General features: G+C 35.9%; 1 protein-coding gene across 2 annotated transcripts; it reads left to right on the top strand.

Annotated features, from left to right (window-relative positions):
- The first annotated feature begins 5,308 nt into the window (after positions 1–5,308).
- On the top strand, positions 5,309–41,915 carry LOC116120542. 2 transcript variants are annotated; one of them, XM_031406501.1, is made up of 7 exons: positions 5,309–5,432; positions 6,606–7,201; positions 7,300–7,452; positions 8,866–8,925; positions 9,220–9,713; positions 10,000–10,305; positions 41,735–41,915. In XM_031406501.1, exons 2-7 carry the CDS (start codon positions 6,625–6,627, stop codon positions 41,894–41,896), a joined length of 1,752 nt encoding a protein of 583 aa, XP_031262361.1. In that variant the 5' UTR covers positions 5,309–5,432; positions 6,606–6,624; the 3' UTR covers positions 41,897–41,915. The 2 variants fall into 2 exon arrangements, with proteins under 2 accessions (XP_031262361.1, XP_031262355.1); XM_031406495.1 differs by lacking the exon at positions 41,735–41,915 and having other exon boundaries at positions 10,000–10,884.
- The last annotated feature ends 30,174 nt before the right edge of the window (positions 41,916–72,089 follow it).

The following is a 72,089-nucleotide window of genomic DNA, read 5'->3' on the forward strand; positions in this document are numbered from 1 at the left end:
TATCGTCAAAAAATGGAAAAAAGGAAAGAAATGGAAGAATCATTCCTACCTCTTGAGTGTGAAGATTGATCCTCCTGCTCTGAATGTCAAGTGCATATTAGTCTGAAAAACGAAAAATCGAGGCTCACGAAAACTTCTTGTTCTCTCTGAAGAAGTATTGTGACATTGCTTGAGGTGAGCCTGGGGTTTTACAGTAAAGGAAGTGGCGCTTGGTTTTCCCAAAGTCAAATGATATTTGAACGAAAATCGTCTCTCACCGTTGATCGCGACCATGTGTCATCAATCAATGGAGAAGAGTAACCATCCTGGTTCGAGAAATCAAATCATTGTTTCTCTCTATTGAAATACTCGAGCAACGGCTCACTTCCCGCCTCCACATTAAATGCGCTCACATCTACATTTAATGTTCTGATAGGAAAAATCGTTTCAACATGGCTTGCATTTAATGCGCATGGCTGACACTTATTGTGCATAGGACACGTCTGTCAGAGCAAAAGGTGTTTCATTAATGTATCCGCTGCCAAATCACAACGGATAACATCTAAAGAGGTCATTTAATAAAACACTCTTTATCGCGTGTCAGTTGCGATGCGACGTGACTCTTTGCCTTCAATAAAAAAAGAATACGCTAAGTATATTCAGGCCATGAACCTCAATCAAGACCAGAATCATCGCTGTGGCACTAAATAAGGTCTGGTATGGGTCACAAACCTTACAGGGGCCATTTCAGGTCGCCTATGTGGAAATATTTCGTGACCTCCTTGCAACCAAGTCGGATCGACCAGCAGTCACTTGACACATCAAATCAGTGCATGATTGTGTAGTTTTCAAGGTTTGACCCTCAAACTTTAAAAACTAGGGGATTTCTATTATGCTTGAGAAAGTAGGGCTGACACCGAGCCTTGTCAGCATGGGTGGTTAGAGCTTAAGAAGGTTTTACAACCACTCAGATGCAGTCACGTCACATGATGATATGAGCAGCCACATCGCATGATGATGTGAACAGCATGCTCCTGCTAGTGTAGTGGGTATGCACCAGACTGGCGAAAGGCTAAAAAAGGTCCACGTGTCCAATCCTTGCACAAGTAAAGGAAATCACTCGGGCAGGTGAGCAATGGGACGCAGAGACGGATTTGCATAGCATTCGCCCCACTCAAAGAATTAGTAATCATTACCTTGGTTCATCCCACTATAAATAGAGAGCTCTTCTCCTGTTTATGGGATTAGCTAATTTTACTCTGAAATAGCATACTCTATTTCTCTCCCTATTGTATTTCCTAAGCTACAAATCAGTTCGCTGAACGCAACCTGACTTCTTCCATTAATACAAATACCAGTGGACGTAGGATTTGCCTTGTAAGCATCCGAAGCACTTTAAACATTGTTCTTCACCTTTTTATTAGCTAAATACTTCCATAATCACATGTGACTTTTGAGCCCACTCAGCATTTCTCACGTGTAAATAGTTGGTGTCAAAATCAAGCATCAACAATTACAAATTAACCTCTACTAATTGTTTAATATCCTTTTTTAGTTATTCCTTTAATAAGGAATATTCATTACCAAAGTCTATATAATCTCCTTTTTAACTATTCTATATTGAGTTGAGATTGGAATTTAACAATACCGATTACTGCATCTATTACGTGTATAGAAGAAAAAATGTCTTTTTCTTGAAAACAGATTTATCATTACGCAAATTGCGTCATAGTCTCAACTCATATTTGTTAAAAAAAAAATACCTTATTTCTCTCACAAAATGACCCAACACATGCATCGATGTAGCGATAGCATACTTAATTAATGATTCTTACTGGGAGAAATTAACGATTCTTACCCTTAATTATAAGGATAATAACAATAGAAGTTAAGCCAATATATACATAGTGTTCTGAAAACCAGACCGAAGCAACCAATCAAACAGGTTTGATTGGGAATTGACACCCTTTCCAGTCTGGTTTTCTCTGAAATCAGAAATGGCAGTCAAACTAGATTGACCTGCGGGTGGACCATCAAAATAGTGTCAAATCGCGAGTCAATCCCACCGAATTCCGACACCGTTCGAGGGAGATAACACCACCATAAGACTTATCGGCATCTCCATGACAAAACCCTTCCATTTTCACTGGCTGCCATCTTGCTGTTCGTCACTCACTGTCCACCTATTGTTCGCACAACTGAAGGCCTTCCTTCTTGATTTCGGAAGATTATGGTGCTGTTTGAACTCCTTGACCCCACCGTAAGAGTCATCGACATCTCTACATCAAAATCCCAATCATTCCAAACTCCAATTGCCTATCAATCGTCGTTGCCGCCACCAGTCTTTTCGTGTGACTGCCCAGATTGTAGGGGTGTTTTGGATAGATTTCAAACCTTTAGGGACCCATGCATAATTATTTAGGGGTGTTTTTGATGAATTTCAAACATTCAAAGACTAAAGGTAATTTTATGGGACATGGTCCAACCGACCCACCCGCTCAACTCGAGAACCCGACTCTTTACTAGGTCAAGGATCGATCCGGTTTTCAGAACATTGGTAACTAAAGGTGGGGGACTCCTTGGCATGTAAAACCTAAGCCATCAAAATTTGTGTTGGCTAAGCGGTTAGCTTTGCCAAGAATATGGAGAAAACTTGCGTATATACTTGAAGGCATCAAAATTAATTAAAAATAACAGATATTATTTTAATTAAGAAGAGCTTTGAGATTAGGCAGCTTTATCGTAGAGTATGAATGGATTATTAGATTCATGATAATAATAATGTAAAAAAAGGCATATAAATATTGTAACATACATGTATTTTATGATTCATTGTGCATGTATTTAATGCATCGAAAACGTTTTTTTTTTTTTTTTTTTTTTTTCAAGCAAATATGCAAGATTGGATTAAATGATCCAATTATAAAGATGGCCTTAATATTGTTTAATTCTTTCCGTGTTTTTGTTTTAAAAAATGAATATAATAAGTTTCAATTTTGTAATTGAAGATTAAGATTGCGTCTTATTCATCGTCTAGAAATAAAGAGGAAGTTAAACATAAAGTTAAAGTAGTTTATATTCTTTACTTGATTCATTGATAAAGAAAAAGATCTTTGTCCTTTTGATTATAAACAGTAGAGTGAATGACAATTTTCCACCCGAGATTTGCCGTAATCAGTAATTACAATTTACCACCCATGAACTTTGAGAAAAACAATTTCTCACCCGTCATCAATCTCTGTCAATGGAATCTATTACTTGACAGGGGTAAAGTTATAAAAAGATTATAATTACCCTTTACTATTTGACTTTATAATTTTTAACGAGGTTGACTAACATTTTCCCACACAAACTTTGTTAAACTTGTTTTTTACCCCTAGTTTGGTTTATATTAACTTTAGGGTTAATAAATAAATAAAAATTAAAAAATAAAGTCAGTTATAAAATTAAAAAATTAAATAAAACAAACAAATATAAAAACTAAAAAAAATAGTCGGTTGGAATCGCACCCAACGATTCCAGCTGATTTGCACTCGAGTGGGTACGATTCCAATTGATTCACACTTGGCTAGGTGTGATTCCAACCTATTCACACCTGGTCGGGTGTGATTTCGATGGATTTGCACTTTCCTAGGTGTGATTCCAGACTAATCGCACTTGGCCAAGTGCGAATCTGACCAAATCACACTTGGTCGGGTGCGAATCCAGCCTAATCGCACCTGGCGGGTGTGAATAAGTAGGAATCACACCCAGCCTGGTGCGAATCAACTAGAATCGCAACTAACTTTTTTTTTTTTTTTCAAATTTTCATAATTTTTTATTTTCGGATTTTTCTTACTTTTTATGATTTCTTAGTTTTTTTTTTTTTTTTGGTGGAAATTATATTTTTTTATATAATTTCATGAAATATATACAAATTTAATGAAATATTGCTTTGTAGTTTTATAAATATTTAACTGACAGATATTATTATAATTTATAAAAATAAAATATACAATTTTAAATTTTAAATTTTTTTAGAAGCACATATAATTTAAAAGTTAAACCTCCATTGTGACTATAGAAATTGATGGTAGGGGTTTAAATGGCTAATTCCAAGTTGGTGAAAGTAATTGTTATGTGTTTGTAATTTAGGGTTGTAAATAACATTAAGCCTATAATATATATATTGTGCCAACTGACATGAATGCACTTTTGCTGTTAAAACTAACGTTTGAATTTCACGATGGTGGGAAAATGTTTTTTTCAAAGTTTATGGGTGGGAAAATGTAACTACGGCAACCTTTTGGTGGAAAAATCGTTCACTCATTTTTAAGGTCCGTTTCAATATTCTCAAACTGCCAAAAATATATCCAAAATCAACTGAATATAATTTTCATTGTGTAGTTGAAGTTTGTCTCCTCAAACATCTATCTCCCAGGGTGAATTCAAAAGGCAGCTTCTTTTTCTTGTCTAGCTACTATATTAAGCGGATTCGCTCTTGAATTCATCTTAAAAAACAAACATAGGAAAAAAAATAAATGAAGAAAACCAACAAACGAAAATGAACTGGTTATATATATATATTGCGAAGAAAAACCAAATAGTACTACATGTTCTTTGCTTAATTAGTTAATATATAGTACGTTGAGATAGTGTTAAGAATCACATAAAGGTAAAGTCAAATAGTCAATATTCCTTGCTTAATTAGTTAACATATAGTACGTTAAGATAGTATATGGAATCACATAAAGGTAAAGCAAAATAGTAAATATTTTTTGCTTAATTAGTTAACATATAGTAGGTTGGGATGGTATTTGGAATCATATAAAGGTAAAGTCAAATATTAAATATTCTTTGCTTAATTAGTTAACATATAGTACGTACATATAGTACGTGTGTGTATGTGTGTATATATATATATATATATATACATATATCGTGAAAAAAAGCCAAAAAGTAAATGTTCTTTGCTTAATTAATTAACATATAGTACGTTGAGATGGTATTTGGAATTACATAAAGGTTTTGGTAGTTAAGTGAAAATTGCATATCATGATAATTTACATGAATTTATTTATTATTTATCATACAATTTATACATTATAACTATTCAAGGATTGGAGATTTCATGCGTGAGTAATATAAATTATTTTTGCCTGGTTACGTAGAGTGCTCTAGAATTTATTAACAATAAAGAAGATAAAGTTGAAAGTAGTTTATGTTCTTTACTTGATTCACTGATAAAGAAATAGTAGAGTGAATGACAATTTCCCGCCCAAGGTTTGATTATATATATTATCAAACTGCAAAAAATATCTCCAAAATCAATCGAAGATAATTTCCATTGGGTAGTTGAAGTTTTTCTCCTCAAACATCTATCTCTCAGGCTATTTGTGATGCGTCTCTTGATCTCCTCTCTAACGCGTGAAGAACTTCGGTCACATGAGATAAAAAATCTCTCACACTTTTAGGTATATTTATTTAAAAATTGTTAAAACATTAATAATTCTTTATGATATATATATAATATTTTCTGTGTTACAATAATCCAAATTGCTCTCAATTAATGTTGTCATGTGGTAATGTTTGGTGGGTATTTGAAGTGGGCTGAGTGGAGTCAACTAGTGTAGTCAAATGGTTGGATATTAGCATCCCTTTTTTTTTATTTTTTTTTAAACTAGAGATCTCAAGTCAAGATCGTCTTAAAAATCTCAGGCCTGGGCTTGAAGAAAAGTTCCAGTTCTTAATATCGGAACGCTCCTACCAGGGCTTTCGGCCCGTGTTTAATTGGTTGAAAAAATAAAGATATTTTTTGAGATTTTTCTTACATATTGGGGGTTAGAAGAAAATTTAATATTTATTTCACATAAGGTAGTCATAGGTTATTTTTATAGAGGGTTTCTTTGAAATTTTAATTTATAAAATGTGTTATGTAATTTTCAGAGGGTTAAAGCTATTTTCTGGAGGTTATTGTAAATTTCTGAACTTTATATAATAGATCTAAGCCTGGGCGGGGCTTATTAAAGTTCTCTTCTACATCTCTAATGTTGATTTACTTATTGTTTCAATTTCAAATATTAAAGCATGTGAGTGGGGTTGGTAACACTCACCCCATTTAACTTTATTATATTAATATATTTTATTTAATTTTGTTAAAGTATTCTTTTAGCTTATTAATACTTACAGTAATAAGTTAATAATATAATATACACTCCATTGGTTGTAATTGTACTTTAAAATTAAATTAATGTTAGTCAAGTACTACTTTTATGTTAAGTTAATTTAAGCATTCTTTGATATACACATGTATTATTGTATTAGAGACAAAATATTTGTAATTAATTAAAATATTAAAATTTGAACAATAAACTATAAACTTAGAGGACAACATTAATCTTCCTGTGGGTGGACAAAATTCATACGTTATCTCTTTACTATGTGATATTCCCTTAACGGTTGATGGTGTTGCAATATGTTACTAATTAGCTATCTTGGCAATAACTAATGGCACCCTATATGTCATATGTATGTAACCAGCTGGATCACTCCCACCTGAAACATGAAGCTGTACAATTGACTTACAATTTTGCAAATTTTTTGTTGGATTCTTCATTAAATAAATAATTCTTTTCTTGCCTCTGTAGGGAAGTTTTGAATTGGAGAATGACGACAGACAGTGAATCAACATTTAGGACTTATCAGGCAGCCTTGGAGGAGGATTGGAATTACTTGAAGACATACTTCAAGGAAAGGTCTTATGCTTTGCCAGTTCCTCTAACGGCTGCCAAGGACACTGTATTTCACTTGGCAGTTTTTAGCTGTAGCAAAGAGCCGCTTGACATTTTACTTAATATTGCCGAAAATGACCGTATGACAATGTCTGCAGTTTGGAACAAGAACGAGTACGGAGACACACCTCTTCATGTGGCTGCTGCCAATGGGAACCTTGAGGCTGTAAAGCTCTTGGTGGAATACGATAAAGACCTCTCTCATGATATTAATGACGAAGGCGAAACCCCGCTGTTTAAAGCTGCTGCATATGGGAGAACAAAAGTGGTGAAGTATTTAGCTTCAGAGTCACTTGATCAACAAAGCATAGAAACAGGAACTCACATTATAGAATCGGGAGGAAGGAAAATAGTAAACTATACAAAGCTGAAAGATATTCACCGCCAAAAAATAACTGGAGAAGTGAAGGGAGCCTCGATTTTGCACGCTGCCATCCTAGGAGAGAATTTTGGTCTCTTTCTCTGTCCATATAGCTTGTTCACTTTTGCTTTGAATTGAAATATTCAACTGCTATCTGATGTGATAAGTTCTTTTCAAATTTTTGCTCAGAAACGGCTCTACTGTTACTGAGACTGGACAAATGCTTAGCAACATTGGAGGACGAAAAGTGTTGGACCAGTCTTAACCTGCTAGCCACTTTGTCCTCTGCTTTCAAAAGTGGATACCAAATGGGCACATGGATCAGCAGAGTCTTCTACTTCTGTATGTACTCTCCAACTTTTTATACTCTTAACATATATTAATAACAAATACACTTAACGGGTGTTTATTTCTTTGTATGCTTGTATGTTTGTTTTTTAACACTTTTTATAGATTTAAATGTTTTAAGTTAGGGTCACTGAAAGTCTGAAACATAAGTTTGTTGAGACAGCTTTGTGACATAAATTCATGATTATTAATTCATTTTAATCTAGTGACTTAAAAATAGTTAACTAAACTTCTCATTAAGTCATTGGATCAAATTGATTCAATAGTTAAGAATTTATATCAAAAAAGATAGGCTAACGAATGGTTTTTACTTTCTCTTACAAACGCGACGTATCAACTCGTAATTAGTCAAACATGACCCAATATTAGACAGATGAGGCTCATTGTGAATTGTCACATCGTGTTTATTAGAGAAAGTTAGTGAGAAAGGTTTGTGAGTGTAATATTACCCGGTTTATATTAAAATGATCATCTCTATATGATTTATTGATCCATGTAATTAAAAATAGCAATAAAAGTGGTGTTTATTCAGGATCTGATTGAGAAAGTTTGGTATTGAAACTTTCATAGTTAGGTCCCGACTAAAAGTTGTATCAGTATATATATATATATATATATATATATATATGTTTAAAGATGATCATTTTAACATCATTATTTTATTATTATTGAAACTCACTAAAAAAAAAAAAATTTGACTACCAAAATTTGATATTGGACAACTTTGTTGGTTAACTAGATTAAAAAGTTTCAAATAAATAAATTCTAGGTGACATTTAACATTCTCATATAAGTTTATATATATTATTGAATAAGGGTATTTTATGTATTTAATCAATGTGTTTCTTAATAATTTTCGAAATTTGAATATAATTTATAATTTTCAATATTTGTATGTAAGTTATGAAATCTAACTTATTCTATTTAGTGTATTTATCTTAAAAGAAGAGATTATGAAAAACAAACAATAAAAATTGTAAAAGTACTTAAATTCATCGAAAACTAATAATTTATATATCTAGTTAAGCGTGCAACAATTCTATCTTTATATATCTCTACTAACAATTTTTTTGCTAATATGAATTTAATTTAGAAAAAAATTATTGAAGAAAATTAAAGAAACAATTTAATGATGAAAAAAAAAAAGGATATATCATTAAAACTTTAATTTGGCGGCCAATTTATCCATATAATTCTAAATTGAAACTATTTTATTAAAAATGTTACTTTCATATATTTGTTAATAATACATATTTATTAAGAAATGAGAATGTTATATCAATAGTGATGGACTTGATTGTTATATATATACATTTTAATTTCTTAGGATGTGTGCTATTAATATATGAATTTTAAAAGAACAATTTGTTAATTTTACATATTTCTTATTAATTCTTAAATTTACAGGTCTTCCGATCGATGATAGTATAGATGATGAAATGGAGAGTTGTTGTAATCTCTTCAATGGTAATATACGAAACTTTACTTTTGTTTTGATTTACTTTCTTAGTATATGTGCCTTCAAACATATATGTTAAATAGAAGCCTTTGTTAATGAAATGTACTTTTTAATATGCAAACCCTACATGCTTTCGTTTTGGTGATAGTGTAGATGACAAAGAATTTTGTTGATTAAATCTCTTTAAATATAACAATAAGAATTTACTGTTTGTTCCACTTATATATATTTACATAAGAATTTGATTTTTGTTCCATTTTAATTTACTTGTATGAATCATGTAAATGCGTAAACATGAATAGAGTGGTGGAAACTGGGAAAAATCTGTTCTCCAGCGAGAGAAATCTGCGAAGCAAAGAGAAAGCATAAACTTGCTTCTAGACTTGCAAGGAGCCTGATAAGAGAAGATTCGTGGCTTGAAAAAGTCAAACAAAAAATGTCATCACCTGATGTTGATGAACCAATTGAAGAAAATTCTCAGCCAAGCTCTTTATTTTTTGCAACTGAAAGAGGAATAATAAAGATTGTTGAAGAGATGCTTACATTGTGTCCACAATTAGTTGAGTTTAAGAATCATCAAAAGCAGAACATATTGCATGTAGCCATTCAGCACCGTCAGAAGGAGATATACGATCTCGTGAAAACGATGAAGATACCAATGACAAGGTTAGTCCGAGGGATTGACAAAAATGGCTACACCATTTTACACCACGCTGCAAACATGAAGGATGACGATAAAGAAACTCACCCTGCAGGACCTGTCTACCAACTGCAAGAAGAGCTAAAGTGGTACAAAGTAAGCCCACCTTTTTCCTACTTTAAGAATTTTAATCATGTATGGATTAAAAAATAACTTGTGTCCTCAGGGTATACATATGTATATATCTTTTCTATTTTAAATTTTATTCATTATTCAAATCCGATAATCAATACTGAAATTATAAAACAGCAAATTAAATATGAAATTTTAGGGAATATAACTGACAACTCTCCCATTGTATGTACTCTAGTTCATGCATTGATTACTGTGGCAGTGGCAGATTTAAGAACCAATATATTTTGCTATATGTTTATATATGCAGCGTGTAGAGAAGATGACGCCCTCCCACTACCGCATGTTTCCAGAGTCGGAGTTTAATAAGAATTGCAAAGAACTCTTCATTATCAAGCATAGTGGACTACTGAAGGATGCACAGAAATGGATAAAAGAGACTTCTCAGTCTTGCTCTGCAGTGTCTGTTCTTGTTGCCACCGTCGTCTTCGCAGCTGCCTACACCGTACCTGGAGGTTCCAATGAGAAAGGGTATCCAGTTTTCCTCAACAATAGGTTCTTCTTAATTTTCACAGTCATGGACGTGGTTGCTTTAGCCTGCTCCTTGACCTCGGTGGTAATGTTCTTGTCCGTCCTCACATCACCTTTCCATTACGAGGATTTCCGTGTCACGCTCCCTCGAAAACTGACAATAGGTTTCTCCTTACTCTTCATTGCGTTGACTACAACAATGCTTGCATTTGCGGCAACATTATTGCTCATTGTTCATTTCCAAAAGCCACGGTGGACCACCACTCTCATTTACACTGCTGCATTTTTCCCGGTCAGCATATTTGCACTCACGCAATTCCCTATGTATGTTGCATTAAACATAACCTGGCTCAAGTTTTACAAGTGTATTAAGAAGGTTCTTCCTCGTGAATGGTTTAAGAAGAAGCTTCCGAGGAATGATGTGTTGTCCAAGAAGAATGATGATCATAGGCCTAGACCCCCAGTATGAGACATTTATATATATATATGAAGAAATGGTAAAGGAGGCAGCTGTGTCACCAATGCAAGAGACTTGTATTGGAATTAAATAAAAGGCTTGTATATTTATTAATTTCCGACTGAATATTTATTAATGGTTTGTGTCTTGTTGATTCTAAAGTGTTGTAGCATGCTTGATGTTGCTAAATAACTTGATGAAATGAGTTGCGTGTTTTCAAGGCAGTTTGCCCATTCAACTTACTTTTTAGTCTGCTGTTAATTATGTTAGCATTAAGTGATTGTTGAAAGATTAAAATTTTTTTGTAATTATGTTAGCATTAAGTGATTGTTGAAAGATTAAAATTTTTTTGCCATCCAAATAATGGTTTAGTAACAAGTTTTAACAAAAAAAGTTGGCTGAATGACATGCACCCACCCATAGTTTGTCATAAGGACAAGTTGGTACCCAAAAAGTTTGGAAATGATGAACACCCACTCTCCATCAGGTTCTTTTAGTGAATTCCATCAGTTGAAGGACAATGTGGTAAATTCAAAAACAAATAAAGGATAATTATGTCATTTTATCCCTTTCTTCTTCGATCAAACTCACCTTTCTTCCACCTTTCTTCTTCAAAGTAGTCGCCATCGCTAGCATTCTTGCCGGCTTTCTTTCCTTGTTCCGTCACCTTTTCTATTGATCTCATCTCCCATCACCATCACCATCCTCCTCCATCCCCAACCGGATTTGAAAAATCGGTTTTAGAAATATTCAATCAAAATCAAATCTCTCTAGCAATCATGAATTTGATGTTCAATAGCTTTGATGCTTTCTGTGCTAAATTCCTTGGGCAGAAGGTGAGGGCTTCTTTTTTCTTTTTGCAACGAAGAAGGTTAACAATATGCAGTCGGAGTCGAAGGATTCTACAAGGGTGAATAAAACTTCCCACATGAAGAATAAGCAAGTGGGTCCATCTTCATCAAACCAAGTTTTGGGAAAGCTAGATTTGCTCTAGAGTTGGATGGACTCAACTGTTTTGACACAATCGTCTCCTATTGATTCAGTTTTCTGCTTATTATTGTTGAAGAAGTTGATGCCTTTTTTATTGAAGGGCTACAAACATATTCTGTCTCTCAAGTGAAGAGTTTTTACTTGTTTAAGGGAATTTAGTGTATTCATAGGAATTAAAGTTAGTGAATACAGGATTTTCCTCCTCCATTCTTTCATTCATATCTCTGTAAAATCAAGATTACTTAATTGATAATATGCTTTTTAATCTTAATGTTTAAGATTTGTTCTTCTTCTTCCTTTTTCTTCTTACTATTATTATTTGGGGTAAATAATTGTTGATCTTGAGCAACCCGACTCTCCTCTTCAAAACCCATTCCTCCACTAGCACTCTCCAGTCGCCGTTTGTCGCCCATGATCTACATTTGTCAACACGAGGCAGTTGCGTTTTGCCGCATTTTCTTTCGCGTTTTGCTGGTTTTTTGGTGTTTGATGGGTGGGTGGCTATTTAGAAGTGTTTGTGTTGTTGTTGTGGTATTTTTTCTTGGTCGCCTGCCGCTCCCCCATCACTCCAACTTGCTGCTTCATTGTCACCCACCACCTGTTCGACCTTTTGCCGCCTCCAAATCTCAGTTTGCCCAGCAACCAACTACTAGAGTCTAGGCTTATTGGTGACTAATTGTAAGATTTCCCCAGCCACTTCCTTGCTGCTGGCGACCAAAAACTTTATGGATATGAAAATGTCCGCCACTTGTTTGCTTTTTTTCGGCTAATTTGAAAATTATCACACAATCCTTCAACAGATGGAATTCACAAACAGAACCTAACAGAAAGTAGGTGTTAGTCATTTATAAACTTTTTGGGTACCAAATAGTCTTACGAAAAACTATGAGTGGGTGTATATCGTTGGACCCAAAAAGTTTTAAAATACAATTTTATTATCTAACGTTATATTCCGTCAATAATTTTTATTAAATATAATGTACATATATTTACAACATATATTCGTTGTAAAGATAAAAATACCTTTTACTATTTTAAAAAAAAAAATTATTAAAATTAAATAACAAATTTGTTCCTAATATTTTTCTCCTCTTTCCTTCTTTCTTCTTCCTCTCCTTTCCTCTTTCTTTTTCATTCCTTCTCTTCTTCTCTTTCCTCTCTCAATTGCACCAGGCCGTTTTCTCTCTTCCCCTTCTCTTTTATTTTCTTCCTTCTTTTTCTCTCTTTTATTCTCTCTTCCCCCTCTCTTTTCTTTTCTTCCTTCTTTTTCTCTCTTCCCACTTAGTTTCATAATAAACAGGAACTTTATAAGAATCAATATGATTCTTATCAAAGAGAGACGGGATTAACATAGTATGTTCAACGTCCCCAAAACAGAGCTCTAAATTTTTTTTACTCACCCACCAAACAAACTCTCAATTTTTTTTCCTTCAAACAAAAATTCTATCAAATTTTATTCTCTCCATTAAACAAAGTTTCAATAAATTTTCTTTCTTCCCTTGAATCATGAGTTTCCATTAGAATAAACCAGTTACCAATTGATGTGCGAAAATACACAATACAATCCCAGCAGCTGGCCAAAGAAATAAGGAAAAGAGAGGAGAAGAAAGGGAAGAGAAAGAGAAGAAAATGCTAAGAATTTCTTTTCTTTTCTTTTTTTTTTTTTTTAAGAAAAAATAAAAGTAGGATATTGATTTAATAAAAAAAGTTGATTTACTAAAACCACGTCACCACGCATCTCATATCATATCACATTAATATTTCAACAATAAGTTAATTGTCAACACAAATCGGGCTTATATCTAAATTTAATATTTGGGTCTTACTGAAAACATAATTAAAATTAAAAAGAAAAATTGACGAAGAAATGTATGATAAGTGATAACAAGACAAAAATGATATATTATGAAATTAATTTAGCAATGGCAACTCTCACTCTTTCTTTCTTCATTAATTTTGACAATTACTTTCTTAAGAGAAAGTGGTTCAAGGGTTAGAAAATCAAAATAATTTACCAAGAGAGAGATTAGTTTTCTAAAATTAAATTATTTTCTTGGGTTGTATTCTTTGATTCTTTTATATAATTACCTCAATTACCCAAAAAAAAAATTAGTAAAAAAATTAATTTAAATTAATAAATGTTAAAATTTTATATATATATTTTAAATCTCATCCGCTAGTAGCTCAAGTGAATCTTTTTGCATTTGTTCCTGTAAACACAAATATGTTACTATATTGAAGGATAGATTACTTAAATTGAAAATTTATATAAATATTTTCTTTTTTTCTTTTTTCACTCTTTTATCCGTTTTGTTTCGTGCATCATCTGAATTTCATCTTAGAAGTAATTATAGCATTAAAATCCAACTGCCACAGGACTTTTGAAAATTGATAAAGTGAAAATTAGATAATAGAGATGTTCTTTCTAATTAATAGACGCCTATATATTATTAAACACACACCAATTAATAAAAATTCAGTCGGAGAATAGAAATATTCAACCCAAGTCTTTTGCATCCGTGACATATATCAATCATCCTTTAGCCTTGGAGCAACAATATATAAAAAATCCCTCAGATAGGGGCGAAGGCTTATTTTGATCACCATTCTTCTTATCCAACACATTGACCTGAAGGCGCTGCTTCTTTGACAATTTACAAGAAATACTCTTCTGGATCATCTTGCAAACCTGGAGCAAAGTAACCTTAAATGCAACATACATAGGGAATTGTTTAAGTGCAAATATGCTTATAGGAAGAAATGCAGCAGTATAAATGAGAGTGGTCGTCCAACGTGGCTTTTCCAAACGAACGATGAGCAATAATATTGCTGCGAATGCAAGCATTATTGTAGTCAATGAAATGAAGAGTAAGGCGAAGCCTATTGTGAGTGTTCGAGGGAGCATGTGATGGAATTCTTCATACTTAAAAGGCATGTGAGGACGGACAAGAACATAACAACCGAGGTCAAGGAGCAGGCCAAAGCAACAACGTCCATCACTGTGAATACCACGAAGAAATCATTGTTAAGGAAAACTGGATACCCCCTCTCATTGGAACCCCAAGGTACAGTGTAGGCAGCTGCGAAGACGACGGTGGCAACAAGAACAGCCACAACAGAGCACGACTTAGAAGTATCTTTTATCCATTACTGTGCTCACTTGAGTAGTTCATTGTGGTTTGATTTGAGTAGTTCTTTGGAAGTCTTGTTTTCCTTTTTATCGCACAACATGGTGTAGTGGGAGGGCTTTATCTTCTCTACATGCTGCATATATAGAAATATAACAATACATATTTTGGTTCTTAAATCTGCCATTGCCACAATAATGCATAAACTAGTGTACATGCAATGGGGGTTATCAATTCTTTAAAATTTAAATATAGAAATTGGTATGAATTCATACCATATTAGATATTTATTTTAAAAGCCATTAATACAAAAAAATAAACATATAGGACATAAATTCATTAATTAGTTGTATTCCCATTTTAATGTAGACTAGTTCACTCGATTAACTAATATTGAGCAAAAATATAAAGTAGAAGTAAGAGGGGCTTACTTGTTCTACTTTATCCGTTCTTGAAGTTCACTCGATTAATTAATATATAGCCACAAAAATAGTATTTACTGTTGATAATGTAGGGTATAATTAGATACCCTTCTCAGGGGTTGTTATTAAAAGATTACCGGGTAATCTGATTTTTAAAACTATTTTACCCTTAATTAAATACCATTTTAGATACAATTGCCTTCAAATGTCTACCAAATAATAATTAACTCAGCCCTCCCACATTTGAGAAATTAGCTAAAATACCCCAGCCACAAAAAAATTTAAAAGTTAACAAAATCCCCTTAGCTACCCAAGACCACAGCCAACCACTATCAATAGTTGTCTTAATGGTGCACGATCAGCGGGATTTGGTCGGTTGTGAATCACTAAGGTCGAAAATGGCTAGATCTGACCGTTTCTATGGTCGTTTCACAACCACATCTTTGGTTGTGAAACAGCCATGGATCATGGAAATGGCTTTGCTGGCGCACAACCGGCCATATATGGCTAGTCGTGTGCCATTCCATCAACTGTCATGGTGGTGGCTAGTTGCCCGCAATGGCTTGGGGTGGGTGGGGGTATTTTGCTACAAATTAAAGTTTTATAGAGCTGGGGTATTTTAGCAAAATTTTAAATGTAAGGGGATTAAAAAAATATTTCAAAAATAATAATAATAAAATACTATATTAATATTTAAAAAGGAGAGCAATTTAGTGATTTATATAATATACACACCCATTTATCCTCCTAACTAAACATATTACTCACCAATTTATTCGAACTAACTAAACACATTTTTTAAATATTCTCAATAATCTTCAAGGTGATCTATCTTTCCATTAATATAACATCTTCTATAATAAAACATTGTATGATTCAAACGCCCCAACAACAAAAGTGTATGATGGTTTATGGTTTTAAATTAGCTATATTCATATTAGGTTTAATGATTAATTAGCGTCATGGCATGTATATATTCCTCAAGATATATTTTAAAAGAATTCTTTTGTAAGAATTTTGATTGAAAAATAAATTTTATTCTTCCCCCAAAAAAAAAAAATCAAATATGATCAAATCCGTTTAAAATTGCACTTTTCTTTTCTTTTATCAGGACTGTTATAAGATTGGCTACATACAAAAAAAGTATAATTAAATTTATATAAAGTATTTTCATTTATTTTATTTTCACTCTTTTATTCTTTTTATTTCATGCATCATCTGAATTTCACCACTTTTTATTTTTTGAAAAAAAAAATAGAATATTTAGTTAAGAAAATGCTAAGAATTTTTTATTTTTAAAGAAAAAATAGAAGTAGGTGATTAATTTAATAAAAAAATTGATTTACTAACACCACGTCACCAGGCATCTCATGTCACATTAATATTTCGACGACAAGTCAATTTTCTACACAAATCGGGCTGAGAACAAACTCTCCTTGATCACTGAAGAAGGCTTTGAAAGCTAATTAGGAAAATCTTCTATTTTTAAAATGTATAAAACAGATAAACATATAAAATTTGATTAAAGAAAAAAAGGTTTTTCTATTAATTTTGTTGATATTTGATTTTGTACACCGAATAACTTGCATACATAAAGTATTAAAAGAGTATTAAAAATTACACTCCATGAGATTTAAATATGGTGTTGAGATTATATATGTTGCAGAAAACAAAAAATAATAGATTGACAAGAGAGGTTTTTATAGTGGTTTGGATGCTTAAAGCAAATCCTACATCCACTATTATTTTATTATTCTCTAACTATTTCTATGATATTGTCCGTAAAACATACAAAGATGAAAAAATACTTTGCTTACAAAGAGAAAGAATGAAGCTCAAATCTATGTCTAGCTCTCATATGCCCAATCCTCCCTTTCTCGTGAAAAGAAGTGTTAATTTATACACTTTTGAGGATAATATAATGAGTGTTTTACAAGTTGTCTTGATACATGAAAAACTTTTACCTATTCTTCTCTTAAAATAAGATAGAGTTGGTATAAGATATCTTTGAGGCGGTATAAATTTAATTGAAAGTATATTTTATCTTTTAAGTATTTTATTGAGCTAGTATCAGTGTGACTTTTTAGGTACAATAAATTTATATTAATTTTGTGAAAATATTTTTTATTATTATATAAATATATATTACTGAAAAATCTTATTATTCCTCTTTTATTCAACTAAATAAAATCAGAAGGGTTGCATAACACTGCAAAAAAGTTGTGTCAAATCAACATCATGATCAATTTTGTCGGTAGGGAGAACTGCAGAAAGGGTAAAGAGAGAGAGAGAAAACAAATAAGCTACACATAGAGATGTTTGGAAGAGGAGAAAAACTTTGGTTAGTTTCTTTTGTTATTTTGGATAAGATTTTAAGAATAATATTGAATAGTTGAATAGAATAATTATTATGAGAAAAAATTTAAAATTTAACAAAAAAACCTCCAACATTTGCTAATTTAACTAAATACCTTAATATATAAAAATTTTATAAAATAACAAAAATACCCCCATTATCCACAGTGCTAGATTTCGATCATCACTATCTGAATCTGATCGAAAAATAGCGTTACGATACAAATCGATCAGATTTGGTAGGTCATGAATCGATCTGACCTTTTCTTACCAAATCTATCACAGATCCGATAGGAAAAGACTAGATCTACGATCAAATGTGATTGTCGACGATGGCAAAATGTCAGATTTGATCATTAACGATTGCTAAAATAATTACCAGTCAGTTTCGATCAGTTTTACGTCGCTGTGACAAATTCTGACTATCATCGATGATGATTGCTAAAATCTAATAATTGTGAGTGGATGAAAGCTGTTTTTGTTAATTTTTAAATTTTTAACTAATAAATTTAAAGAATCTAAAAATAATTAAATATAATATAATAATATTTTCTAAATAATTAAATAAATCACTATTTAAAAAATATGAGTATAAAACAAAAAATAGGGTATGAAATAATAAATAACTGACCTCCAATAATTGAACTAAGGACAAAAAAAAGAGGCGGGGCATGAGACCGGCTTTTGTCTGTTTCCTTGGTCCATTAATGGAACTCGTTTTACACGTCAAGAGACCAAACTAGACAATCACGTGACAGCCAACATGTGTACGTTTGACTTCAGATCATAAATAATGGTGCCTCGATTGTTGAGATTTTTCTGGATCCGTTAGATTGATATTATCTTCATCAAAGCTTTTGATTAAATAATAAAATAGTATAGAAAAACCATTTCAATAGTTTATCTCCTTTCTCCTCACTCTCTAGCGTGTCTAAGAATTTCTATGGCAGGATTCAAGTTTGATCGAAAAGCTTTTACATTTTCAGGTATTTTTATAATATATATACATGTAATATTATGGATACAATTATTGCTCTGTGTCTTTGATGGAACAATTTTGACGCAAGATAAATTTTTAACAGGAAATTAAATGCTATATAACTGTCTAAAGCAAAAATTAATTAAAATATCATTTCAAAGTTTAAATAAATTAAATAGTTATTAAATTTAAAACATCATCATTGATTTAAACGATATATGTTAAATCATTTAAATAATAAAATTCATGATTATTTCATTTATTATAAATTTAAGGTGGTTATTTAATTTAACACTATCCTATTGGAGCTCAAATAATTGTTTTTTTTAACAAAAATCCTTTTATAAAAAACTTTAATAAGAAAAATACAAAACATATCAATTTAGTTTAAAATTATCCAATTATTCTAGAACAAATCAATTTATATACCTGAATTTATATAAAAAGTTGTATGTATAAGATATAACGTTATTAATAATAGATGAATAATACTAAATATAAAAACTCAGCCATAAAGTTAATGTGCATTAAAATGATTCGATAACTCAAATTGTAATATATATATATATATAAAATTTGTATATAGTATTTTTCATACATAAATTGATTTATTATGCCCTCATTATCCCGCATCTCTTATCCCATTACTATTTCAACAACCATTTCAATTTCCAACTGTACACTTCATTGAAAGCATTAAGGGGTTGTTTGTCTGAGCTTATGAAAATTAGCTTATAAAGCAACAAGTACTTATAAGCTAATTTTAGCTTATAAGAATTTAAAATTTTAAGCAATTACGTGTTTGGTTAAAGTACTTATAAATGACTGATAAGTAGTTGACGTGTTTGGTAAAATGTAGCTTATAAGTACATTTTATTATAAAATGACTAAAAGAGGTACTCCATTAAACAAGGGTATACTATGGAATTTTAAAATTAAATAAGGATAATGTGGTAATATACTTGGTCAAACTAGCTTATAAGCAGAGTGCTTATAAGCCAAAAAAAAAAAAGTACCTCCCCCCCAACTTATTTTTTTTGGCTTATAAGCTCAAAAAGATTATAAACAAACAGATCAGCTTAATTTTAGAGCTTATAAGCAAGTTTGACCAGCTTATAAGCTTAGACAAACACCCCCTAAAGTAAGCATAAACATTGACTTCCGAAAGCTGTAGATTGGGTTTTTGAGTTTTTTTTTTCTCCACTTCAAAGTCTTTCTTTAATTTTTATTTTCTATTTTAACACATGGTTTCGTAAACATAGGCATGGCAATTGCCAACCATTTCACTCGACACTTCAAACACCCAGTCAACACTTTCATAAACTCTTCAATATGATTATAAATATACCTGGCTGAACTTCTTCAAGCAGTGATATGCCGATTGGAGGGGCAAGAGAAAATGAGAGAGACAAAGATGTTGACTGAGGAGTGAAAACTTCAATAATTGAGATTTCATAACTATTCATAATCAAAAGTTTGATGAAAATCTTTATGACCACAGGACGTAAGGACAAGAACTGGGTTCACGAGACCAAGCTGGGGAAATTACTCGACAATGAAAGTGTGGCTCGATAATAGAGTTTTTTCCTGGAACCGTTTGATCGACATATTTCACATGAACCCCGAATGGGCAATGGTTAATGAATTTTACGAGGAAAAAATTTGATCCATTCTCCAAATCTCCCCCTCCTGCCTCCCATTTCCATTCTACAACTTAAAAGCTTCCCAATGGAGATACACAAGAAATTTTTTTATGAAGAATCCAACAAAAACTTTCAGAAAATGAAGCCTGTATCGGGCCCTTAATAAATATTAAGAAACTAATTTATTTGTCAACTTGGTTAGTGTTGATGCGTGATTTTTACACCAGCGAAACGCACGTTTGTAGTGCTAGGTTGGCCAGAAGACACACGTGAATATATATGAAAAATAGTAAATGCAATGAGGAAAGCTTTTTAAAGTGGTTCGGATGCTAAGGTAGCAAGTCCTACGTCCACTGATGTTTGTATTAATGATGGGGGTCAGGTCGCAACAACGGACTGACTTACAAATGATTTACAAAAGTCTTTGAATGAAAATACAAGAAAGTGAATAGTTAGTCAAGAGTAAAAATGACCGAATCCCTCAAATGAGAGGGTAGCTCCCATTTTATAGTGGGATAGATTGAGGTAATGATCATTGAATCTGTGAGTTGGTGAGAGTGTCAGGGCAAATTCTTCTTTATGTCACATTGCCCACCCTTCAGAGTGATTTGCACGATTTGGAGTAGGGAATTGACACGTGGGATCATCACAGCTTCTGGCTGGTTTGGTGCGTGTCTGCCATTCTGACAGGAGCAGGTTGCCCTTTCTTTCACGTGACTCCCAACGTCAGCCCTATATTTTCCAGGCATAACATAAGTACCCTAGTTTTTAAGGTTTGAGAAACGAACCTTGGAAACTATAAGTTATGCCGCGATTGGAAGTTTCCTGGAAGTTCGGTCAACTTTGACCTGTTTGAATGTAGGTCGGGATAGGCCGTTTTGCGAACACGACCTCGCATGGCTATTGTTCGCAGGGGATTCACGACCTAACTTCATCAGGCATTGCCCATTATGCCTTAAGGACGAGTGCATTTAATGAAGCAGTCCCTGCATTGACAGGTGTTCTGCGCGTGTTAAGCGTATGCCAGACGCATTAAATGCGCCGCATGCTGACACGTTAATGCTTTATCAGAGTATTAAATGCCTAGCACGCTGAAACGATAACCCTCATCACAGCATTAAATGCAAATTGGGGCGTAATTAATGCTGAGAGAGAGAGTGTGCCATCGTTTGAGTTTCTCAACGGAAGATATGGGGATTTGATTTTCTTTAATCGCGACTCTCTCTCTTCCGTACTGATTTGTGACACGTGGCCGCGATCAACGGTTAGAGATTGTTGCCACCCAAACGTCGTTTCGATTTCGAGGAGAGCATACGTTGGTTCACACGCTATAAAAGCCCAAATCCTTCTCAGACGATGTCACCAGAGTCTTTATCCCAGAGAACGAAAGATTTCCACAAGCTTGAACCTTTGCCTTCTAAACCGGCGTTTTTCCGATATTCGAAGCAGAAACCACTTTCGTGCTTCCAGAGGTAAGAATCTTTCTTTGTTTTTTGTCTTCTTAGTTTTCCTGGTGCAATGGCGTCAGTCTTTCGATAGTTCATTGGAAACGTGACGCTCGTGTCGAGTTCGAACCATGAATGGCAGCTCGAGCCATTCTGTTAGGGTTTTCTTTGGGGTTTAGGGAGCTTGTTCCACGTTGTCGTACAGAACGCATGATGGCTAAATGACCCTCTGCTTGTCGCTTTTGTAGACTGCAAAATGGAACCCTCAGCGACCAGGTGCGAGGAAGGAACCGGCTCATCTTCTCGGGGTGTTCTCGCAAATGTAACTCGCGAGGTCTTCTGGGTACTTACCGAGGAAGAGCTCGAGAGGGTGGTCAAACAGTTCGGTGTTAGAGTGGAAGTTTTCTGCGACATCACCCATTCGTTGCGGTATCCTTCCATTGGGATGGCCGCGATCTCCGAAGAGATCTTCAAGGGCGGGGGGTTAATTCCTTTCCACCCTTTTATCAGGTCGGTCCTGGATCATTTCGGGATTACGCCAATGTAGCTCACGTTGAACGCATATGTTATTGCTTTTGCGATGTACATCGCGTGTCGCGAGAGCAGCCTGGGCGAGCTGACCGTGCTAGAGCTTGGCTGCTCGTATTATTTGAAAAAGAGCAAGGACAAGGATTCTTACTACTTGTCCAGGCGACCTACCATAGCCGAGGGGATACACAGCTATCCTAGCAATGCGAGGGCCTACGAAACGAAGTTCTTCTTCTTTCGTTATGACGACCATTGCCGCTTTCAGGACCCAAGTAGGTTTTTCTTCGTTAAATTCATTAACTGTGCATTTCTTTCCTCTAACGACCTGTTCCCTTTTGCAGTTAACAAATCGACCAACCTAGAGCTACTCAACGACCCAGATAGAATCGTATCCTTTGGAGTTGTGACGCAAGGAAGCTCGTGATGACCGCGACTTTGCGAAAATACGGCTTTTTCAACGTAAACGAGTCTTTAGAGCCCCCATTGTGTAAGTCATGCTAACTGGTTCTTTTCTGGCCATAGAATAAAATTCTTTTGCTAACGATACTTGCATGCAGCGACCATGCCTCCAAAAGAGTCCGAACAGCCGCGACGAGGGCCATTTAACTTTCCTCAATCGAGGAAGGCCAAAGCTGCTCGCCCCGCTAAGAAGGCTCAAGGCGCGACGTCGGGCCAACCGGTGCAACTTGAGGAGGCCTCTCACCCCCTACCTTCTGAGGACGCCTTGATCCAAATAGCAACGGTACCCGGGCCAGCGACTGTTCACCCGAGGCGAAAGACAATGGCTCAGTGACCAAGGAAGAAAAGGCAGATTCAGGTCGAAGAGTCGGAGACCGAATCCGAAGGCGACCAACCAACTAGGTCGTAGCAAGGTGTCGAGGGGAGGTCGAGGAAGGAGCAGATGGACGAGACGACCACTGCGGAAGATGCAAAGAAGGAAACCCTAGTGCTGGACTCGCTTGGGAACTTGCTTGACTACCTGCAGCCGATAGTCTACTCTCTACTGGAATGCAGACTCTCAGAATCATTTGAGCAGTTCATAGATTCCAGCGGCAATGACCTGATGACCACATCGGTTCAACATTTGAGCAAGGTAAGCGAACTGTTCTCGGCGAGGAGTTAGCTATTTATTATTATTATTATTATTTTTTTATAATCTAACTCCTTTCTTGTTCGCAGGCCTTGCTCGCAATGCAAATGTCTTTTGAGAAGGTTCGGCTGGGCGCCGCGAAAGGGGGAGACGATCTGCAGGAAGAGAACGCGGTGCTCAAGCGAACCCTAGAAGCCGTCGAAGTAGAAAGGGACCTATCCTCTGATGTAGCGAACAGGTACCTGAACCAGAAGAATGTGGCTGTTCGCACGGTGGAGTTCCAAAGAGCAGAGCTCGAGCGCCACGTGGAGCAAATAAAAGAGCTCCAAAGGACTATAGCCAAACTCTCCAAGGAGGTCAGAGAGAAGGACCAAGAGCTCCAAGCGACCTCAATGCAGGCCTTGCGAGCAGAAGAAGAAATGGATGCCTCCGAGACGCAAAGGCAAGCTCTCAAGGCTGAACTTCAGGCAAGTGAGGGAAGAGTTGCTTCCCTGACCGAAGAGGTGCGGAATCAGGCAGAGGAGGTCGAGGAGAAAGCTGTCGATTGGGCGATCGCGTCTATCTACACCTTGCGACCAAAGAACCCACACCTTGATATGTCCGACCTCTCGTAGGACTGGCGGGAAACTCTGATGACCTTGAAGTGGCAAGATGACAAAGCAACGACTGCCCAAGTACCCGATCAGGCAGGGGGTTCGGGTTTTGCCTCTGAGGATCCCCTAGCCGACCAGCCCTAGAGTGATGAGAAGGGTCTTCTAGGAGTCATTAGGGTTCATAGTTTTGCCTTTTGTACCCTTTTTTAATGAAATACATTTTGCTTTTACAATTGCTGTTCGCTTTATTATACATGAGTGCAGTTTACAATTCATCATACATGAACAATATTACATGCGAACTGTTACAAGCGAACAGAATAACACTATACAGGGAAACTTAACAAAAAGAAAAAACTAATTTACAATGAAAACTGAGCTCGGGATTACTGATAGTATGGCCGAAAGTGCTGAGCATTCCAAGCTCGGGGAACTTTGGAACCGTTCAACCTTTTGAGATGATAAGTCCCTGGTCTTATCAATTTGTCGACATGGTACGGACCTTCCCAGTTCGATCCTAGTACTCCAGCACTTGGTTCCCTGGTACCGAGAACTTCCTTTAGCACAAGGTCACCGACCTGGAAGTCTCTTACCTTGACCTTTGAATCGAAGAACCTCTTCGCGCGTTGCTGGTAGGTTGCTATCCTTAGCGAAGCCTTGCTGCGGTGTTCTTCAACAAGATCTAGACTTACTCTCATAAGTACTTCGTTGTCAGCCTCATTGTACAAGTCCCTCCGACGTGAACCAGTCCCTACCTCCATAGGAATCATCGCTTCGCAATCGTATGCTAGCGAAGAAAGGGTTTCTGAGGTAGAGGTTCTCGGAGTTGTCCTGTACGCCCATAAGACTTCAGGGAGGTTGTCGGCCCAATTTCTCTTGGCTACGCCGAGTTTGGCTTTTAAAGTGTGCTTGATTGAGAGCTTCAACTTGGTCATTTGCTTATGGTCTTGCGACTAAGGCAAATTTTTTATGGATGCCTAGCTCATCGCAGAACTGCTTGAACTCCTCGTTGTCGAATTGTTTTCCATTATCCGAGATAAGGGTGTGAGGAATTTCGTAACGGCACACTAAATTTTTGAAAAAAGAAGTCTTTAAGCTTTCTGGTCATGATCGCGGCCAGTGGTTCGGCTTCCACCAATTTAGTGAAGTAATCTACCGTGACCACGACATATTTGACTCCCCCTTTACCAACTGGCATGGGACCAATGAGGTCGATCTCCCACATGGAAAATGGCCAAGGGCTAGTCATTGTTACCAGCTCGTGAGAGGGGGCTCGTAGAATGTTCGCGAACCGCTGACACTTGTCACACCTTTTGACAAAGTTGTAAGTATCTTCTTAGATTCGGGGCCAATAATACCCTTGACGAACAACCTTGTTCGCGAGAGATCGTGTGGCGTGATTACCGCAGATCCCTTCATGAATTTCCCTCATGATATAATCTGCTTCTTCGCTTGTCACGCATCGGAGGAGAGGGGCGTTGAACCCTTGCCTGTACAGCTGGTCTCCGATGAGAGAGTAATGAGCAGATCTTGTTCGTAGAATCCGTGCCTCGACCTTGTTGTCTGGCAGGATCTCATCCTTGAGGTACCAGAAAATAGGGGTCATCCAAGAATCCGATTCTGTTACATTCACTGCCTGTTCGATCGGGCTTATGCTCGAGGCCTCGACGAATTGAATAGGAATGCTGTCCGGTGCCTCTGATTCCAACGATGAGGCTATTCTTGCTAGGGCGTCTGCTACAGAATTGCTGTCTCTGAGGATTTGGGTGATCGCGAAGTGCTTGAACGGCTCGAGTGCGGCCTTAGCTTCTTTTAGATAATGGATCATGTTCTCTTCTTTGGCTTGGTATTCTCCTAGAATTTGGTTAACGACTATCATAGAGTCGCTATGGAGTCACTGTGGACGCTGATCGTAGTTGCACCCATTTCCCTGGCCAACCGCAATCCAGCAAGCAAGGCTTCATACTCGACCTCATTGTTGGTTGCCTTGAATCTGAACCAAAGGATGCTGTGAATGCAAACCCCTTCGGGGCTCAAAAGGAGGAGACCTGCACCCGCTCTCTTCCTGGTCGACGACCCGTTGATATAGAGGCTCCAAGTCGACATATTCTGAGTTATCTCCTGGATGGCTTCGCTAGGCTGTTGCTCCGACTTATTCGAAAGATAGGAGAATTCTGAAATGAAGTCAGCAACAGCCTGCCCTTTAATAGTCGACCTTGGCTTGTACTTCAGATTGAACTAACTCAATTCCATGGCCCATTTGAGCAATTTACCCGAGGCCTCTGGCTTCTAGAGGACTTATCTGAGGGGGTAGTTAGTCATTACATAGATCGTATGGGCGTGGAAGTAAGGTCACAGCTTTCTGCAAGCGATTAGCAAGGCGTAGGCTAATCATTCCATTTCTGGATACCGCATCTCGACATCCGATAGACGCTTGCTTGCATAGTACACTGGCCATTGGACTTTTTCCTCTTCGCGAGCAAGGGTTACACTGATCGTGAACTGAGAGACGGACAGATACAGAGCAGGCTCTCTTGTGGAAGAGGCTTGGCCAGGAGAGGTGGCTTCCCGAGGTGTTCTTTTGTACTTTGGAACGCCTGTTCGCACTTGGGAGTCCACTCGAACTTCTTATTGGCCTTCAGGACATTGAAGAATAGTAGGCAGGGATCTGTTAGCCTCAATATGAAGCGACTTAGTGCCGCTATTCGCCCATTAAGACTCATGACCTGTTTTTTGCTGGTAGGGCTTTCCATATTGAGGAGAGCTTGGATTTTCTTGGGGTTGATTTTTATTCCCCGCTGATTAACCATGTACCCTAGGAATTTACCCGAGGATACCCCGAACGAACACTTGAGAGGGTTCAGTTTCATTCCGTAAAGTCGGAGGATATCAAACATCTCTGCGAGATGCGCCACATGATCTGAAGCGACATGAGACTTGACCAGCATGTCATCTACATAGACCTCCATTGACTTACTGATCTGGTCGACGAACATCTGGTTAACCAATCGCTGGTAGGTCGCGCCAGCGTTCTTGAGGCCGAAGGGCATGACTTTATAATAGTACAGTCCTCGATCTATAATGAAAGATGTATGCTCTTCGTCCGACGCATACATTGGAATTTGATTATATCACGAGTATGCGTCCATGAAACTTAGCAACTTGTGCCCCGAGGTGGCATCCATGAGCTGGTCGATTCTTGGCAGGGGGAAGCTATCTTTAGGGCAAGCTTTGTTGAGGTCGCTGAAGTCGACGCAAGTTCGCCACTTGCCATTGGGCTTCTTTACCAGAACCGGGTTGGCAACCTGGGTCAGGTACAATACCTCTCGGATGGACCCGTTTCGGAGGAGATTATCCACCTCTAGTTTTAAGGCGGTATATTGGTTTGAATCCATTGCTCTTCTTTTTTGGCGGACTGGCTTGGCTTCACTGTCGATGTTTAATACATGGCAAATAACATCCGGGCTGATCTTGACCATGTCTGCGTGTGATCACGCGAACACATCGATGTTTTCCCTGAGGAAGCTTGTCAATTCAGTAGCGAGTTGGGGATTGAGATTTTTACCGATCCTTAACACCCTGCTTGGTTCGTCTTGGTCGACCAGTACTTTAGTCAGTTCCTCAACTGGCCCACTTGAACGACAATCTTGAATGCGAGGGTCTATATTGTCCTCGGCCGGGCCAGGTCATGGATCGATCCTACTGATCGCCATCACCTATCCATGATTTCTGAGCGAGGTGCCCTTTCCCCTGCATGCCATCTGGACTGCTTTCACATAGCAGTCGTGCGATGCGCGCTGAGACCCTCTGACTTCCTCGATCCCCGTTGGGGTGGGGAACTTCATCTTCAAATGGTAAATTGAAGTGACCGCCTTGAAGTGTCTTAGTAGAGGTCGCCCCAGGATTCCATTGAAGGCTGATAGGCAATCTACTACTAAGAACTAAGTTACCTTAGTCATTTGGTCAGAGTCACCCAATGTGACTGGGAGTGAGATCGTTCCCTTGGGGAGTAGGTGGTCTCTTGTGAAACCGTATAATGGGAACGAGGCAGGCTTCAGGTCGGCCTCGTCCAAATTCATTCTTTCGAAAGTGGAAGCGAATAGGATGTTCACAACACTTCCGTTATCCACAAACATTCTGTGGATATTATAACGTCCGATCAGGGGAGTGATCACAAGGGCGTCATCGTGGGGATGATGCAATCTGGCCGCATCCTTTTCAGAGAAGGAAATTTCCTCCTCCCTACAAATACTTTGTGGTTGCTGTTCTGCACTCATCACTCTGTTGGGGTTGTGATGTGCTTCGCAAGCATACCTTTCTTGGGCACCTCGCGAGTTTCCCGCGAAGTGCAGTCCCCCGAAGATTAAATTGAGACTGCACACCCCTTTCTGATCGCGGCGTTTCTTACTCGGCTCCCCTAGATTTTTCTCTTGCGAGGGAGCAGAGTCGTCGATGTATTCCTTGGAATGCCCCTTCTTGATGAGCTCCTCGATTGCTTGCTTTAGAGCTCAGCACTCATTGGTGTGGTGCCCATTATCCCGATGATAGCGACATTATTTTTTTATTATTTCTGGTTGTCGTGGGGGTTTTCATGGGCTCGGGCTCTCTGAGCAGGCTGGCCTCTTCGGACTTATCGAGAATAGCTTATACAGATGCATTAAGTGGAGTATATTGGTTCCTATCGTGATCGCAATGAGGAACAGTAGTATAGGACTTTCTGGGCTCGTAGTAAGGTTTCTTCCCTTTTCGCTGATCGTCAGCGGCCCCTCCACGATCAGCTCTTCTACTTTCCCCCCGACCAGACATACTGCTTAGAGCGCCGGGGTCGCGACGGTGGAGTGCCACCAACAAATTTTCTATCCGAAGGTATTTCTCTGCAAGGTTATAGAATCGGCTGAGGGAAACATCAGCCTGTAATTCCTTCCACAGGTTGGTTTGTCAGTGAACTCCTGCTATTATGAGGGTCCGAATGGACTCTTCGGGAGCATGAGCCACCTTGTTGAGTTCCCTGTGGAAACGGTCAATGTAGGATTGTAGGGATTCATCCTTTTCTTGCCTTATATTGCTAAGATAGCTCAAAGGCATCGAGAACTTCCGATTTGCTTGAAAATGCCTTAGGAACATCGTGCTCATCTGAGGCCACGAATTGATCGATCCCACTGGGAGCGACCTGAACCACCATTTGGCGTGAGAGGTTAAAGTCACGGCCAAACAACGACATTTTACAAGATCTGAGACCTGGTGAAGCTCCATTAGGTCGTTAAATTCATACAAATGATCTTGCGGATCAGAGTTCCCATCAAACGGCCTCATGTCGGGCATCCTGAACCTTGGTAGGAGTGGAGCAGATAACATTTCAGGAGAGAAGGGGGACGCAGATGCAACCTGCCCCTGGTCATTTTGCTGGGCTCTTAGTCGGTCTAGAGCTCGTTGCAGCTCCTCAATTTGTGGCAATGGAGCCAGTTGAGGATTGCTTTCACCCATGTAAGTTCGACCCTTGCGATTACGGTTCAGGAAAGTCTGGAGGTCAGATTCCTCTTCGCCCAGGTCGGCAGTTTCGGTCGCTCTCAACACACGCTGGCTAGAGGCGTGTGAAGGCGATGGGCGATATGGGGTATTTTCACGACCCTCGCAGTGGTACGAACCGCCTGCGAAGTGTGGGAACCACCCACACGATGATAATTAGGATTGCTCTGCTGGCGGTGATAAGAATTGCCCCGCCCAACACTTTTACTTGGGTTCACCAGCGATGTGGCATGGGAAAGTTCAGGATTCACTTTTTCACCGAGTCTCTGCTTTACCGGTATCTTGCTCGAGACACGGTTTGTGTTCGTTGGCCTTTTGGAGCCCATAGGCTTGCTTTTTGCCACTTGCTTACCCTTTTGTCTACGCGCTGCAATGCTCACGACACGAGCTATTTCCCGTTGCTGTGCTTTCGCACGACCTGCAGGTGTCTTTGGTGGTTACACCACCCCAGCTGATTTGGACAGCATGCCCTAGTCCAGACGATCCAACCTCTAGTTGACCATCTAGAGAGTATTGTCGAACCTCTCCAGGTAGCTTCTATGGCGGGGTCAAGCTGCGAAGTTGATGGGATATCCACTACAACATTTTGCGGAACTGAAGGTATTTTGGAAAAGGTTTCCCCCTGGGTTAGGGGGATTCCCTCAGCACCCCGACTAGCTTGCTCAGGTTCAGGTTGGCGGGCCATTTGCTGCTGTAGGACCAGTAAGTTATAGATTCTCCTGATGAAGGATGAACACTAAATCAGGCCCTCCTTCTGGCGCCAAACTGTTGATGTGTGATTTTTACACTAGCAAAACGCACATGTGCAGTGCTGGGTTGGCCAGAAGACACACGTGAATATATATGAAAAATAGTAAATGCAATGAGGAGAGCTTTTTAAAATGGTTCGGATGCTAAGGTAGCAAGTCCTACATCCACTGATGTTTGTATTAATGATGGGGGTCAGGTCATAACAGCGGACTGACTTACAAATGATTTACAAAAGTCTTTGAATGAAAATACAAAAAGTGAATAGTTAGTCAAGAGTAAAAATGACCGAATCACTCAAATGAGAGGGTCGCTCCCATTTTATAGTGGGATGGATTGAGGTAATGATCATTGAATCTGTGAGTTGGTGAGAGTGTCACGGCAAATCCTTCTTTATGTCACATTGCCCACCTTCTAGAGTGATTTGCGCGATTTGGAGTAGGGAATTGACACGTGGGATCATCACAGCTTCTGGCTACTCTGGCGCGCGTCTGCCGTTCTGACAGGAGCAGGTTGCCCTTTCTTTCACGTGACTCCTAACGTCAGCCCTATATTTTCCAGGCATAACAGTTAGGAAGTAATATTAAAAGCAAACACTATTAGATTATTAAAATAAAAAACTGGAAAACTTACTAACAAAAATCTTTTTAAGTCAACATATAGAACCGAAAATATTATCTTATATTATAAAGCAGTAGAAATCTATTTATAGTACGTGTAAATACACATGAAAGTGTGAGAGCTTTCAAACATCAATTCCTGCTATGGCTGAATTCCTGTAAACATGTAAGGAATGTTGAGGAGAAAAACTTCACTAACTGAAGTTATATTAAGTTAATTTTGGAGAAATAGTCATTATTTCTTTTAACTATTCATAAGTTTGATTATTATTCTGTGATAAACCTGATAACGATATATAATATTACGTATACATGTTTTACTGTCCTGACGTAACAATGGTGATGTAAGATATACGAGTTAAGATAAGTTATTAAGAGTAAACGACATTTTCCCACCCAAGGTTTGGCAAACCTACGTTTCCACCACTAGTTTCATAAATTGTAAATTTCCACTTTTAAATTAACAGATAACTGTTTAATCTAACAATTAAAAGGGTAAAATGGTCATTTTAAAGATGAAAAATTTCAAAACAACCCTTCACTTCTCAAATTCACCCCACTGGCAATTTTAGGCCATTCTGGCATGTTTTCGACACAATTGATCCCTCTTGACACCACCATTATAATCCCCTCAACCCTTACATCAAAACCTTTAACCTCCCTGCCTGATTGAACCCCCTAATTGTCGATCGTCACTTTTAGTGTTAATCAGTGTTTCATCCAAATTCTAGCAAGTCTCGACACCGAAAACCACCCCCAAGACCACCAATAGCATCGTTGACTTCCCCCCACCAAAACCTCCAACATCGCCGACTACAATTGCCCGCCGATCGCCGTTGCCTCTCCCTTAGGTTTTTGCATTTTTTCGCCATTTTCTAGCCAAAATTCGGCACCTTGCCAAATGCAATCAGGTGGAAAAGTTAGGGGTTTTGGTAAGGAGGATAAGGAGATGTTGATGATGGTGTCGGGGAGGTCCAATGGTGTTAGAATCAGGCTGGATTCTTGGCTTGGCCGGGATCCTCTAGGAGTTATTTGAGAAAAATTTGAGATATAGGGGTTATTTTGAGAAAAAGTAACAACATTAATTCAAGGGTGGGAACTGGAGATTCGCCAAACCTTGGGTGGGAAAATGTCTTTTACTCAATTATTAAATTTTCTTCAGGGAAAAGGTAGTGTCATTAGGGATGTATATGAGCCGAGCCGAGCCGAGTATCTCGGTACTCAAGCTCGGCTCGTGATGAATAGTAGCAAGCTCGAGCCGAGTTTAGTTGAGCTTCAATATTCGTGTTCGAGCTCAAGCTCGCGAGTATGAAGTTACACTCGAGCTCGAGCTTGAGCCTAATTGGCGTGCTGTCGTAGACACCTAGAATTAAAACCTAAAAATACACGTAGTAGTGTAAGCAAGGGTCGATCCCACGAAGAGTGTCTAGCCGAATTTTCTTTGATGTGAACAAGGCTAAGGGGTTTTGAGTAAAACAGAAAACAATCTTAGCAAAAATAAAAACAAAAACAATTCAAATCGAAATCAATTAATATAACGAAACTTGGTCTCAGTCAACATCCACCATCGGAATCTTACAACTGATCATTGATGCAAAATTAAATCAATTCATACCTTAATATTCACCGTTTGAACTATTTTCCTATCTCTTCTTAATTGTAATTAATTAAGAAACAAGCGATCTTAATTAATCTTACCATTAAACAACCCTAGACAAGCGCTCAAGATTTAATCTAGTGGCAGCCTTAAGAATTAGAGAAATCGATGAAGTTAAACAACAAAAACACAAGCGGTTGTATTTAATTTAGTTGAATGTTCTTCTTAAGATTACTAATTCCTGACACAGCAAATTATTAACCCTAATTGCTTCACAAGTTAGAGGGATCAAACAATTACAGATTTGATATCAAACTTAGCAGTAGATTGCAACAAATAATACACTAGTAGGCCTCTTAGTAATTAAATGCATCAATCATGAAGATATGCATAGAATAACATTCAATACTCAAACACAAAAATTGAACACTAAAATAAAATAGATTAGATCTCACAGTTGGTTGATTCTGAGGTCTCCTTTTCTGACGACCAAGTTACAAAAGTTTTAACCGCTCATGGCCATCAACAAAAACTCAAAAAGAAAGAAAAATTCCAGAGAAGAGAAGAGAAGCTGTGGTCCCCCTCAAAACCTAATCTGATCTCCCTTCCACAAATCTAATTCAAGTGTTTGAAATAAACTCAATCTCCTAAAATATTCTAATATCCTAAAGTTATTTATCCTAATCTGATTCTAATTAATTGAAAATACAATAAAGACCTAAAATAAAAATAGGAAAGTGGTGTGTCCAGCTGTAACTTGTGTGCCACATGTCTTCAAATCTTCCAATAATAAACTGCCTCTTGGACTTGCATTACAAGGCGGAATGTTCCAGAACATCGGCAGTGCAGATGCGTCAACTTCAAGCGCGATTACAACCTTGATGCAACAAGTATCTCTCAAAACTCAAAACATGAAAGTTGTAGATATCTTTCTTAGCGTTCCACAAAATTTTTAATCATCTCGATCGGAGCTCGGATGAGAGAGTTATGCCCAGATTACGAAGTAGTGTCGAAACTGTCCGAATTTACCTAATTAGTTCTGTTTTGCAATTAACGCTCCCATTTGCTTCCTAAATCAAAATAGAATAACAATCAGTACATTTTAGGCAACAAATAAGTATAAAATACTAGATATTAAGGGGAGTAAATATGACATTTTGCATTCTCATCACTAATCGAGCTCGGTATAGTTGTAAATTACTGTATGTTAGAATCTAGTAAAGATAAAAAAGTTACTGTATGTTTGACACGTGACATTATTAAATTAAGCCAATTATGTAATACTAAACAATGTTCTACAAATCGGATTGGACTCTAAACCAGATAAGAGTCTGGTTTGTGATTTGAACGGTTTAATCGGTCTGACCGACGGGTTAGATAATGATGTCAGCAATATATATATATATATATATATATATATATATATATCACCTGTCACCTCATTTTCTCTTTCTTCTTTTCACCTATCGCCTCATTTTTTTTATTTTCTATTTCTCCTCTCATTTTCTCTTTCTTCTTTTCACCTGTCACCTCATCTTTTTTTTTTTCTCTCTCTTTCTCCGCGTCCTCTTCTCTTTTCTTACTTCTTCAGATCTTCTCCTTCGTCTTTTTTTTTTCTTTCTCCCCATCCTCTTCTCTTTCTTCTTTACTTCTTCCATATTCTCTTCTCTATTCTCACCTCCTCTTCTCTTTCTTCTTCTTCTGCTTCTTCAAATTTTCTCCTTCATTATTTTTCTTTCACATTCTAAGCAATGGAACCGAAGATGAATGAAGGTGAAAGAGAAGATGAATGAAGGTGAAAGAGAAGATGAATGAAGTTGGATTTTTGAAGCTGAAAGAAAAAAAAAGAAACATATTAGTTTGACTAGTTTTATATCTAGTCCGGTTTGACCGTTGATCTGCTACTGTTTAAGTAGAGAGTTAGGACTTAGGACTTAGGGTTGAATGAAAAAATCCCAAATGGGTTTTGAGTTTTTGTTTGAGCTTTGAAATGGGTTTCTCGTTTTTGTCTGTGAATGGGTCATGAGTGTTGTTTGTAATTTTGACAGCTTAAAAATAAAACAACTTTTGAAATCTTGCAAATTGGCCCCCAAAGCTCGTTTAAGCTCGTGAGCTCGATGAGTCGAGCTCAGCTCGGATCGAACTTGGCTCGCTACTGTTCACGAGCTGCTTTAGCTCGACTCGACTGGTTTCGAGTCGAACTCGAGCTTAAGAAGAGCCGAGCTCGAGCTACTGAGCTCTTGTCTCATCCCTATGTCATTGCCTGCAGCGGCCCTAGCAGGCCCTCAATTCTACATAGGTAGGAAGTATATAAATAGAGCAAAATTATTATCTGAACTAAAATAAATTATAAACAGAATTATTATAATTTATAAATATAATTATAAACAAAATTAGTGTGAATAATATTTTTACAAAATATTTTAATGCAAAACTCACATAAAAAATTAATTCAAAATTTTTCACACCTAATATCCGAGTCAACACTTTCATATCCCCTTAATAATACCACTCACGACAACTACATCAACATGAGAGCGAAATCTCTTGGATTAATAATAATTAAATAATTAATTAATTGAAGTTAAATTAATCCAATTATTGGCTTTGCGATCGGAGCGCTGGAGTGGTAAGAGTAAAAAGAGAGAGATAGATGATAGGATTGAGGAGACAAACTTCAATAATGGAAGTAAAATTAAGTTTTTTTTTTAATCAAACATTTAATAAGCATCAACCGAATATTCTCAATAACCACAGATGAAAGGCAAGAAACTGGGTCCACGACCTGGCTAGTGACGATGAATGTAATTAGCGGTGCCTCGTTTGTTGAGCTTTTTCTGGATCCGTTGGATTGACATTGTTTATACCTTTTGATTATAAATAGTAAAGAAAAAGGTCCGCTTCAATATTCTCAAACTGCCAAAAATATCTTCAAAATCAACCGAATATAATTTCCATGGTGTAGTTGATGTTTTTTCTCCTCAAACATCTATATCCCAGCAGGCTACTTGTGGTGTGTCTCTTGATCTCCTCTCTCCTCACTCTGAACAAGTTCAGTCATTGCTAAACGTAAGTAATATCGGAAAGCTCTAAGATTTTCAAGTATATGTATTTTAAAATTGTTAAAAAATTACTTAGTTCTTTATGGTATATAATTTTTTTTGTGTTTTTTATAAACTTTGAATTTAGAAGAGTTTCCCATTTAGTTTTTTTTCAAGATTTTGTTTAATCAACCAAATTGCTCTCATTGTTGTCTTTTGGTCAAGGTTTTAAAACCTGAACACACTAGCCAGGTCTGGGTTGACTAGTTGAACCGGTGACATCAGCATGTAAAATAGATTGAAATTCACCCCCAAAAACCCTAAAAATTACATATAAGTCCATATAAGTTTGAAATCCTGCAAAAACACCCTAAATTACACTGTCGGCATCAACAACCTAGGCCAAATAGGGACTGTTTTCAACGTCGAAAACACACCGCATCACCATGAAAACTTTCCTCTCAGCCTCCTGACCAAAACTCATCTCACCCCACATCCATTTGCCTCACCAATCGATGGCAACAACTCTACTTTCACGATTTTCAGTCGTTTCATTCATAAAAAATTAGCTCTATCGTAACCTTTCCACTCACCGACACTTTCTCTTCAAAAGCCCCAACATTCCAGCCACCAATTGTTCGTCGATCGTCGTCTTAATTTCTAAGGTTTGAATGAATAATAAAATTGATAACTCTAGCCGGTGAAGGCCCCGAGTCCCAATTGAACTGGTTCAACCTACTGGCTTTTAAAACCATGCTTTTGGTAATGTCGGGTGGTTAATGAACTGGGGTGAGCCAAGTCAACTAGTGTAGTAAAATGGTTGGATATTGGCATGTTGTTTTTTTTTTAAACTAGAGATTTCAAGTCAAAATCTAATTCTTAAAAGTCTCAAGCCCGGGCTCGGGGAAAAGTTCTAATTTTAAAGACTCGGGCCGCTCCTACCCGGGCTTTCGACATGAGTTTAATTGGTTGAAAAAATAAAGATCTTTTTGAGGTTTTTCTTTCATATTTGGGCTGGTAAAATTTTTATTAGGGAATTATTTAATATTTTATAAGGTTGTTGTAGGTAGTTTTTATATAGGGTTAGTTTAGGGTTTGGCTCAAACATCTATCTACCAATAGGCTACTTGTGGTGTGTCTCTTGATCTCCTTTCTCCTCACTATCTAATGCGTGAAGAACTTCCACCATAGCTGGACTCAATTGAGATTGAAAAGCTCTCACACATGTATTTAAAAAAATGTTAAAAGATTACTAATTCTTTATTATATATTCTTTGAGTTTCCCATTACGTTATTTTTCAAGATTTTGTTTAATAATCCAAATTGTTCTCAGTGTTGTCTTTTGGCAATGTTGGGTGGGCTTTTGAAGTGGGCGGAGCCAAGTCAGCTGGTGTACTAAATGGTTGGATATTGGCATGCTTGTTTTTCATCAAGTCAAAAACTCAAAATTGAATTCTTAAAAATCTCGAGCCCAAGCTCTGGGAAAAGTTTCGATTTTTAATACTCGGACCGCTCCTACCTAGGCTTTCAGCCCAAGTTTAATTGGTTGAGAAAAAAAGTTATTTTTGAGATTTTTCTTACAGATTGGGGGCTGGGAAATAATTTATTAGGAGACTATTTAACATTTTATTTCACATAAGGTAGTTGTAGGTAGTTCTTATACAGGGTTTTTATGAAATTTTAATTTAGAAAAGGTGTTATGTGGTTTTTAGGGGGTTAAAGTAAATTTAAAAACTTTATATAATATACCTGAGCCTAGGATGGGCTTAAGATATGCCTGGGCTCAGCCTAGGTTGGGTTTCTTTCACCTCTCTAATGTCGATTTAGTAATAGTATAATACGCACTCTATTGGCCACAATTGTACATTAAAATTAAATTAATGTTAATGTCTACATATAATGAAGTACTTCTAAGTTAATTTAAGTATTCTTTGATATACATATGTATTACTGTATTAGAGACAAAATCTTTGTAATTAATTAAATTTTAAACAATAAACTATAAACTTAGAAGACAACACTAATCTCCCTGTAGGTGGACAAAATTCATAAGTTATTTCTTCACTATGTGATATTCCCTCAACGGTTGAGGGTATTGTTACTAATTAGCTCTCTTCGCAATAACTAATAGCACCCAATACGTCATATGTAACCAGTTGGATCACTCCAACCTGAAACACTAAGCTATGCAATTGACTGATTAGGTAGAATTAATAGGGGAAAATTTTTGCAATTTTTTTGTTGGATTCTTCATTAATTCTTTTCTTGCCTCCATAGGAAGTTTTTGAATTGGAAAATGACGACGGACAATGATTCAACATTTTATGAGCCTTATCAAGCAGCACTGGAGGAGGATTGGGATTACTTGAAGAAATTCTTCAACAAAGATAATGCTCTTCCTTTGTCATCTCCTATAACGTCTGCCATGGACACTATATTTCACTTGGCAGTTTTCAGCAATAGTAAAAAGCCGCTTGAATATTTACTTGGTATTGCCAAAGAAAACCCAATGAAAGCGTATGACTATTTGGCAAAGAATGACTACGGAGACGCAGCTCTTCATGAGGCTGCCGCCAATGGGAACCTTGAGGCAGTAAAGCTCTTAGTGGAGCACGACAAAGAGCTCTCTAACGATTATGAAAGTACTGAATTCCTTGAGGATATTAATGTTACTGAGTTCCTTGAGGATATTAATGAAGAAGGCGAAACCCTGCTGTTTAAAGCTGCTGCATATGGGAAAACAGAAGTGGTGAGTTATTTAGCTTCAAAGGAATTCAAACAACTGAATGAAAAAATAAAATATATTAGAGAAGCAGGACAAAAGAAAGAAGTAAAATATTCAATGCTGAAAGACATTCACCGCCAAATAATAACCCGTACCAAGACAAATGCTAAAACTGATACTTCCAAACAGCCTATACCTACCCAAGAAGAAGAAACCATAGAAGTGCATGGAGCCTCCATTCTGCACGTTGCCATCCGAGGAGAGAATTTTGGTCTCTTTCTCTGCCCATCTAGCTTTTTTACTTTTGCTTTGAATTGAAATATTCAACTGCTATCAGATGTGTAAAAGCTCTGTTCAAATTTTTGCTCAAAAACGGCTCTACTGTTACTGAAACTGAATAAAGGTTTAGCAACATTGAAGGACGAAAATGGCTGGACCAGTCTTCACCTGCTAGCCACTATGCCCTCTGCTTTCAAAAGTGGATACCGAATGGGCGCATGGATCAGCAGAGTCTTCTACTTCTGTATGTACTCTCCAACTTTCTATACTCTAATATATATTCATGAAAATTAGACTGAGTAGGTGTTTGTTTGTTTGTTTTTTGAACACTTTTGATAGATTTAAATGTTTTAAGTTGGGGTCACTAAAACATAAGTTTTTTTTGACACAATTTCATGATCATTAATTTATATTAATCTAAAGGTTTAAAAATTGTTTAGTTAGCATTAAAAGTAGTTAACTTCTCATCAAGTCATTGGATCAAATTAATTCAGTAGCTAAGAATTTGCGTCACGAATTTATACTAAAAGTAGTTAACTTCTCATCAAGTCATTGGATCACCTATATATGATTTATGAATCCATGTAATTAAAAGTACTAATAAAAGTGGTGTTTATTTAGGATCTGATTGAGAAAGTTTGTTATTGAAACTTTTGTAGTCTGGTCCAAGAGTTGTATCAATTTCTATATATATAAACTCACTAAAAAAAATTTTGATTGCCAAAATTCGATATTTGACAACTTTGTTGATCAACTCGAGTAAAATGTTTCTTAAATAAATAAATATTGGTCACATTTAACCTTCTCATATAAGGTTATATATATTATTGAAGAAAGGTATTTTAGTTATTTTATCAATGTGTTTGTTAATAATTTTCAAATTTTGAATATTTGTATATAAGTTATGAAATTTAACTTATTCTATTAAGTGTATTTATCTTAAAATCTCACTCGAAGATTAATTGAGGTACGCGTAAGCTAGTCTAAACGCTTTGGTTATATATATATTTATCTTAAAAGAAGAGATGATATGAAAAACAAATAATAAAAAATCAAAAAGTACTTAAATTCATCCTAAAACTAATAACTGTATGTATGCAATTGAGCATGCGACAACTCTATGTTTATGTTTCTTTATTAACAACTTTTTTACTAATATGAATTTAGTTTAGAAAAAAATTAATGATGAAAATTAAAAAAAAAAACAAAAAAAGATATGATATATCATTAAAACTTTAATTTGGTCAAAGGCCAATTGATCCATATCTTTCTAAATTGAAAGGTTATCTTCATATATGAGTTAATAATATACATTTATTAGGAAATAAAATTGTTATATTAATAGTAATGGTTATATATATACATATTTCTTATTAATTCCTAAATTTACAGGCCTTCCGGATCAATTTCCAAATTGAAAGGTTATCTTCATATATGAGTTAATAATACACATTTATTAAGAAATAAGAATGTTATATTAATAGTAATGGTTATATATATATACATATTTCTTATTAGTTCCTAAATTTACAGGCCTTCCGGATCAATTTCTAAATTGAAAGGTTATCGTCATATATGAGTTAATAATACACATTTATTAAGAAATAAGAATATTATATTAATAGTAATGGTTATATATACACATATTTCTTATTAATTCCTAAATTTACAGGCCTTCCGGTTGATGATAGTGTAGATGATGAAAAGGGTAGTTGTTTTAATCTCTTCAAAGGTGATAGAATGAAACTTTACTTTTGTTCTGATTTAATTTCCTGCATTTGTGCCTTCAAATACACACACAAACACACACACACATATATATATATAAGAAAAACCTTTGTTTATGGAATGTACTTTTTATTAATATATACCTAAACCCTACAGGCCTTCATTTTGGTGATGATGTAGATGATAAAGAACTTTGTTGTTTAAATCTCTTTAAAGGTAACTATTAAGAATTTACTTTATTTTCAAATTATTTTTGAATAAGAATTTGACTTTTGTTCCGTTAAATTCATTTACTTTGCTACATTATATGAATCATGTACATGCATAAACAAGAATAGGGTGGTGGATACTAGGAAAAAACTGGTCACCAGCGAGAAAAAATTGCGAAGCTAAGAGAAAGCATAAACTTGCTGTTAGACTTGAAATTTCCTCACCTGATGCTGATGAACAAGGAAATATTCGAGCTACAGCATCGATTGAAGAAGATTCTAAGCCAAGCCTTCTATTTATGGCAACTGAAAGAGGAGCAATAAAGATTGTCAAAGAGATACTTAAAGTCGGTCCCCCATTTTTTGTGTATAAGAATCATCTAAAGCAGAATATATTGCATGTGGCCATTAAGCACCGTCAAAGGAAGATATTTGATCTTGTGAAAAGGAGGATGATACATATGACAAGGTTAGTCCGAGGGATTGACGAAGATGGCTACACCATTTTACACCATGCTGCAAACACGAGGGATGGCACTAGAGAAATTCACCCTGCGAGACCTGTATACGAACTGCAAGAAAAGCTAAAGTGGTACAAAGTAAGCCCATCCTTCTCCTACTTCAAGAATTTTAATCATGTATGGATTAAAAAATAACATGTGTCCTCAAGGTATACATATGTAAATATCTTTTCAATTTTAAATTTTATTTCATTATTCGAATCCGATAATTAACAATGAAATTTTAAAACAGCAAAAATATAAAATTTTAGAGAATGTAATTGACAACCCCTATTGTATGTAATCTAGATTGAAGAACTGACATACGTTGCTATATGTTTATGTATGTAGCGTGTAAAGAAGATGACGCCCCCCCACTACCTCATGTTGCCCGCTTCAAAGGATAAGAACACTTGCGAAGAACTTTTCGATATAAAGCACCGTGAACTGCAGGAGCGAGCACAACAATGGATAAAAGAGACCGCCCAGTCTTGCTCTACAGTGGCTGTTCTTGTTGCCACCGTCGTCTTCGCAGCTGCCTACACTGTACCTGGAGGTTCCAATGATAAAGGGTATCCAGTTTTCCTCAACAACAGTTTCTTCTTGATTTTCATAGTCATGGACATTGTTACTTTAGCCTGTTCCTTGACCTCGGTGGTAACGTTCTTGTCCATCCTCACGTCACCTTTTAATTACGATGAATTCCTTCACACGCTCCCTCAAAAACTATCAATAGGCTTCTCCTTACTCTTCTTCGCCTTGACTACAACAATGCTTGCATTTGCGACAACATTATTGCTGATCGTTCGTTTCCAAAAGCAACGTTGGACCACCACTATCATTTACACTGCTGCATTTCTTCCGATCAGCATATTTGCACTCACGCAATTCCCTACGTATGTTGCATTTAAGGTAACTTTGTTCAAGTTTTACAAGTGGATTAAGAAGGATCTTCCTTGTAAACGGTTAAAGAAGCGGCTGGTGACCAAATTTCAATGTTATAAGAACAAGCTTTCGATGAATGATGTGTTGTCCAAGAAGAATGACGATCAAGGGGCTAGACCCCCAGTATAAGGGATTTATAAATGTTGCTCGAAATGGTAAAGGAGGCTGATGTGTCTCCAATGCTAAAGGAGGCTTGTATTTTTATTAATTTTTAACTGAATATTTGTTAATGGTGTCTGACTATGTGTCTTGTTGATCTCCGCCGTAAAGTTGCTGCATATGGGAGAACAAAAGTGGTGAAGTTTTTAGCTTTTGAGCCATTTGAACAACTGATAAAAAAATCAGAATATGAAATTACAGAAACAGGAAAAATGGAAAATGTAGAATGTACAAAGCTGAAAGACATTCACCACCAAATAATAGCCCATATTAGGAAAAAGCTTAAACCTGATACTTCCAAACCGCCTATACCTACCCTACAAAAATAAATCATAGAAGTGCAAGGCGCCTCCATTCTGCACATTGCCATCTGAAAAAGGTATTTTGGTCTCTTTCTCTGCCCATCTAACTTGTCTACTTTTGCTTTGAATTGAAATACCGAACTGCTATTTGATGTGGTAAGTTCTTTTCAAATTTTCGCTTAGAAATGGCTCTACTGTTATTGAAATTGGACAAACGCTTGAACAGTCTTCACCTGCTAGCCACTATGCCCTCTGCTTTCAAAAGTGGATACAGAATGGCAATATGGATTAGAAAAATGTACAGATTTTATGATTAAAAACTCATTTTTAGCATGACGCAATTTGTCACAGCCACACAATTATCATAGATTATGAGATACTTTGTTCCATTTTGTCGAAAGAGTTTTGCTCTACTTTTTGAAAGAACAAACTCTTCTTGTCAAATGCCTAATGATACAATTTGTCCATGACAAAAGATACCAAATGCATAACCCACAAAGTTGTGCATTTATATTCGAAATGCAGAACAACACAATCTCGACAAGCAAGCAGTGGACTCTATACAAATGAGGCACATGGATTTTCTTTATAAAGGTTTGGTTGCAACTTCGATTTGTTGAGCAAAGAGTGATCAATTTTGGGAATTGAATTATTGTCTGTACCACCGTTTGTATAGTGATGACAATGTTAATCGATCATGGTGGTGGTCATGTCATTGAGAAATTTCAGAGAATTTGATAATGGGAGTTGCAAATTGAGAAGAGAAGGCACTTCGATAGGCTGATTCTTCAAAAATGTAAATAATGTTCATACATCAAGCAATGGAGTTTCTAAAAATTCTGGCTCAGATTCTTTTCTTCCTTTTTTATCTGCATTTTTTTCTTCATGAACGACAGAGCCAAAGCCAGAGCCAGAGCCAGAGCCAGAGCCAGTACCTTTGGAGTCTGATGAGGTTGAAGCTTCCTTTGCTTCTTGAAACTTCTCCTGTTGAGCTCTAGATTCTACTTGTCTTACTCTCACCACTTGTTTGGAGTTATTTAATTGATGCATTTCACTGATTCTGAAAGATGAGGTAACGTCATCTATATGACTATTCTCTGACGAAGTATCTTTGGCTATTAGATGTTGGAAAAATGGCTCATTTAGGAAAATCACATAGGGTAGAATTGATAATGAAAAAAGGTTTAGGGACTTATATGTAATAGGCCAAAAAGTTAGTTTGTCCCACATTGAAAAGGAATGAAAAGTGGGAAACTTTTGGGGCCTATATATAAGGACCTAAATCATTGTTATTTGTATCCCAAGTTGTAATTCCATTATACTTCTTTTTTTAGGGTTCTTTCTTTAAGGACCCTTTAGTTTGCAAGTTTTGTTGTATCTCCCCTTTGTTTTGGGTATTTGTTATATTGTCCAAAAGTTTGTAATATTGTTTGGAGATAGTGGAGTTTTCTTTTGCAGCGCCCGAGGACATAGGTTTCAATACCGAACCTCGTTAATTCCTTGTATTCTTTATTTTTGCATTTAATTTTGGCTATTTATTTATGCTTTACTACTTGTTATTATTATATTCAATAGCCAGCATTAGAGTTTATGTTTCTGTTGCATAACAAGTGGTATCAGAGCCTAGGTTTAGGATAGTGAGTAGCTATTTGTATGGTTATATGCATGTCTAGGAAAATTCTATCAACAAGACGATAAAAGTCTAAGGAGACTGGATTTTAAGTGGGACCATTTGTGACCCCTCCATTGTTTCCTGGGAATTTTCCTGGTGCGTATTTAATTATTTCAGCACTTACTACTACCTAAGGCTATTGTTGATTTGTTGGTTAGCTATTGAATATAATAATTTGTGGAGCTTGGTTATTGGGAACTTTGTTTACCAAGCCAATTGAGTAAAGAATAAATGGTGTCATTGTTCGAGGCATCACCGTTCGTGGCACCACCATCCGTGCCAGTAAAGATGATAACGGTTTCAAATGCAAAAATTAATGTTGAAAAATTTGATGGTCAAAATAATTTTGGCTTGTGGCAGAGTGAGGTAATGGATAGCTTGTATCAGTAGGATCTAGATATCATTCTGGAGGAGGAAAAACTAGAAGATATCTATGAGAAAGACTGGGTGAGGTTGAATGTAAAAGCTTGTGGGATGATTCGCTCACATCTTTGTAGAGAACAGAAATATCCATTCATGAAAGAGACGTCTACCAATAAGTTATGGAAGGCGCTGGAAAACAAATACATGAAAAGAAGTAATGAGAATCGGTTCTATTTGATGAAAAGATTGTTTCATCTTCTGTTGAGACCATGTATGAATATTAGTAGCCATATTGATACATTTAACAGATTAATTGCTGATTTGTTAAATCTAGATGAAACATTCAAAGATGAAAGCTATGTTGTTGATTGGATCTCTTCTGGATGAGTTGGATCATCTTAGTATTATACTTCTTCATGGGAAAGAAAAATTGTCCTTTGAAGAAGTTTGTTCCGCTCTGTCCAATCATGAAATTCGAAAAAATGATCAGAAGGAGAATAGAAATGAGTCAGCAGAAGCACTTGTAGCAAGAGGGTGGAGTCAGAGTCGTAAGAATGAGAGAAGAGGAAGATCTCGTTCGAAGGGAAAACTGAATAGGGATCAATGTGCCTTTTGTCGTGAGAATGGGCATTGGAAGAAAGATTGTCTGAAGTTGAAAAAGAAAGAGGGCAAAGCTGCTTTCGATGCATGCGTTGTTGAGCTTAAAGAGGATGAGTTAGATTTCTGTCTAGTTAGCCTACCATCCACCTCTGGATCAAATGAGTGGATTATGGATTCAGGTAGTACCTATCATATGTATCCTCATCAGGACTGGTTCTTTAATTTGAAGAATGTGATGGAGTTGTTTATATGGGCAATGATGATGCTTGTAAAACATGTTCAATTCGGTTGAAGAATCACGATGGCTCAACTAGAACATTGACAGATTTTTGATATGTACCGAAGTTGAAAAAGAATCTTATCTCTTTGGGAGCCTTGGAATCTAAAGGCTTCACGGTGAATATGCAAGATGGAATTCTAAAAGTTTCTTCAGGCGATCTTGTGGTAATGAAAGGCACAAGGAGAAACAACTTGTATTACTATAATGGTAGTACAATTCTTAGAACGGTAGCTGCAGTCGTACAGGAGGATGCAGATTCAGAAATGCTCAAGCTGTGGCATATGTGTGTGGAGCATCCTCGGTAGCAGGTGGAGTTTGAAACAACAGTTGAACCAGATAGTGTCTACGAGATAGAAAGTGATTATGAGGTGACTAATGTGGACACTATAGATGAAAATGAGATTTTACCCCAAGAATGTCCTCAACAACAGGAATCGATTGCATACAATAGGTCAAGACGAGAAATTCACAAGCCTGCTCGTTTCGCTAATATGGTGGCTTATGCACTTCCAATCGTAGGTAATGACATTCCTACTACTTATAAAGAAGTAGTTATGAGTTCAAATTGTGAATCATGGAAACCGGCCATGAATGATGAAATGCGATCCCTACATAAGAAGGCGATTGGGTGCAAATGGGTGTATGCAAAGAAGAAGGGATTTCCTAATAGAGAAGATGTTTGGCACAAGGTTAGGTTGGTAGTAAATGGATATGCTCAAATGGAAGGATTTGATTACAGTGAAGTATTCTTCCATTCTAATCTTGCTAACCTTGGTGGCATAGTTTGATTTTGAACTAGTTCAATTGGATGTGAAAATCGCGTTTTCACATGGTAGTTTGGAAGAGGAAATCTACAAGACTCAGCCAGATGAATATAGGGTTGCTGGAAAGAAAAATTGGGTTTGCAGATTGAAGAAATCTCTATATAGTTTGAAGTAGTCACCAAGACAGTGGTACAAGCGATTTGATCAATGTATGATGGACCATGGGTACACAAGGCCTGATATTTCACAAGCAGTTAGTATGGTGAGCAGGCATATGCATGATCCTAGTAAAGGACATTTGCAAGTTTTGAAATGGTTTCTACAGTATATTTTAGGTACTATAGATATATTGGTTTAGTTTTTGTGTGGGATTATATTGAAAATGGGAAAATGATTCTCCAGAAGATTGGAACAGAAGATAATCCTACAGACATGTTGACTTCAGTAGTGACAAGGGTCAAGTTCACTTATTGTTTGAACTTGATCAACATCCTGCGAGCTTGACTGTGCCTTTTGGTGCATTTGAAGGTGTTGCAAAATTAGACAGAAGAAATCAAAACTTTGAAGGTTTGCTAATTTGCCAAGGTGGAGATTTGTTGGAAAAATGGCTCATTTACCAAAATCACATAGGGTAGAAGTGATAATGAAAAAAGGTTTAGGGACTTATATGTAATAGGCCAAAAAGTTAGTTTGTCCCACATTGAAAAGGAATGAAAAGTGGGAAACTTTTGGGTTTTGGGCCCAATTTTCTATTGTGATTATGCATGCATTGTACTAGTTTTCAGCAGTTGTTACAGTTCTAAGGAACGATCTATGATTTAAATAATTTTTGTTTTCCGCTGCCATGTATGATCGCTTTCTAACATGATTGTCATGTCAAATATTTAGTAATAGTGGGCTAAACCATGATATGGCTAGTGGAGGAATACTTGTAGTATGTCATGTGAAATTTTGGACTAAATTGATATTGTCCAAACTCCACTTACTATATAAACAAGCCTAAACACTATTACATGCAAGAATTCATTTTTGATCAAAAATTTGATCTCAAACTCTCTCCTCACATGGCCGAACCTTCCTCCTCCAGTTCCTTTTGAATTTTTGTGTTGAAATTTAGTTTCAAACACAAATTAATAAAAGGTTTCTCACATACAAGCTCGGAAAGTGTTCTGAAAGGTCAACGCCCACTCGTTATGTCCAGGAAGCTTCAAAAATACCTTAGGAAGGTAATAAACGTTCTCACAACTCATTTTAGTTGATCCTAGGGTATAGGTTTGAGCTCGTTGGACTTTTGCATGTTGGATGTTTTTCAATGACTCCTTGTTTTCGACCTCATCAGGAGCAACCAACTTAGTGGAACTTTAGATATTGGTTCAAGCTATGGAAGTAAGCTGCAACTCATTGATTTGAAGAACAATTCAATAGATTCTCTAGAAGCAACAAGATACAATATAACACATTATGGTAAGTTACACACTTCGACATTGTTCTTCCCTTGCTTGTTTGGCACTGTATGTTACCTAAAAGGTGTAACTTTTTCTTACCTATTTTTTCCAGTCTTCATAATATGTGAGAATTCAGAAGAAAACAACTGCTCAACACTGCAAGTCCCAAGTTCTTCACCTTCCACACCAACGAATAGTCACGAGACTTGTTCATCTCCACCAATCATTGGAACCTTATTAACACAATGTGTAGCATGATAAAGCAAGGCTAGCACTTGACTACGCCTTTAGAACTGATAACACAAGTCTCAATCCAGAAACTTAAACCTTAAAACCTGAAGTCAAATCTAAATAATTTATTGAATATTATATATCTTCAAAAGAAACAAATAATATGTTTATATAGGGTGGTTACATCCAACCCTAACAAGACTCTAATCAAACAAGGAAATAAATTCCTACTTAAACACAAAAGCTAATTAAAATAAGACTTCCCATGTTGACTAATTATAAAATAAGCAAATAAAATTTAACTAAATTAAAACTTCCTAAATCAACTAAACTCCTAATTAAAATAGAAAACTACTTGAATTCCTAATAAACCTAAATAAACAAGAAAATCAAATAAAGAAAGGAAACAAAATTAAATTCTAATTAAATCCTAATTTAACACTATTTTCCCTACATCATACTCATCCTCTTAAAAATAAACTCATCCTCGAGTTTCAATTTTGTGGGTGATACTTGAAGTAGAGTAATAAGTCCTCCTTTGGAGCAAATAAATATCCTTTAGTCCTCCTTTGAAGCAAATAAATATCCTTTGTCACTGATCTTGCTAGAAGCATTGTAATGCACTATATAGCCTTAAAGTCACAATCGAATGTCGTCAATGTTTCATCCTTTCGATCTTTAACTTGAATGTGTTCTTCTTGCTCAAGCTTCTCCTTTAGGACAACTTGCTTTTGCTCAAGCTTCTCCATTAGGATGACTTTCTTTTGCTCTTGTTCAATCTTCTCTTCTTGGAGAACTCGTCTAGTTTCTATGTCTACTTCATGCTCAACCTCCTTTGATGTGTGATCCTCAATTTGTAACATCTCATGATCTTCGTTAGCTGTAAGAATTTCTTTAGGAATTGCTTTATGCTTCTTGTCTTCTTCCATAACTAGTGAGGCATGTATTCTTTGAAGAAGAATTCTTTTTTTAATTCTTAATTGCGATTCTACATCAAAGGCTAATTGAAGAACATCAAGCAATGTATGGTCAGGTCGTAAATCAATTTGAGCTCAGATGTTTACATTCAACCCATTAAAGAATCTTAAAGCTACTCTATATGGATGTTCATTATAGTCAAGGTGGAGTAACAGTTGTTGATATTCAGCTAAATATTTGTGGACAGATCTCTAACCCTGATGGCATCTTTGGTACTATTGGAACAAGATCTGCTCATAATCATGAGGAAGAAAATCCCTTTGTAACAACTGTTTCATCATGTACCAGGTTCTAACTACCCCTTACGAAATCTTATGGATTGTAATCTTTCCCACCATGGAGAAGCTCCTCCCTTCAATCTACATGCGACCAGTTTCACCATTCTCCCCTCTAGGATCTCCATATATTCAAAAAAACCTATCTACTTCTGCAATCCAATCCAAAAATTCTTCAATATCTATATTTCCTCTAAAGTAAGGGATATCTACCTTTAATCTGAATTTGTTGGATTCCCTGTCACTATGCTGATTTCTGCCATATCCCATATTCCTTTTAGGTTCTTCATAATAACCATCTTCTTTGTCTGACTCTTCCATGTAAATTGGATGTCTATGTCGATTTGTAAAAATAAGTCTACCAATAGGTCGCCCATGAAGGGCATCATCCTCGGTACATTGCCTTTTGTCATTCCTATTTCTGTTGGCATCTACGCTTAAAGCATCAAGTCAATTTGCAATTTCTTCAGACCATCATTCCAAATGCTAGAATCTAAGATCGATTCGTTGCTTCAAAGCACTCAACGCCACCCCTTGTGAGGTCTCAACTCCCTGATCATCATCGTTAGAATCGCCGCCACGTACAACTTCATCACTTGCCATTAGATCAGACAAATTTTGCTTACTCTGATACCAATTGATGCAGTGAGTAGCGTGATAAAACAAGGCTAGCACTTGACTACGCCTTTAGAATTGATAACACAAGTCTCAATCCATAAACTTAAACCTTAAAAGCTGAAGTCAAATTTGAATAATTTATTGAATATTCTATATCTTTAAAAGAAACAAATAACATGTTTATATAGGGTGGTTACAGCTAACCCTAACAAGACTCTAATTAAAAAAGGAAATAAAATCCTACTTAAACACGAAAACTAATTAAAATAAGATTTCTCATGTTGACTAATTATAAAATAAGCAAATAAAATTTAACTAAATTAAAGCTTCCTAAATCAACTAAACTCCTAATTAAAATAGAAAACTACTTGAATTACTAATAAACCTAAATAAATAAGAAAATAAAATAAAGAAAGGGAAACAAAATTAAATTTTAATTAAATCCTAATTTAACACTATTTTCCCTACATCACTTATACTTAGATCTTCTACCTTCTCACACTCGAACAACACTAGTTACTATAATATTGTCAGAGACCGGTTCATGAACTCTTTTAAAGCATCAAATCTTCTTGTACACTCAATGTCAGTGACCTTCCAGGCTATGTCTATTAATGATTACCTACAACTGCAGGTTGTAGTCTTTCCATCTATTAAAGATCTTCTTGACAGAACAAATTTCTCTCTTATCATATCTTGGCTCAACAACGTAAGTTTTGTCACTCTCAGACCAATTTTTGGACCCTTCTATTATAACTACAACATTAACTATTATCAAGGTGAGAACAAATTTTGCTGTGTCCTATACCATTATCTTAGGAATTCATCTACATTTCTCAGAACTTATAGGGGAAATTGATAGTGTCTCATTCATTTCCAAATGTTATACAGTGGAAAATTCACCAAATATTGGGATCATCATTGGAGAAACAGTTGGTGGATTTAACTTTCTAGTACTATTAGTTATTTCTAGAATGTATGCTTTCCGTAAGAGGATTAAAGCTATAAGAGCAACTCGATTGAATGATCCATTTGGTAAATGAAAACCATTATTTCTCCAATGCACATTTTCCCTCCATATGTGACAACAACTCATTTTCCTTTTCTAGCTGTCCATTTTTACAAAACCCACTGATCAAGATCCTAAATATTACAATGTTTGGCACTAGGTTTTTCATAAAGAGAACATTTCTGAAATAGGTCCCAAGCAGTTTCAAATTATTGTAAAGAAGTAGGCATTCATCATCAAAACTTAGCACCTAGAACTCTTAAGCAGAATGGGATATTTGAGAGAAAAAAATAGAACTCTTGCTATGGTAGTAAAATCTATGCTTTATACCTTAGGTTCCTCCTCCTAGCTTATGGGGTGAAGCTCTTTCTACAGCATGTCATGTGCATAATATAGTTCCTCATAAGACTATGAATAAAGTTCCTTATGAAGTGTAGAAGGGAAGAAATCCAAATCTGAATTTTCTTGGAGTTTGGGGATATTTTACTCAAGTTAAAATGCATTCTACTCCAAAAGTTGGTCTATTGGAAAAGTGGCTCATTTGGCAATATCACATAGGGTAGAAGTGAAAATGGAGAAAGGTTTAGGAACTTATATGAAATAGGCCAAACGTTAGTTTGTCCCACATTGCTTAGGAATGAAAACGGGGAAACTTTTGGGGCCTATATAGAAGGACCCAAGCCATTGTTATTAGTATGCCAAAATTGTATTTCCATTACGCCCTTCTTGTATAGGGTTCTTTCATTAAGGACCCTTTAGTTGAAAAGTTTTGTTGTATCTCCCCTTTGTTTTGGGTAATTGTTTTTATGCCCATATAATTTGGGTATTTGTTGTATTGCCCAAAAGTTTGTAATATTCTTTGGAGATAGTGGAGTTTTCTTTTGCAGCGCCCGAGAACGTAGGTTATAATACCAAACCTCGTTAATTCATGGTATTCTTTATTTTAGCCATTTATTTCTACTTTACTAGCTGTTATTATTATATTCAATAGCTAGCGTTAGAGTTTATGTTTCTGTTGCATAACAAATGGTATCAGAGCCTAGGTTTAGGACAGTGAGTAGCTATTTGTATGGTTATATGCATGTCTAGGAAAATTCTATCAACAAGACGATAAAATTCTAAGGAGACTGGATTTTAAGTGGGACTGTTTGTGACCCCTCCATTGTCTCCTGGGAATTTTCCTGGTGCATATTTAATCATTTCAGCACTTACTACTACCTTGGGCTATAGTTGATTTGTTTGTTAGCTATTGAATATAATAATTTGTGGAGCTTGGTTATTGGGAACTTTGTTTACCAAGCCAATGGAGTAAGGCATAAATGGCATCATCTTCCGAGGCATCATTGTCCGCGGCACCACCATCCACCCTAGTAAGGATGATAACGGTTACAAATGCAAAAATTGATGTTGAAAAATTTGATGGTCAAAATAATTTTGGCTTGTGGTAGAGTGAGGTAATGGATAGCTTGTATCAGTTGGATCTAGATATCATTCTGGAGGAGGAAAAACAAGAAGATATCTATGAAAAAGACTAGGTGAGGTTGAATGTAAAAGCTTGTGGGATGATACGCTCATGTCTTTGTAGAGAGCAAAAATATCCATTCATGAAAGAGACGTCTGCCAGTAAGTTATAGAAGGTGTTGGAAAACAAATACATGAAAAAAAGTAATGAGAATCAGCTCTATTTGATGAACAGATTGATTCGTCCTTAGCTGAAACCAGGTACGAATATCAGTAGCCATATTGATACATTTAATAAATTAATTGCTGATTTGTTAAATTTGGATGAAACATTCAAAGATGAACATAAAGCTATGTTGTTAATTGGATCTCTTCCAGATGAATTGGATTATCTTAGTATTACACTTCTTCATGGGAAAGAAAAATGGTCTTTTGAAGAAGTTTGTTTTGCTTTGTCCAATCATGAAATTCGAAAAAAGGATCAGAAGGAGAATAGAGATGAGTCAGCAGAAGCACTTGTAGCAAGAGGGCGGAGTCGGAGTCGGAGTCAGAGTTAGAGTTAGAGTCGTAAGAAGGAGAGAAGGGGAAGATCTCGTTTGAAAGGAAAACTCAATAGGGGTCAATGTGCCTTTTTTCGTGAGAAAGGGCATTGGAATAAAGATTGTCCAAAGTTGAAAAAGAAAAAGGGCAAAGCTATTTCTAATGCATATATTGTTGAGCGTGAAGAAGATGAGTCAGATTTCTCTCTAGTTATCCTACTACCCACCTCTAGATCAAATGAGTGGATTATGGATTCAAGTTGTACCTATCATATGTGTCATCACAAGGAGTGGCTCTTTAATTTTGAAGAACTTGATGGTGGAGTAGTTTATATGGGCAATGATGATGCTTGTAAAACAGTTGGGATAGGTTCAATTTAGTTGAAGAATCATGATAGCTCAACTAGAACGCTAATAGTTGTTCACTATGTACCAAAGTTGAAAAAGAATCTCATCTCTTTTGGAGCCTTGGAATCTAAAGGCTTCACGGTGAATATTTGAGATGGAATTCTGAAGGTTTCTTCAGGCGCTCTTGTGGTAATGATAGGCACAAGGAGAAACAACTTGTGTCACTATAATGGTAGTATGGTTATTGAAACGATAGCTACAGTCGTACAGAATGATGCAAATTCAGAAATGCTCAAGCTATGGCATATGCGTTTGGGACATACAGGTGAAAAAAACCTTACTTAGTTTGGTGAATCAAGGCTTATTGAAAGGTGCAAAGACTTGTAAGCTGGATTCCTGTGAGCATTGTGTTCTGGGAAAACAGACAAGAGTGAAATTCGACACCGCAATCCATAATACTAAGGGTATTTTGGATTATGTTCATTCTGATGTGTGGGGACTTATCAAAATAACATCTTTGGGAGGCATGCACTATTTTGTCACTTTTGTAGATGATTTTTCCTGAAGAGTTTGGGTGTATGTGATAAAAACTAAAGATGATGTACTTGGTGTTTTCCTTAAATGGAAAAAGATGATTAAGACTCAAACTAGCTGAAAGATCAAGCAGCTATGTACAAATAATGGTGGGGAGCATCGTAGTGATCCATTTATAAAAGTTTGCCAGGATGAAGGTATTGTACGTCACTTTGCAGTAAGAAATACACCACAGCAGAATGGGGTGGCAGAACGCATGATTCGAACTATATTGGAGAAAGTTCAATGTATATTGAACAATTTTGGGCTGGGCCAAGAGTTTTGGGCTGAGGTAGTTATATATGCGTGTCATCTCATTAATCGTCTACCGTTAGCTGCAATTGAAGGCAAGACGACGGTTGACGTATGGTTTGGAAATCCTTTTTTTTATTATGACTTTTTACATGTTTTTGGTTCCACTACTTATTATCATGTGAAAGAGTCTAAGTTAGATCCTAGAGCAAAAAAAGCAGTATTCATGGGGATTACCTCAGGTGTGAAAGGATACCGTCTTTGGTGTCCAAGTTCGAAGAAAATACTGTTTAGTAGGGATGTGACATTTGATGAGTCTTCTATGTTAGAAAAGAAACAGGAAGCTAGATGAAGGTTAATAGTACTTCACAGCAGGTGGAGCATACTCAGTAGTAGGTGGAGTTTGAAACAACATTAGTTAGCCCAGCTAGAAATGAGACTCCTATGATAGAGGAGTTTATTAGAGATGAAGAAGAGGATTTTTCCCAAGAACCTCAACAAGAATCCATTGCTGTTAATAGGCCAAGATGAGAAATTCGCAAGCCTGCTCGTTTTGTTGATACAGTGACCTATGCATTTCCAATTGAAGATGGTGAAGTTCCTTCCACTTATAATGAAGTAGCTAGCAGTTCTGAAAATCGTAAGTGGAAGAAAGCCATGAAAGAAGAGATGCAGTCTCTCCATAAGAATGAAACTTGGTAGGTAGTTCAATTACCAAAGAATAAGAAGGCAATTGGATGCAAATGGGTATATGCAAAGAAAGAAGGATTTCTGAATTTGATAGACATCCGATATAAGGCAAGGTTGGTGGCGAAAGGCTACGCTTAGAAGGAAGGAATAGATTTTAGTGAGGTATTTTCTCCAGTTGTAAAGCATTCTTCCATTAGAATTTTGTTGGCCTTGGTTGCTCAGATGAATCTTGAACTTGTTCAACTTGATGTGAAAACCGCATTTCTACACGGTGATTTGGAAGAGGAAATCTATATGACTCAGCCAGAAGGATTTAGGAGTATTGGGAAGGAAGATTGGGTTTGTAAATTGAAAAGATCGCTTTATGGTTTGAAACAATCTCCAAGGCAGTGGTACAAGTGATTTGATAGGTTTATGATTACTCAGAAGTACACAAGAAGCAAATTTGACAACTGTGTGTATTTTCAAAGGCTACAAGGTGATACTCTCATTTATCTACTCTTATATGTTGATGATATGTTGATTCCTTCAAAGAACGTAGAAGAAATTGAGAAGTTAAAGGCTCAACTAAATCAAGAATTTGAGATGAAGGATTTAGGAGAAGCCAAGAAGATTCTCGGTATGGAGATAATTAGAGATAGAGGAAATGGCAAGGTTTGTTTGACACAAAAGTAGTATCTAAAGAAGGTTTTACAACGTTTTGGCATAACTGAAAGGAAAAAACATGTAGTACTCCACTTGCTCCTCACATGAAGAGCGAGAGTATATGTCAAGGGTTCCGTATTCAAATGCGGTTGGTAGCTTGCTGTATTCAATGGTGTGTACTAGGCCCGACATTTCACATGTAGTTGGAATTGTGAGCAAGTACATGCATGATCCTAGTAAAGGACATTGGCAACCTGTGAAGTGGATTTTACGGTATATTATAGGTACTGTAAACATTGGTTTGGTTTTTGAGCGGGATGAAAATCTTAGTCAATTTGCTATTGGCTATGTTGATTCTGATTATGCTGGTGATTTGGACAAGAGTCGGTCAACTACTGGATATTTATTTACTCTTACTAGAGCTCCAGTAAGTTGGAAATCTTCTTTGCAGTCTATAGTTGCTTTGTCTACTATAGAGGCAGAATATATGGCAGTTACAGAGGCTATAAAGGAAGCTATTTGGTTATAAGGACTATTGGATGAATTGAAAATTAGTCAGAAGAAGATAACTATCTATTTTGACAGTCAGAGTGCTATTCACTTAGCAAAGAATCCAGTATTCCACTTTCGTACCAAGCATATAGATGTTTGTTAGCACTTTGTGCGGGAAATCATTAATGAAGGAAGAATCTCATTAGAGAAGATTGGGACTACAGAGAATCCTGCAAATATTTTAACGAAAGTAGTGACAACGATCAAGTTCAATCACCGTTTAAACTTGATCAACATCCTGCGAACTTGACTGTGCCATTTGGCGCATTTGAAGGTGTTGCAAAATTTGTTAGAAGAATATAAAACTTTGAAGGTTTGCTAATTCGCAAGGTGGAGATTTGTTGGAAAAATGGCTTATTTAGCAAAATTACATGGGGTAGAAGTGAAAATGGAGAAAGGTTCAGGGACTTATATAAAATAGGCCAAATGTTAGTTTGTCCCACATTGCTTAGGAATGAAAGTGGGGAAACTTTTGGGGCCTATCTATAAGGACCCAAGCCATTGTTATTAGTGTCCCAAAATTGTATTTCCATTACACCCCTCTTGTATAGGGTTCTTTCATTAAGGACCCTTTAGTTGAAAAGTTTAGTTGTATCTCCCCTTTGTTTTGGGTAATTTTTTTTATGCCCATATAATTTGGGTATTTGTTGTATTGCCCAAAAGTTTGTAATATTCTTTGGAGATAGTGGAGTTTTCTTTTGCAGCACCCAAGGACGTAGTTTACAATACTGAACCTCTTTAATTCATGGTATTCTTTATTTTTGCATTTATTTTAGCCATTTATTTCTGCTTTACTAGTTGTTATTATTATATTCAATAGCTAGCATTAGAGTTTATGTTTCTGTTACATAACATGGTCTATGTGGGATTGATTGTGTTTTTATTGGGTATACAACAACCATTAAAACATATAAATTTTGTTAATCTTTATTCTTCCTAGAAGTAATGGAAAGATGTGCAAATTAAGAAAATCTCTCTTTATGGGTTGAAGCAGGCACCTAGACAATGGCACGATAAATTCAGGAAAATTCTCATAGAAGATGACTGTAGAATCAACCGCATGATATATTTGTTTATAGCAAGTTTCCTGGAGATTTGATGGGGTTCTTACCTAACTTTATGTAGACAATATGCTAATCTTTGGGACAAATCTTGAAAGTGTTTATAACACTAATAGGTTTTTGTCTTCAAAATTTGACATGAAGGATTTCCGTGAAGCTGATATTATTTGAAAAGTAAAAAAATTAAGAAAGTGGTATTTGTCTTTCTCAAGCTACTTACATTCACAAAATCCTTGCAAAATTTAATCCACTCGCAACGAAACCAGCGGCCATTCCATATGACTTAAGCAAAAAATTGATGACAAATAAAGGTGAATGTATAGCTCAATATGAATACTCTCAAATAATCGGTAGCCTCATATATGCTATGAATTATACAAGGCTTGATATAGCCTTTACAATTGGAAAATTGAGCAGATACACTAGTAACCCAGGAAAAGATCATTGGGATACTGAACAGTTTAATTATACATTTCGGTACATCTTCTCTTTACTCAACTTCATAACCAAAAGTTTCTAGCTTTCATTTGTTTATGTATTTTTTATTTTTCAAACATTACTTTTTAATTTAATACAAATAAAGTTTGAAAAACACTCTTATCCAATTTGAGTATTTATTACAAAAATGTTATTGGGTGATTTTAATAAATAATAATAATAAAGTTATAGAGGCACTAAAATTTTATAAAGTGATCAAAAGTTTGATAGATTAAAAATTATCAGAAAATTATTTTACCCCCTTAATCTAATGAGTCTACACTGGCAGCGCAATCTTTTAAACTTTCTCTCACAACCTCAACGTGACAACTCCTAGCACACCCTTAGGCAACCTCAGCAGGTGGAAAAATTCATCAGATAAAAGAATCAGCTTCCACGTTAGGTTTGTGACAAAAAGGTTGTGAGAGAGGATTGTCATCTTATTTTTATTGTGATCTAATAAGCGCTTACATCTAGGAATTGGGAGGGAACCCTTTTTTTTTCTACCAATATTAAGCCATCCAAATCACCTTTATTTCATGTTGTCATGTGTTTGGTGAAACATAAGTCTAGATAACTATATATAAATTAATAATTAATTTAAAAACATTGAATATAATCTAATAATTACTTTTAAACTACTAAACTATAATATTCTAAATTAAATATTAAATAGTTAAATAAATTTATACATTAAATAATTAATTATATTTATATCAAATAAAATATATTACACAATTAAAAATATTTGCAATATATATTTTAAATTTTAAATTTGATCTTAATTCAATATTAATTATATTATATATTAATAGTAATGATATTTATATAATTAATTAATTTTAATAACTTGAATGAGAAATATTTTAATTATTAACATGTTAATTTAATAATTTTTAAAAAAATTATAAATAATTACTTTGATGATATAAATAAGAATATTTGTTATTATTCCATATAATAATTTGTAATTTTAGATAATAAAATTAAGTTAAGAACAATTTAATGAAATAAAATTACTGGTTTAAAATATTAACTAAAATATTTTTATATTGTTATTAAATATATATAAATTATTTAAAATATATCATATTATATTTATTAATAACATTGTATAGAATAATAAATTTTAATATTTATAATAGATTATAAATAAATTTCATAACTATAATGTTTAATACAATAAGGAAAAAGGTTTAGTCCCAACTCCCAATCCAACTTAAAAATAAGGAATCCTACAAGGAGTTCTTTACCCCAATCATTGAGATAATAACAAAAGATTTGGATTAGATATATAAATATGAGCAATACTACACTTACAACTCAATCTCACAAACTCTCTCTCACAGCCCCTATGTGACAGCTTCCAGTTTTTGGCTAATGAATTTCCCAAAATTCAAAATTCATCAGTAAAAAAATTGGGAGCTGCCACGTAGGGATTGTGAGAGAGAGTTTGTGAGATTGGGTTGTGAGCCAATCTTTATTGTATAAATATACAATAAATTTAAAATTAATTTAAAACACTGAATATAATCTAATAATTATTTTTAAACTATTAAACTATAATATTCTAAATCAAATATTAAATAGGTAAATATTGTTGAAACTGAAAGACAAACACGTCACAACTAAAATATAACATAATAATATAACACAATGATTTACCTTTGTTCGTTCCAATCAAGGAACTACATCCATTCAAATAGAGAATCTTATTAAGTATCAGAACTTGATGCAATTACAACAGAAACTCACTTTCACCAAATGCTTATTATAGGAAACCCTAACCCAATTTGGGCTTACTCGAATCTAACCCGACTGATGAAAATGCAAAAAGTCATATTTTCCCTCTTAATGTCTAGTCTTTTATACTTATTTGGTGCCTAACTGTACTCATTATAATTTTATTTTGATTTATGATGCAAATGGATGCGTCAAATGCAAAATGAAACTAATTGGGCAATTTCGGACAGTTTTGACATTGCTTTGTAATCTGGGCATAACTCTCTCACCCGAGCTCCAATTGAGATGATTCAAAATGCTATGGAACCCCAAGAAAGGGTTTTTGAGTTTTGAGAGATACTTGATGCATCATGCAATTCAAATATGCGGTTTATTATTGGAAGTTTTGAAGATTTGGTGCATGAAAGTTACAACTAGAAACACCACTTTCCTAGTTATACTAGGATTTTATTTATTTTTAATTAATCAGATTTGGATACATGTTATTTTAGGATAAAACTTAGAATATTTTTAGGAGATTGAGTAGAATTCAAAGATTTGAATTTGACATTTTAAGAGGGGGGGGGGGGGGGGGGGTGGTGGATGTGGTGTGGGAAGAGAGATTAGACTTGACTACACTACACACACCTCTCCTTCCCCTCTTCCCCAACTTCTCCTTTGAGTTTTCATGATGACCATGAGCGGCTAAATTTTCATAACTTGGTCGAAGGAAACGGAGGCCTCGGAATCAATAAAATTGTGAGATCTAATTTGTTTTTAGTGTCCAATTTATGCTTTGAGTATCAGATGTTCCTCTATGCCCATTGTCATGGTTGTCTCGTTTAATTACTAGGAGGCCTACTAGTTTATTATTCATTGCAATCTATCGCTAAATTAGATATCAAATCCGTAATTTTTTGATCCCTCTAATTTGTGAAGTAACTAAGATTTAAGAATTTACTGCATCAAGAATTATTAAATCTTTAGAAGAACGCTCGACTAAATTAAATACAACCACTTGTGTTTGTGTTGTTCAACTTCATCGATCTCTCTAGTTCTTAATGCTGCTACTAGATTAAACCTTTAGCACTTGTCTTGGGTTGTTTAGTAGTAAGATTAATTAGATCGCTTGTTTTCTAATTAACTACGACTAAGGAGAGATAGGAAAATAGTTCCAATGGTGAATATTCAGAGTATGAATTGATATATACTTGCATCGATGATCAGTTGTAAAATTCCGATGGTGGATGTTGACTTAGACCAAGGTTTGTTCTTTAGATTGATTTCGATAATTTAATTTGAATTGTTCCTTAGTTGTTTTTTTTTTTTTTAAATTGTTTTCGTTATACTCAAACCCCTCCCATCCTTGTTCACGTAGCATAAAACTAGGCTAGAGACTTTTCGTGGGAACGATCCTTACTCGCACTAATACATGTATTTTTTTTAAGAGTATAGATTTTATTTTTGGTTGCCTATGACAATACACCACCGACCCAGGCCCAAATATTAATAAACTTATTCTAAACCCAATTAAACATTTGGCTTAAGGCTAAGAGAAAAATACACCATATCCAACAATCTCCCACTTGGTGAATACTTAGAAATCAATGCACTAGCCTTGTTACCTTCATTCTTCATCAAACCCACCTCGGTTGTACACCACTCGAACTTTGTTGTACTTACCGCCGTGGTTAATAAATCTACACTATTGGTTGTTGTGTCAACTTTTTTCCAAGTAAACAACCTTTTTATCAATCTTCTCCCTGATGAAGTGAAATTGAATATCAATGTACTTGGTACATGAAAGAAATGTCAGATTTTTAGCCAAAAATATGGCGCTTTGACTATCACATCTTAACATTACTGCTCCTTGCACAAAACCAAGCTCTTTGCACAATCTTTAAAGCCAAATTTCTTCCGTTGTTGCATGTGTGAGAGCTATATACTATACTTCCATAGATGATATAGCAATTGTACTCTGACACTTACTCATCCAACTCACAACACCACCAAACAAAGAATAGACAAATCCACTTGTGGATCTCCTATTTTCAATGTCTCCAGTCCAATTAGCATTTACTACACCTTTAAAATCAAGAATGTTATTACTTTCAAAGTCCTCTTTTCCCCCATAGCAAAACTGAAAATATGAAGTACCACACAAGTAACGTGGTTCTCATTTGGCTGTTGTCCAATGCTCTTTCCCAGGATTAGACATATACCTACTCAAGACTCCCATTGCTTGAGAAATACTAGGTCTGCTGCATACCATTGCATACATAAGACTTCCCACTACACTTGCATAAGGCACACGTTTCATCTCTTCAACTTCCTATTCTCCTTTGGGACATTGATTTGCTGACAACTTAGGATTGAGAGCTAAAGGAACTTTTACAGGCTTACAATTAGACATATTGAATTTTCTCAATATATTCTCTTTGTATCATCAACATATAAAGTCAGAAAAATAAATTCATCTCCTAACCTTTTTATGTAAACATAGTGATCAGGATTGTAGCATTGAAATCCAATCTGAAGAGCATACGTGTCAAACTTCTGATACCATATCTGCGGAGACTATTTTAGACCATATAAGGGTTTCTTTAGTTTTCAAACACAATCTTCCTTACCTTTGGCTTCAAACCCCTCAGGTTGCTTCATAAATATTTCTTCCTCTAAATCTCCATGCAAAAAGGTTGTCTTTACATCTAGTTAATCAATTTCTAAATCATAGGCAACAACAATAGACCACACACATATGATAGAATTTAATTTAGCAATAGAAGAAAAAACCTCACCATAGTCAACCCCCTTTATCTATGAGTACCCCTTCACAACCAACTATTCCCTATATTTCTCCACTTCTCCATTGACATTAAATTTCTTCTTCAATATCCATTTTCAACCAATTTCCTTTCTATCCTTAGGCAACTTTACCAGATCCCATGTTTTATTCCAACGCAGAGAATTCATTTCCTCCTTTAGTGTTTTCTCCCACTTAATTGCACCATCCTGATTTTTAGCCTTATTAATGGTACTAGGATCATCACTTACTGAATTTTTAGAACATGCAGCAAGAGCGTATCTCTCATGTGGCCTCTTCGTTTTGGTGGATCTCCCCAAAATTGGCTCAGGTGGGATATCATCTTTAGAATCTAAGTCTTGCACTGAATCCTCAAGATCTTCATCACATTGCTAAGTTTCAACTTTATCATTGTCAGAATCAAAATCTGACTCTGTTGCATTCTGAATAGGCTTTGACAACTCAAACTAAATTGTCTCTGGTTGACCAGGCTCATGAACTTCCTTCTCTTGACTGAATTCTCTAAATACCTCATTTTTGCTATATAGAACTGTCTTGGTTTCTAGATTCCACTAAATACCACATTTTTGCTATACAAAACTATCTTGGTTTCTAGATTCCACAACTTGTACCCTTTCACCATCCTTATACCCGATGAAGACACACTTTGTAGTTTTACTACCAAGCTTGCTTTTCTTTTCTTTTGGTACATGGACATATGCATCACATCTAAAAACCTCACATGAGACAAACTTGGTTTTCTTCCAAACAAAGCCTTAAAAGGTGTTTGATTTTGTAACACTAATGAAGGAGACTTATTCTTTAAATAACAGGCAGTCGCAACTACTTCAGCCAGAAATCAACTGATAAACTAGCACCACTCAGCATACTCCTTGCCTTTTCCACAAGTGACCTATTCAGACGTTCAACCATTCCATTCTACTGTGGGATGTATGGAATTGTCTTCTATCGTGCAATACCATTATTAACACAAAATCTATCAAAATTCTCTAAGCAAAATTCTTTACCATTGTTTGTCCTTAAAACCTTGATTTTTCTCTCTATCAAGGGATTTTGACTTTCAATGTTTAGTAGATCTTTTTTCCAATCCGGGCTTGTTGGACCAATGGCTTGACACTATTTTGCCGATCCAATAGCGGTCCATTAACCATAATCGGGTTTTAAGTATTATTAGACTAGAGTGAAAGGCGAAACCTGGTTTGACCGGCCGGTCCAGTCAGGGTTTCAAATCATTGGTTTCCTCCACCGTTGGTTTTGGATCTTCAATAACATGCCGCATATCTCTATCAACAAGAAAATCCTCCATCTTCAATTCCCATAACTCAAAATTCTATCCATTAAACTTCTCAACTTCCAATGCCCTTAACTAATTGACATCCCTCCAAAAAATGATGAATCTACCTTCAATCAAGGAACAAATCCCATCCACGAACCTGGCTATGATATGAAATGTTGAAACCAAAAGACAAACACGTCACAAGTAAAGTATAAAATAATAACATAACACAATGATTTACCCTGGTTCGTTCCAATCAAGGAACTACGTACAACATTCAAACAGAGAGTTTTATTAAGTATTAGAACTTGATGCAATTACAATGACAACTCACTCTCACTCTCTATTCTTTTTCACACTAGGTTTCTCACTATTACAAAATGCTTATAATAAAAAACCCTAACCTCATTTGGGCTTACTTGAATCTAACTCAACCCAAACCCAAATATTAATAAACTAATTCTAAGCCCAATTAGACATTGGGCTTAAGGCTCAGAGAACTATACACCATATCCAACAAATATATAATTGGGTCATGTGTGTGGTGAAACATAAGTCTAGATAACTATATATAAATTAAAAATTAATTTAAAACATTGAATATAATCTAATAATTATTTATAAACTATTAAACTATAATATTCTAAATTAAATATTAAATAGGTAAAAATATTTATACATTAAATAATTAATTATATTATAAATAAATAAAATATATTACAATGCCTGCACTAGGTTTTCATGAAGAGTAAAATTCTGAAATAGGTTCTAAGCATTTTTAAATTTTTGTAAAGAAGTAGGCATTTATCATCAAAACTTAGCACCTAGAACTCTTGAGCAGAAATGGGATATCTAAGAGAAAAAATATAACTCTTGCTAAGGTAGTAAATTCTATGCTTTATAGCTTAGGTGCCTCCTCCTAGCTTATAGGGTGAAGCACTTTTTACAACATGTCATGTGCATAATGTAGTACATCATAAGACTCTGAATAAAGTTCCATATGAGGTGTGGAAGGGAAGAAATCCAAATCTTAATTATCTTAGAGTTTGGAGATTTTTGCTCAAATTAAAGTGCATTCTACTCCAAAAGTTGGTCCACATGGGACTGATTGTGTTTTTATTGGGTATTCAACAACTATTAAAACATATAAATTTTGTTAATATTTATTCTTCCTAGAAGTAATGAAAAGATATGCAAATTAAGAAAATCCCTTTATGGGTTGAAGTAGGCACCTAGACAGTGGCACGATAAATTCAGGAAAGCTCTCTTAGAAGACGGCTATAGAATCAACCACGTGATATATGTGTTTATAGAAAGTTTCCAGGAGATCTGATGTGGTTATTATCTACCTTTATATAGACAATATTCTGATTTTTGGGACAAATCTTGAAAGTGTTTGTAACACTAAAAGGTTTTTATCTTCAATATTTGACACAAAGGATTTACATGAAGCTGATATTATTTTAGGAGTAAAAATAATTAAGGAAGAAAGTGGTAGTAATTTGTCTTTCTCAAGCTATTTACATTCACAAAACCCTTGCGAAATGTAATCAGCTCACAATGAAACCAACAGCCACTCCATATGACTTAAGCAAAAAATTGATGATAAATAAAGGTGAATGTATAGCTCAATATGAATGCTCTCAAATAATCGGTAGCCTCATATATGCTATGAATTATACAAGGCTTGATATAGCCTTTGCAATTGGAAAATTGAGCAGATACACTAGTAACCCAGGAAAAGATCATTGGGATACTAAACAATTTAATTATACATTTTTGTACATATTCTCTTTACTCAACTTCATAACCAAAAGTTTGTAGCTTTCATTTGTTTATGTATTTTTTATTGTTCAAGCATTACTTTTTAATTTAATACAAATAAAGTTTGAAAAACACTCTTAACCAATTTGAGTATTTATTACAAAAAAGTTATTGGGTGATTTTAATAAAAAATAATAATAAAGTTATAGAGGCACCTAAAATTTTATAAAGTGATTGAAAGTTTGATAGATTAAAATTATCACAAAATTATTTTACCCCTTTAATCTAATGAGCAATACTACACTGACAGCATAATCTCAAAAACATTCTCTCACAACCCCAACGTGATAGCTCCTAGCATACCCCTAGGCAACCTTAGCAGGTAGAAAAATTCAAAAGAAGAATCAGCTATCACGTTAGGTTTGTGAGAGAAAGTGTTGACCTCTCATATGTGTTTTGATGTGCCAAAACTAACCAAAAAGTTGATTGATCACTAACCATAACATGCTAAGGTATGTCTCAAGTCATAATCAAACCAAAACAGGTCTAACAGGTTTTTGAACAGTGCATAAGCAAATTTCTACTTAAGTATGACCGTGCATGATCAAGGAATGATTGTTCCTTAAGAGAAAATTGTCATGCAATATCACAAGACATCGTTCCTCTTGGTCATTAGTCACACTGCCAATTTGAAGTGGCACTCGCATGACCATGTTGCATGATCATGCACTCAAGAACAAAAGTCAAGAAATTCAAATCCAGAACACTTTGCACTCTTGACTTCATCTCAAATGTCAAAGTCAAAACTCAAAGTTCAACATTGGAATGATTGCTCTTTGTGGTGGAATGACCGTTCGTATCTGAAGAAGTTTTGCACGATATCGTTCCATGAGGTTGTTCACTCCTCTGGAATTTTAAGAAGATTTGCAAGAACATTTGGATGTGATCATTCCTCGTGGTAGAATGACTGTTGATTATGAGTGAAGTACCGTTCCCATGAGGATTGGTAGTTAAGCACTGATTTTCCTAATTGTTCTCAAGTTGGAGTAATCGAAAAGTGTTTGGATTTATGGGAGAATTTAAAACTTAAATGAAAATAAAAATTACGAAGTATTTAAAAGGCTAATTAATGAAAGCAAGCTTAAAGCAAGGGTAATATGAAGTAAAACAAACGGTTAGGGTTTTGACTTCATTAGGATTCTATGAATTATGCTACTTCTACACCCACATGCATGGATTGTAAATCGAACTCCCTAATGTGTAAAACATACCTTCTCAGGCTATGAATTCCAACTTTTCCCTATTAAGCTTCCACACCCAACAATTTGAAGATTAATAGGTCTAAGTTCATTAAGCTAATGGAATCCTAGATTGATTTCATTGATTCTCAAACCTATCTCTAGCGTTGAATACAACAATGGTGATTTCCATAAGAATCTCATACATGATTCATTTCTCAATCTCATCATGTTCAACAAATACTTTCAAGAAAAACAAGAGAAATCACAAAATCCATGCAATAGAATGTAGAAATAACACTAATTCATTGATTAAACATAGAAATCCCAAATTACGTCAAAACCCTAATCCAAAATGAGTTAGTTCATACTTAAATTAACACAATTCGAAGTAAAAACAGTGAGCAATGTATTCAACATATTGAAACTAAGAAAAGAGAATAAAGATCTTCCCTATTGATGAATCCACAAAGTTCAACCTTAATCTTCTCTCCTCCTTTCCCAAAATGTTAAATTACTCTAAAAGTGACTAACCCCTCTCAAAATGTCCAAGTTTTTCTTATATAATTGGTCCAAAAAACAAAAAACTTTCCTAAAATAAAAACTGTTTGTTTTAATAAAAATTGAAAATTGCAGACTTCACCTCGGCGAAGAATAAACTTCGCCGCGGCAACGAATTCTCGAGAGTTTATCGCCGCGGCAAACCTTCCTGAACAATTTTGAATTTACGGAATTTCCCTTTGCTTGCTTCCTTGCTCGAATCTTCAATCTTCAATGTTCTCCAATGGGAACAAGCTTCATAATGCTTCAAATCCGCTTCAGAATTTCCCTGAATTCTGTGATTCGCTCGCTTCTGGGTCTAGAAACTCGATTCGGCTCATTATTTGCTCAAAGTGCATGTTTTGGCCTGAAACATAAAACATATGAAATTAAGTTGCAATTCAGGCAAAAACAACATAAGAAGTATCCAAAATCCGGCCAAAAAACCTTAATAAAACAGTATAATCCTCAGATTATCAAATACCCCCAAACTTAAGACATGCTCATCCCCGAGCATCAGGTACAAAACACGACTAAAAGAAAAACAACTAACAAACAAAGACACAAAACAAAAAAATTGAAAATGAAATGAGAAAAATTAGACTCAGACTCAAACACAACGAACTGCCTAGAATTTATACAAGTCTAAAAAATTGTTGAAAAATTATAACTAGAGAATGCTCAACACTCCAAAAAGTTATAAGTTGAATTGACTATCTTTCTCTATTGGTCCCCTGAGTAGGTAATTCCCACTTCAGTCCACAATCCAACTTCTCGGATTATTTTATGCAGAAATGTGAAGTTTATCAAATGGTGGCAGACTCCATAAGCCTAAGTATTGAACTACTCTCCACTAATGAGGATTAGACATCACTAAGGATCAAAAGGTCTTTATAGGCTTGTAACGTTAGGCTCAGTTAGTGGGCTCCAACGAAAAGGAAAAGATAGACAAAACAAGAGAATTCAGTTTCCTTTAAGCAAATACTAAGAACTACATCAACTTCCACTTTCTTTCTCAACCACCGCTCAAGGTGTCAACCATTTTATAATCCTCAAACATGTGCACTTCTTATTTTTATTCTGAAATGCAACTCTCAAATTCTATTTTTTTTTTCTTGCCTGCCCTTCTCACGACCCCCAAACTATTCTTTTAGTTTTCACATGACTCTCCAAGCTCTTTGTGCTTGCATTAGGTTTAGAATTCTCTTAAGGGTTGTGAAATGTGTTTAGGGTGAAAGGTTAGGGCATTATTGGTTTCACAAGAAACATAGGACAGCGATGAAATATGATTTCATAAGGCTCAAATGGGTGACTAGGGATAAATTTTCATGGTTGGTTGGAAAGGCTCAAACGTTTCAAAAAACTGCCTAAATCATTTCCTCTATAATGTCTATTCCTAGAATTTTGCCTCAAGCACTTCTCAACTAGGTTCTAGAGTCCACCAATATTGCCAAGACTTCACCTAACCACATAAAATGAATCTAAGCATGCCGAAATAATGAAAATGAAGGTTGAACCACTCAACAAACCTCAAGCTAAATCAAGTCAACCAACCTAAACTTGAAGCAATGCTTAACATTTTTCAAAAATAAAATCCCAACAATTTATGCTCATCATAGACTTATGCAATTCATCATTGGCACAACAAAACAAAACATGAAAACAACTAAACACAAATCAAAATTTCAAAATTTCCTAGCCCTAAACTAAAGATGACATCGTCCCCAATGTCACATTATGCACAATTTAGGAATAGAAAAACAAAATTTACAAAGGTACGAGATAGTTCCCTGATTAATCCGTGAAGTCTGAGTTTCGTTCAACAACATGCACACCCATTCCTTTGCTTTCTCATCACCAAAATCTGTAAAACAAATAAAATTATGTGGTGTCCATCGTGTTAGAAAATTTCACTGACTAATATGAAAATATTACAACCTAATCTCGCCCTTTCAACTACTAGGAAGTTCAAACAAAAATTAACAATCTAAAATGAAAAGAAAATTAGTTTCAATGTTCAAAACAAAAGAAAATAACAATTGAAAATATAAACTACAAAAACAAGTGCTCAGGTCTCATTCTTCTTCCTCCTCCTCGCCTTCCGTGTCATCTTCTTCTTCTTTGGAAACATCCCATTCCTCGGAATCCCAGTCTGCCCATTGGAAGTTTGAAACATCAACGCTTAGACTGGTGTAACAGTTGTGTTGCATATCATACAGCATTCAGGTTTGCTCTGCCATCCAATTTTGACGTCGTTCCATCCGTTTCATCTTACCCAAAATCTGTTGTAGCAGCTCCTTTGTTGTGGATATTGAATTGGATGTTGTGGTAGCTTCTGTGGTTCTTTGTCTTTTCATTCCGGATCTGGGTCCTTCGCTAGGCGGACGCTCAAGATGCTTTTTAAAGTAGTTGGTGTTGAGGATTGGGGCGGGCTGGATAAGTGGTTCAACATCTACCTTCTCGACTCCCACTCGAGTGCATAGCTCAGTGATGAAATGTGGGAAGGCAAAGCTCCCTCGCCATGGTTTGGCTGCATGTTGTATCCTCGTCATGATAATATTCCCCACATCCATTTTCTTTCCAGTGGCAATGGAATAAAGAAACAATGCCTTCTCAAAAGTCACTATACTATAATGCGTCTCTGGAACCATCCTTGCACACAAAAAGTACTGCCACAATCTAGCCATAGGAATCAAATTCGTTCCCTTAATGCTCTTTCTTCCCTTCTTCGAAATCTCCCAAGGGGTATCCGGCTTTGCTATGACCTTAAGAATATTGTCCTCCTTAAACTGTCTCTTCCTAAATTCTTGATACTCATCACGATCAATTTGAGGCAGTTTGTAAAAATCATTGATAAGCTTCGCATCGATTGGCACATCAATACCCCTCACAAATACATTCACGAGATTACACTCAGGGAAGTTAGCATAAAACTCCCAACTATCGGTTCTATGGCTAAATGCTTGGGTTCACTCATGAAGTTGTCCCACTTTCTCCCTCGACTTCACTCTTTTACATGGACAGTGGTCAATCCACGCTCGGCAATAAACCCCTTATCTTTTCTTTTGATTGCACCTTCATAACGTTGCCGAGCCTTTTCACTAACAAACCTATTGTCTATTTGTTTCCCTTTTCCTTTACCCTTGGAAGCTATTTTGATCAGCATGTTTGGTTTCACTGTGAATACTCAAATGTACCCCCAAACTAAAAATTGAACCAGACAATTCAACGCTAATTGCCCTTACTACTTACCACAAGCACTCCTGAATAAACACCAAAATTTCAAAATTTTCCACCTACACCCCCAAACTAACTATTCTGCCAAACTCAAACAAAACACTCCCCAATCGAAAACCCAACTTCAACACAATAGAAAGCAAAATCAACACTCCTTTAATCAATATCAAACCACAAACTTCACCAAAAATCCACAACTCAATTCATTCAATCAATATCTCAAAATTTTAAGCACTACAATCGAAATTGATCAATTTAAAGGTTGGAGAACTCGAAATCTTACCAATCCCAAGATGAATGCACCACCAATCTCACCAATTTCTGCCCAGATTGCAAGATCCCCAATTTTTAAAAACCAAGGGTTTCCAAAATTTTCTTCAAATTTTTGTGAAAATCTTTGCTAAAATGAGTTGATTTAGTGTTTGTGAGGGTTAAGGAGTGAGGTATAGGGATCGAAATTCATTGGAGAAACTTTGGATTGAAGGTGGAAGTGTTTGGCTCTTGGGTGTAATTTGAAACCTTTCGCGAAAATGAAGAGTCGCGTTGGGTTTTTATATAAAACAGTTTTTGGAAGTTCTTCATTCATTTGCAAATTCAGTCCATGCTGCAGTGAAGAAAAATTCTCGTTGCAGCGAACAATTCCAGAGAAAACATCGCCGTGGTGAAAAACAACTTCACCACGTGGAAATTTCCTTAGCATAATTCCACAATACCTTCTATGCCGCGGCGAAAAATTCCAGAGAAAACAACGCCACGGCGAAGTTTGGGACTTTTCAAATTCCAATTTGTGCAAATTGTATGTCGCCGTAGCGAAGAATAAACTTCACTGCGGCGAAAACTAGAAATTTTCCGCCTCTCGCCCTAATTCGATCATTCACCTGAAACACCCAAAAATACACGAAATTAAAATTATTCTAAATCATACAACAACCAAAAAAATTCAAAACAATAGACAAACAAACAAATGAAAACACTTGGGTTGCCTCCCAAGAAGCGCTTGTTTATAGTCAAAAGCTCGACTTCCTCAATTCATCATGTCGAGATGTCAAGTTGGACAGGAAGTGACTTGCAACTCATCACCCCATCAATGTATGGCTTCAATCTTTATCCATTGACCTTAAATGTGCCCTTTTCTTCATGTGAAACCTCTACCGCTCCATATCGGTAAACTTTTGTGACTATGAAGGGTCTGGACCATATAGACTTAAGTTTTCTAGGGAAGAGCCTAAGTCTAGAATTACACAACAAAACTTTCTGACCCACTTCAAAGTTCTTCATCCTGATATGCTTGTCATGCCACTGCTTTGTCTTTTCCTTGTATATCCGTGCATTCTCATACCCTTCATGATGGAACTCGTCAAGTTCATTCAATTTCAGCATCCTACCCTCCCCAGCAGCTCATAAATCCATGTTTAGCTACTTGAAGGCCCAATATGCCTTATGCTCGAGTTCCAACGGCAAGTGACAAGCCTTCCCATATACTAACCTAAATGGAGACATACCAATTGGAGTCTTGAATGCAATGCGGTATGCCCATAATGCATCATCTAATTTCCATAATCAATCCTTCCAGGATGCATTAACCGTCTTCTCTAGAATTCTTTTCAACTTTCTGTTTGACAGTTCCACTTGCCTGTTGGTCTGAGGATGGTATGGTGTGACCACTCTATGTTTCACTCCATATTTTCCTAACAAGGCATCTAATTGTCTATTGCAAAAAGGAGACCCCCCATCACTGATGATTGCTCATGATACCCCAAATCTTGAGAAAATATTCTTTCTCACAAAGTTAACCCCTACCCTGGCTTCATTGGATGGCAATGCAACTGCTTGCACCCATTTAGAAACATAATCCACCGCTACCAAAATGTACATATTTCCAAAAGAATTTGGGAAAGGACACATGAAGTCAATTCCCCACACATTGAACAGCTCAACATCTAGGATGTTATTCAACGACATCTCATCTCTCCTTGAAATATTTCCACTCCGTTGACATTGGTCGCATTCCTGAACTACCCAGAAGGCATCCTTGAATAGGGTTGGCCAATAAAATCCAGATTGCAGGACCTTAGCTACTGTCCTAGTTTGGTGTGCTGTCACAAGCAACCAGAATTAAAATCTAAGAATACATGTAGTAGTGCGAGTAAGGATCATTCCCACGGAAAGTGTCTAGAATAGTTTTATGCTACGTGAACAAGGATGGGGGGGATTTGAGTATAACGAAAACAATTTCAGGAAAAAAATAACTAAGGGACAATTCAAATCAAATTATCAAAATCAATCAAAAAAACAACCTTGGTCTAAGTCAACATCCACCATCAGAATTTTACAACAGATCATCGATGCAAGTGTATATCAATTCATACTTTGAATATTCATCGTTGGAACTACTTTCCTATCTCTCCTTAGTTGCAGTTAATTAGT

The sequence above is a fragment of the Pistacia vera genome, unplaced genomic scaffold (genome assembly GCF_008641045.1).
Source record: "Pistacia vera cultivar Batoury unplaced genomic scaffold, PisVer_v2 Contig126, whole genome shotgun sequence".
Lineage (NCBI taxonomy): Eukaryota > Viridiplantae > Streptophyta > Magnoliopsida > Sapindales > Anacardiaceae > Pistacia > Pistacia vera.

Bases quoted from the DNA above. Each gene is read 5' to 3' on its own strand.
- LOC116120542 (XM_031406495.1), top strand. From the start codon at position 6,625: ATGACGACAGACAGTGAATCAACATTTAGGACTTATCAGGCAGCCTTG. The intron at 7,202-7,299 runs GTCTCTTTCTCT...ATTTTTGCTCAG, and splicing joins CATCCTAGGAGAGAATTTTG to AAACGGCTCTACTGTTACTG. The intron at 8,926-9,219 runs GTAATATACGAA...AAACATGAATAG, and splicing joins TTGTTGTAATCTCTTCAATG to AGTGGTGGAAACTGGGAAAA.